General features: G+C 46.5%; 4 protein-coding genes across 4 annotated transcripts in view; 2 read left to right on the top strand and 2 right to left on the bottom strand.

Annotated features, from left to right (window-relative positions):
* LOC147321555 (melanoma receptor tyrosine-protein kinase-like) overlaps positions 1–21,175 on the bottom strand; it is a 42,071-nt gene extending 20,896 nt beyond the window's left edge. The window contains exon 1 of the mRNA XM_086305480.1: positions 20,973–21,175. Within this exon, the coding sequence (XP_086161606.1) occupies positions 20,973–21,054 (82 nt within the window). The 5' untranslated portion in view covers positions 21,055–21,175. The remainder of the gene's footprint in view (positions 1–20,972) is intronic.
* Positions 21,176–34,203: 13,028 nt separating this feature from the next.
* LOC147321554 (tomoregulin-1-like) lies at positions 34,204–49,388 on the top strand. Its single transcript, XM_086305544.1, has 10 exons — positions 34,204–34,883; positions 39,050–39,159; positions 39,547–39,676; positions 40,984–41,010; positions 41,105–41,195; positions 41,276–41,424; positions 44,886–44,933; positions 45,035–45,155; positions 45,665–45,826; positions 46,799–49,388. The coding sequence occupies exons 1-10, from the start codon at positions 34,757–34,759 to the stop codon at positions 46,881–46,883; spliced, it is 1,050 nt and encodes a 349-aa protein (XP_086161670.1). The 5' UTR covers positions 34,204–34,756; the 3' UTR covers positions 46,884–49,388.
* A 3,489-nt stretch (positions 49,389–52,877) lies between these two features.
* On the top strand, positions 52,878–61,964 carry cavin4b (caveolae associated protein 4b). Its single transcript, XM_086305545.1, has 2 exons — positions 52,878–53,811; positions 57,368–61,964. Exons 1-2 carry the CDS (start codon positions 53,449–53,451, stop codon positions 57,944–57,946), a joined length of 942 nt encoding a protein of 313 aa, XP_086161671.1. The 5' UTR covers positions 52,878–53,448; the 3' UTR covers positions 57,947–61,964.
* Positions 61,965–62,183: 219 nt separating this feature from the next.
* Positions 62,184–70,787, bottom strand: LOC147321552 (dynein axonemal heavy chain 5-like). Its single transcript, XM_086305397.1, has 22 exons — positions 70,596–70,787; positions 70,352–70,456; positions 69,754–69,867; positions 69,496–69,672; positions 69,076–69,270; positions 68,845–69,000; positions 68,587–68,769; positions 68,117–68,287; positions 67,077–67,328; positions 66,859–66,985; positions 66,508–66,779; positions 66,275–66,439; positions 65,757–65,974; positions 65,574–65,629; positions 65,358–65,479; positions 65,090–65,240; positions 64,763–64,962; positions 64,492–64,680; positions 63,770–63,902; positions 63,433–63,641; positions 63,136–63,357; positions 62,184–62,856 (listed from the first exon to the last, which is right to left on the bottom strand). The coding sequence occupies exons 1-22, from the start codon at positions 70,785–70,787 to the stop codon at positions 62,623–62,625; spliced, it is 3,843 nt and encodes a 1,280-aa protein (XP_086161523.1). The 3' UTR covers positions 62,184–62,622.
* Positions 70,788–71,017: the final 230 nt, after the last annotated feature.

The raw sequence follows: 71,017 nt of genomic DNA, 5'->3' as shown, positions 1-71,017 counted from the left end.
CCTTCCTTTCTTCACTCCTTCTTTCTTTCTTTGTATCCTTCTTTTCCACTTTTTCTTTCATCCTTCCTTCCTTCCTCAACCATTTCCTCAGTCCTTTCCTTCTATTCCTATTTATACTCTTCCCTACATAGCAAAATGGGTATGGCCCACACAATGTGCTAACACATGGCCCACATACCGCAAAGAATGACGGCCCTTTGGTGGCCCAGATCTGGTTTGCCAGAGGTGGCCCACACATGGGCCAGCACAAGGCCAGCTGCAGACTCACTGCTGGACCTGTGCTGGCCCAGATGTCAGCCTAATGTGTACCTTAATTAAGCCATGTAATAACAACATGTACTGGAACATAATAGTGCAAAAGTAACATGATGAAACTCTGTTCAGAGAGTGAATGGACTGATTCTTATATAGCACTTCTCTACTCTCCCAGATTACTCAAAGTGCTCTATACAACATGCCACATTCACCCAATCAGACACTTTCTCTAAACTGAGTGCTTTCTAACTACATTCATATTCCTGACATGCTGACTGAAGGAATCAGGGATCAAACCCCTAACCTTCAGATCAGTAGGTGACCTGCTCTTCCTCCTGAGCTACAGCCACCGAGTGGTGAACCTGAGTAAACCCTCACTAGGTTTGGATAAAGTGTACACTCACAAACCTGTCAAACCTGCATTTGAAACCTTAGCTACCATAGCAGTATAGTATTGCAACATGGCATTTGGGTCTTCTGACTAAAATAGGAAAATAGGAACATAAATAGTGCCTCATTGCCAGACCTGGCGCACATCTGGCTGACATACACCCTGCCATGACACCAGTCAGTCAGAAGTGCCAGCTTGATGCCAGATCCGGGCCAGACCTGGTTTCTATGAGCCTGGACCACATACACCAAACCACAATCGGGTCAGATATGGCATGCCATCACATAGACAGTGCCATCTTGCCAGGCCTGGCCCATATCTGGATGAAATACCACCTAACACGCCAGAAGTCAGCCAGCAGTGCCAGCTTGACACCAGACCCAGCCCAGACCTGTCTGCTATGTGGGTTATTCTTCTTTTTTTATTTTAATTTTTTCCCACTTTTCTTTCTTCCGATCTTTCCTTGTGTTGTCTCCTCCCACTCACCCCCCCAATGTCCTCATCCTCATCTGTCCTCTCCCACTCATTAATCCCCATCTCTCCTCCAGCACTCCATCCTTTTCTGTGTTCCCAACATTCCATTTTTTCCCTCCTTTCCTCAATTTCCTTTCTGTTTTCACAGTTTTATCACTAAACTCATCCTTTCTCGCGCCTCCCTTCCTTCCTTTCATGTTTTCATTCCAGTTAAAGCGCGATGACATTCACGACAACAAGACAACATGAATGTTTGGATTTCTTTGGATTCAAACACATTTTTGTTAACTTTAGAGGAAGCTCGGAAGTCTCATCTTGATAGAGGAAACCGACACTGAGGTCATCTCCTGTGTCTCTGTGAGTCCATCTTCAGACAAACCTTCTGATAATTTGGCACCTTTAGAGGATGTAAACAGGAAGTGTAATATAGTCATAGAGTCGGGAAGTTATCTGAACTGCAGGCGTGTTTGTTGGAAATTTAACTGCTCATATTTTGGCAAAATGACAAACGCAGCTAAACTGACTGTTTGCAGGGCTCCCATGCATGTGCAGACATGCAGCTGTCACCGGAGCGCTGACCTACTGGAGCATGAAGTCTTTGATGTGCACGCAGGTTTAAGGACAGCTGTCAGAAGCAAAAGCCAAAGATTTCTTCTAAAAGTGTAAATAAAGTGAATGTGAAGGAAAACGTAACATCCAGGACAGCGGCGTGTCGCGGTCGCTGCTGCAGCGCCGAGGTTATGTGGAGCTCGTGATAAGTGATAAAGAACGTTAAGGTATTAAAATATGACATCTCATAGTGATGGCATGCATCTGTACACACACACACTTACACACACACACCCACAGAACTGTTTGTACAGAAACTGGTCTGAGCTGTCAGATTTTTGGACGTCATCCTCGACTGCTGCACGGTACACTGCATGTTAAAGTCCCTCCTCTGTGTACATATGTGTGTGTGTGTGTGTGTGTGTGTGTGTGTGTGTGTGTGTGCGCGCATTTTTCTTGGAAAGCCACAGAGTGCTCAGAACACACAGTTTCCCAGTAGCAGCTGTGCACTCAGCTCCTGTCAGTGTGTTTAACACCAAAACTCTGCAGGCATCTTCATGTTTCTGAAGATCAGCTGACTTCATGATGGATGGAAACTGAATTGAATCCACCTCAACAGCTAATCTAAGTCTCAGTCGCTCTGGGTTCTCCACTCAGGAGGAAGCTCCTGTGAACAAACTCAACCACGAGCCCAAAGCGTTTGCTCAGCCTCCAAACTCCACAGATTCCTGAATAATCAGCTGGACACGCTGAAACACGCCTGGTCCTCTAAAGCTCCGCCCACAGGCCTCAGGACCCTCAGAATCCACTGTGGGGACATCCAGAGTTCATCACAGGTCAGAGCTCAAATATAAGGATTTAGATTTAGGTGGATTAAACTGTCCAGCTGTGCACAGCTCCCACTCACACACGTTACCTGGGCAGGCTGCTCAGGTGTGCTAACAGCTGCCTAAGTTTGGCGGGAACTTGTTTTTTTCCAGCCCACATCTTTCCCAGGCAGCAGCCCATGAGTCAGAGAGGTGGACCGGAGCTGTGGAGGGTGATCCTCCTGCCTCAGGCTGCAGGCCGGAGGCTCCACAGCCTGCAGCAGGTTGTTGTTGGGTCCTTAGCTCACAATAAATTAATGGTAAATAATATTGAACTGAATGTGTAGAGCCAACTGTGTCGGTTAAGCAGATTTTTCCAGATCATATTTTTCCTCAAATTTTTTCACACAGGAAGTGAAAACGTCAAAAATCTCGCTAGCTGAGCTCGAACGTTTTCCCGTTGAGGTGAGGAGGTAAATCTCTGCGGCCATGACACACAGGAGCAAATAGTGCGTTACTTTCAGCGGCGGATTGATCGATGTGTGCGTGCTGAAGCAGACCTGCGGAGGCTGCACGTCGCCCCGTGGTTCGTGCACGTCAGCGATCGTCGCGCCGCCTTCTCGCAACTCAGATAAATCACGCGTGAATCAGAGTCAGACATGAAGAAACTGGATCAGTTAAATCCTCTTTATCCTCTCGTCTTCCTCCTCTGCCTCCGTGCTGACTCAGCACAGCGCCGGCAGGAGGAGAGACGGAGCGTTACTCTGAGAGGGAAAGTTTCTAAATCCCCTGATCCTGTAAAGCAGCAGCACTGTGTGTCTGTGTGTGTCTGTGTGTGTCTGTGTGTGTGTGTCTGTGTGCTGTGATTAGACAAACTGTTCTGTCAGGGTCAGGGTGCCACATTTATCTCTGTCAGCACGTCGTCTACCTCTTGTTTCTTCATGCTAGATTAGCGCAAAGACTGGGAACAGCAGGAAACTGTTAGCCTAGCACCACAGATATGAAACTTCTATGTGACTAGAAAATCACAATGGTTCCATTTTTATTTGATTCACGGTGTAACAGCTCGTAATGGGACTGCCTCACAGATGCTTTAGACATAAAAAAAACCTTAAAACATGATTTATAGATCATATTTTGGGGATTTTAAGTAATTCAGACATTAATTTATGAAACATTTTTATAGTTTTTTCCAAAAACTGAAGCTTTTAAATAGCTGCACAATAGAAACAATGGTGTTGACTTAAATATGAAGCCTTTTTAAAAAAAAACAACACAATATCTCAGCCTCATGATCAGTAATCCACTGATGTGATACGAACAATATGCAGATTGTTCAGGTACAGCAGGCTTACCTGTACTATTAAATATACTGAAAACAATCTTTACAAATAAATGTACAATACAGCACAATATGTGGCAGGCTAACAGTTTACAAGGCTAATGATTATAATATGAAATGACGAAGATAATGAAAGGAAACATTTTTAATGGAGCTCTATTTCTACATTTCTCACACATACTGCATAACTACCTCTGATTCTCATCAATAAAGCTGAGCTGAAGTTTCTCGTCTGTAAAGGAAACGTAAAAAAATGATTGCGTAGTCAGTTAAACGATTGATTTATATCACTGAAGCATGTGGAGAATATAATAGTGCACAAGTGTTTTGACAGTCAGATGAAAACACCGCAGAAAAAAATATGTTGTTGCTTTTGTGCTGCAGGTTTGTGATCAGTGGGAGTTTGACCTTTACTTCAAGGTTGGCAAACACAGATGTGTGCATGGACAGGACGCACGCTCAGTCGCACGTCAGCCAGCAAATCGCAGAATCCTGCTTTCACGTTTCCCTTTTCTTCATCGAACAGAAACAAACACTGATCGAGTCCAACACGCGGACGTAAAGAAAGGCAGCGAGGCCTGCTCAGTGCCGCCCGCTGTCACACCTTCCCAGAGTGTTTGAGCGGACAGGAAGTGGTTAAAAGCCTGGTTGTGTTGGGGAAGGTCGGGTTTGCTAGAGCGAGTCATTTCAGATAAGGCGAGTTTATCAGCCTGTTCTCATCATCAGAGTCAGCGGCGACGTGAATGTCTCTGCAAGCCGTGTCGAGCTTCAAGCCACAGTTTTCTCCCTTTACCTGCTAAATCACCATGGTAACAGGTGCCGAACACCTCACCTGGTCCGGTCATGTTTTACTTCAGTGTTCGGAGTAGTGATGATTTTATGACTGCCGCTTTACTGAAGCTGCCTGAACGTTCATTTGATGATTTGACTGTGATCTGCTGCTGGAAACACAATAAACACGTTTCCTCCTCTGTGATTGGTCACCAGATTAAAGACTCTGTTACTGTATATTTTCTAAATGTTACTGCTTTTTAAGCTCTTTATAGATTTGAATCATCATTTTATCATCTTCATCTGATAACATCTCTGACTCATTTTGTGCAGAACAGTCAGCCAACACTGGAAATACCCTTTCTTATGTGAGCACGCTCGGAGCCCGGGTTAACAGAGAACGTTAATAACCACCGTCTGACACCAGCCACCTCCAGCGCCGCCGGGCGGGTCACACGTCTCAGGGTGTCCTATCAGACCGTCGTTAGACGGCTGTTTTGTCTGCGTGCTGTAGGTTACTGACACTGCCCCCTGGTTTTCCTACGCACATCTGCAGCCAGATGTCCATGTCTTTACTACAAACCCAGCTCGCTGTGAGCAGGATTCACATACGTGAGCAGGATAGGCGATCACATGACGTCCATCCAGGCTTTAATCTTCACGCTCACGGCATCTGAACACTCAGCGGTGCGACTGATGTTACAAAGGAAGATTAAACCATAATATTAAAGAAATATGAAGAAGGTAACGTTTTAAGTGACGAGGTGAATAAAACTGGAAAAAAATTAAGGCTTTAATAAAACTGATCATATTTGAAGCCGTGACTCATATCACAGCTCTGTCATTACAACAGGAGAGACTCTGATTGAGCACTTTTTTAAATGAATGCTTAAATGTGTGTAAACAGTTTTAGTCTTTTATTTCAAGGGCCTGAGAGGAAAGAATGAAAGCTGAATCCAAACACAGGTTTAAGCCACATTCAAATTTAACACGAGTTCAGCAGGTTGGAATAAATTAGCTGCTGTGGTTTAAGATACTCGTGCTTGTAGAACAACAGGATTGTTTTAAACTGCTGTCAGCCAGCAGGAAAAACACAAGCAGGAATAAAGTTGCTGCATTTCTGTCTGTCACTGAGCTCTGAGGTTCCAGGAACGGTGACGCTGTTGCTGAAGAATTGATTGGTATGTAGGCGAGATGTCATAGCTGCTGATCTCTAACCTGGAACAGGTTACCATGGTGATTTATCCCAGTCAGAAGTTACAACCTTTACAAAACCGAAAACTCAGGATTAAGCCTGAAGTTAGCCGGATAAACTCAGGCTTCATAGTTCAGACCTCAGGCAGGTTCATGTTGTTTAACCAGTCGTGACTGTTTACTCCGTACTCTGAGACAACAAACCGCATTTCACCGATATGACTGTTTTATTCATGTTTCTATAGATATTGGAAGAATTTGCCGACAATAACTGCACAGCGAGAATCTGCACAGCCCTCATTAGCACCGTGTACCTGCACACAGGTGGGTCACCTGCCTGCCGTCAGCCGCCACTCTGCTTTCAGATCACAATCACAGCAGCAGCCAATCACAGCTCAGAGACGAGCAAAGAATTTATTCGTTTCACAAAAGATGGAGAGTCAGATAACGCACACACACACACACACACACACACACACACACACACACACACACACAGCAGTGCTTTTTCCTGTCTCATTGCAACATTCAAGGTTTTTCAGGACTTTCTGTCAGAGGAATGAAATGAGGTCACTGAGACGTATCAGTGTGTGTGTGTGTGTGTGTGTGTGTGTGTACATGTTTAGACACCTTTGTGAGGACAGAAGAGTGCAATGCTACTATACTTATGGGGACAAGATGTCGTCCACACGGGTTTGAAGGCATGTTTGAGGCTCACGATGTGGTTTTAGTGTCGGGGTTACCGTTGGGTTAGGTCAGGGCTCAGGGTTAGTGTAGGAGGCCAGGGACAGCATTATGTCAATGAGATGTCCTCATTAAGATATAAAAACGAGCGTGTGTGTGTGTCAGTATTGAATTAGCTGTAATGAGTGAAGTGCTGCTGACTCGTCTCTAACCACCTTCAGCATTCAGCACAATCAGGGTCAGTCACTCAGCACTGAGACCGTTTGTCCTCTTGTTGACGGTCTGAATCAACCAATCAGCTCCCAGAACACTCGTTACAAATCTGAACCCAAACTAAGTCAACAAGTCTGTGACGAGCATACACTTAATCTGATAATCTGATAGCTTATGGTGTAAGGAACACAAACAACTGAGGGTTTGGCATAAACTGAATAAGAATGCTTCCTGCTGAAGGTTATCAGCGGTCATAATTAACAGCAGACAATGAAGAGTGAAAAGACCTGTCGGTCCACCTCCGCCTGCCAGCGTTCTCCTGCAGTCTGAGCAGCATCGGCCTGCAGAGCTGTGTGTCGTACTTTCAGCTACACAAACACGGCGACACAGCCGTTGCTATAAATCTGACAACGCTGAACCGTTGAAGGCGATCCCGTTCACTGAGCTCGGTGCCAGAGCTTTGTTCACAGCCGAGCTCGCTGCTAATGTTTCAGGTGAAACGAATCCAAACACGGTGATGAAGTTTATGTGGAGCTTCAGCGGGAGGATCAGCGATGTGTCTCATGTTGTTCTCACGTCCATCGCTCCTCCAATGAACTGTGAGTGTTTTCTGCTGATTCTAGGAACCCCGCCATTCTTCTCTGCTAACTCTTCTCCTGCTTTCTTTTCTTGGCATCTTTATTTATGCAGCTCATTGAAGCAGCTGAGCCCTCCAGCAGGAAAGACAACGCTCGGCGTAAAATAAAGTCAGAGCGGTCGGCGTCCTCGCTGTGAGGCGGCAGCTTCTTCACTGAGGACAGAAATCTGTCTTCATAAAAGATCAAAGACCAGCAGAGAGGAAAAGAGAGGAGCCGAAGATGGAGAGCCATCCTCGCTGTGACCTTCAGTTTCCCTCTCAGACACAAACACAGACAAAGAGACGAAAACAGAGTTCAGCCGAATTCACAAAACACCCGAGAGACGAGCTGGGTTTGTGATCAGGACAAACGAACACACACACACGCACACACAGACACGCACGCGCGCGCACGCGCACACACTCACACACACACACACACACGAACACACACACACGCACACACAGACACGCACGCGCGCGCACGCGCACACACTCACACACACACACACACACGAACACACACACACGCACACACAGACACGCACGCGCGCGCACACACTCACACACAGACACGCACACACACGCACACACAGACACGCACACACTCACACACAGACGCACACACACACACACACAGACACGCACACACACGCACACACACACACACACAGACACGCACACACGCACACACAGACACACACACACACACACACAGACACGCACACACGCGCACACACACGCACACACACACGCACACACACAGATAAATAAAGAGATGTAGAATTCTACAGATATGTTCGTGGATGCGATCCTGTCGTTGTTGTTCTTAGTAAATCGTTCCTTCACGTCTTCAAACTCCCAAACTCGTCGCATGTTTGCTGTGTTACTCACGGTGGTGTCACTGAAGCATGTTCAGGTTTCTGTGATGGAGAAATATTAGAAACATGCGTCACAGCTGCTTCACATCACTGTTTTTTCATATTTGCTTACAATAAGTCGTTTGACTGTCGCTCTCCTGATCCACTGAACTGCTTCAGTGATCCTACAGAGCTGAGCACAGGAAGCAGCCTGCAGCACACAAACAGCCGTTTCACTCGCAGTTAACACCAATCATCCACCTCACAGTGATCCAGCCTCACCCAGCGACGAGCGCACGAGCTCCATGTGGATATCTGAACAGCAGCGTCTGTTCCTAAAGCTCAGAGTGAACGATGAAACCCGAGCCCGTCCTGTTTCATCAGTTCTGATGGTTTTGGATTGACAGACGTTTCTGTTTTTATCCGACAGTTTATTTAAGCAGAAGCGGGCTGCGCTGCCAGGATGGAAATCATTATTCACTCCCAACAATAAAGAGCTCAAACCAATAAAAGCTCACAGTGAAACAAAGAGAATGAGATGGAAATCAATGGTCACCTTCCCTGCAGCAGAAATCAATGACAGCTTCCCATCGCTCTGCCTCGTCTGAGCTTAAACTGCTGTTAAGTGCTTTCATCGAACTTTTTAAAAACCCACCACAGAAACACGTGAACATCGATCGAGAGCTGCACGGGTCCAGCCCGGCGAGCACCGAGGGCCGTCACCGTGATGCCTTTGCTTGTTTTTATGACTCTTATGTTTGCATTCAAACTGTGACGTGGCCTCGTCCTTTTAAAAAGGTCCAAGTGGAAGTAAAGACGGCGTGATGTTTAAAACTGCGCGGTGAGGCGTTACCAGTCTGTCTGCTGAAGAGTGCAAAAGTGTTCGTATCAGCACCGAGATCCAAACTTCACACCTCAACTGCAGGGTGGAGACGCCCAATTTACCCAATCACCACCTGCAATCAGTGTGTGTGTGTGTGTGTGTGTGTGTGTGTGTGTGTGTGTGTGTGTGTGTGTGTGTGTGTGTGGGGCACAGATGTTTGTTCATATCAGACTTCATCCTGTCATGTTTACGGGAAACAAGACTGAAACTCAGAGAAGAGAGACAAACATAATGTTGTCCTGCAAAATGCCACAACAGGAACACACACACACACACACACACACACACACACACACACAGACACACACACACACACACTGTCTTCAGGAATGTCTCAGCCAGCTGAGAGGGGCCGTCCTGCTAAACGCAGCCTCAGCAGGTCTGAGCTCAGCTGAGAAAATCTTCTTTCTGTTTCCTCATAAAATCATTTCCAGGCTCTGAACTTGTGACTTCAGAAACATTAAGTGTGATCCGTCAAACCGGTCCATCGCTGTCTCACTGTGATGATGTTATGACAAAAGCACATATAGAATGTGTGTAACAGCAGTTTGTGCAAACTGGATTAAGTAAGTGTTGCAATTGTGTTGTGTGCAGCTCTGGAGGCAGACCCGGGAACCGCGGGCTGCAGGTCAAAGCTTTCTGCACGACTTGCTTCATTTGTTGCCTCCAAATCTTTTCTTCCTCTGTTCACGTGTGTGTGCGCACCAGCTGCATGCACAGACACACAATCCTGTCCACCAGTGGAACCTCGTGAACACACCAACATCAGAAACTAATCGTTAGATCTGCAGGGTGAGTGTGTGCGTGTGTGTGTCTGTGAGGGTGTGTGTCCTGCCTGCAGCAGTGTTCGCAGGTCAGAGCGAGACTGTGCTTGTCTGCGAGATGGAAGCTGCTTCACTCTGACTCTGTTTCAGGAAAATTCCAGAAGGGCCCAACGAGTTTTGCCTCTCTGACAGGCAGCATGTGCTCCGACCTTTGGTACGCTGCTCCCAGCCACACAGATAACCTCTCTCTTGGGTTGGCACAGAGTAACCTGAGAGTTTCACCTAAAAAGCCTCTGATAGGCGCAGGCTGTGCGGCCCTGCAGCCTGACAGGAAGCTCTAAGCGAGCGAACTCTGCAAAGACCATCAGTTGTTTCAAAGAATTAATCAGTTAAATCTGATGATATTTGACTGAAAAACATTTACTTTCAGTCAGCGACACCAACAATCATCAGCTCCATGTCATGTCTTTGTCCTGTCTTCCGTCCCCGTCGCAGCAGATGGCCCCGCCCCTCCCTGAGCCTGGTTCTGCCGGAGGTTTCTTCCTGTTAAAAGGGAGTTTTTCCTTCCCACTGTCGCCAAAGCGCTTGCTCATACGAGTGCTGGGGTTTCCTCTGTTGTATTATTGTAGGGTCCACCTTACAACATAAAGCACCCTGAGGCGACTGTTGTTGTTATGCTGCATAAATAAAGCTGAACTGAATCCACACTCAAAAAAAGAAATTGGGTGGTTGTTACATGTACAAGATTCAAACTTTGAACTAAATAATTTCTATGGTGAACGTAATTAAATCATGTAGCATCTGCATGAACTTCAGCAACTTAATTTGTTCTTGTTGAGATGACCTGATACAATCTAGTAAGAGCGGTTATTTGCTGGACTCACGCAATTCACACGATCACATTAGATGTCAAACTGCAGGAAAATCACTGGAGTTTTAAGAGGCAGACAGCTACACCCACACCACGCGTATGCTCTCGCTATTTATTGTGGTTTAACCTGTCAAGGACAAAAACGTACAGAGAAGTCTGCATCAAGCCTTGAAATCACAGCTTTCCTAGTTTTAAGCCTGGAGTGACAGCTTGGTGGTGTGATGGTCAGTGCTGGTGCCTCACAGCAAGAAGGGCCTGGGTTCAAATCCACAATCTGGCCAGTTTGCAGTGTGTAATTAGAGTTCGGTTAGTTGGTAATTCTAAACTACCCATGAGTGCAAATGGTTGTTTGTCTCTATGAAATCATCAACCCCCACATTGGTTCATTAAGCACGACTAGCAGTAATCGCCTTGATTAGCAAAGTAGTTGTTCAAACAACAAGATTTCATTGAGTTCTCCTGAAGTTTTTAACTTGTGTAGAATCAATTAAAACAGATTTCACTCTACATACTTAAATAAATCACTTTAAGTCAATATAAGCATACTACGTTGATCCAACGTAATCCGATTACATTTAACCACCAAATGCCAAATGTGTTGGTCTGACATGGTCAAAAATGGGTTTTTGTACTCGGTTAAATCTTGTGGGAAAAGGTGCCGTGATTAAATTGTGTTCATCCAACAACAGATTTTTTTGAGTGAATGCACCACAGTGGGTTTTAAATCAGTCAATCAAAATGTGACTGAAGTGCTGACTGTCAGCTTTAACTCAAGGGGTTTAATAAAAACACTGCACAGCTGTGCAGACTCTCACACTTTCACAGGCTCAGAACCAGCTGGACAGGTGAGACCTGCTCCCTCGTTGTTGGAGCCAAGTCCAGGCCGATATTTTACTCAGTTACATCATGCCATATTTAAGTATTTGTCATGATCTTTAAGTTTCTATTATGATCTTGATCATTTTATTGTTATTTATTGTTATAATGTAATAGGCTGTGCTCCATAAATTAATCCTGCTTTGTTAGTCTGTTGTTGTTGTAAAGTGTTGGTGGATGTCGTAAAGGGGGTGTGTATTTGGCCCACATGCGGAGGGGTGTGGGTAAAAAAGGTTAAGTAAGCAAGCAGGACGTGGAGCAACAGTTTTCTGACCGTCGCCGTTTTAATGTTATTTTTGTTATAACATAAAGGGAATATAAACGGAGCTCCCACCAGAGGCATTTGTTTTGTACCTTTCGATTTGTATGGAAAATAAATGTTTTGCCCCTTTTTTCCTTCGCCTCGTTTTTTGCTACCGGAAGGCATCCAAGCGACTTAACAAGAGCACGAGTCAGAAACTTTACGTTCTGCAAAGAAGGACCGAAGGTTGCCGCTATACTCGTTGTTCCCTGAGCCACAAGAAGGATCTGGATTTAATCCCATCCAACTTTCCTGAAAGGGTCAATACAGGCTCCAAACAGACTCGGATGCTGAGGGACGTCCTAAACTGTGTCACTGTACAAAACCTCATGGACCTGACTGCATGTCAGGAAACCGTTCTAAATGATTTCACTGAGGGATGCTTCAGACCAGTTAGCATCCATGTGGTCACCTCACCCTCAACCAGCAACGTCTCAGTCACCTCCTCCTTCAGCCACGGGGACAAAGACGCATTTCTGAGCCAGCTGAGACACTGAAACTCTCCCAATATCCTGAGTCTGCCCTGCAGCTCCTTCCAGGAGGACATACATCTCAACTAGGAGCCTCCAGGTGAGTCAGGTACCTGTCTCAGTGTAGAAGAGCAGCGGCTCTCCTCTGAGCCCCTCACCCAGTCTCTAAGGTGGAGTCCAGAGACCTTTGAGGGGAGGCTCGTTCCTGCTGCCGTGTCATTACATGCAGTTTGTGACAATCATCAACTGTTTATCTTCCATGCAGATACCTGCAGGCTGCAGGTGTGAAGCCCGATGAGGGCTGCGTGTGAGCTCCAACCTTCAGAGCCCGACCAACAGAGACAGCAGGTCGTAAGAAAAGCCTCTAAAGCACCGAGTGGGGTTTGTGTGATGGCGTGCGGGCACGCAGGTACACGAGTGGCCTGTATAATCCGGCGAGCACTTTCTCAGCTCCATTATTGACATTTTTCACATTCCTGCTCTGAAAATCCCACAGGCTGCTCTTGACGGGCGTTAGCCGCCGCCGCTGGGAAACCTACCACACACAGCGTCTCACATTCATTACAACAGCAACACGGACTTAACTCGCCAACGCAGTTAGATTCAAGTTCTCGTTCCCACCTGCAGCTCCCAGCAGTCTGGAGCGAGTCCCATCGGTGACTCAGCGCTGGTGAAAATGACATTTCAGCGTGACAGCTGATATCTGTGTGAATACCTCAGTGAAACTGACACAAGCCAAAAACAGCTGCGACTCACTCAACCACCTAAACACAGGTTTACACACCTGTGGAAACACCTGAGTGTTTACATGTGGTGGAAACGACCACAAAGGCGCAGAAACAGGAGGACAAAGGAGGGAACAACTAAGCTGTAGTGCCTCTTCACCTCACTGTGCAATACCTTTTGTGCAATACTTTTGTAAATAGTCAACAGTGCAATAGACTCAATACTTGAAATGTGCAATTCACTTGTATTTTTATTTTTATTCCTATTTATTCTATTTATCCCCTTCGTATATTTTATTTATATTGTCTCTGTATTTATATATGTGTGTGTGTATATATATATATATATATATATATATATATATATATATATATATATAATATTCTGTAACTCTGTAACTTCTGTCGGTGCTGTGCTTTTTTGGAAATCGAATTTCCCAGAGGAGCCCACCCGAGGGATTAATAAAGTTCTATCTTATCTTATCTTATCTTAAACCCAAAACAAAGCATCATCACGTTCATCTACACACACACACACACACACACACACACACACACACACACACACACCTGCATCAGTGTGACACGTGTACTAAAGTTCACCTTCACCTCGTTGTGCTGGTGGCTTCTTCCTGCTGTCGCTGCTCACAGGGAGTCAGTGATTGTTGGGGTTCAGTGATGACAGTGTGGAGTCGTTACAGTAACTTAAAGTAATTTAACTGACTGCACAGCATTAGGGTGGTGGTGTGGTGGTTAGCATCATCGCCTCTCAGTACGCAGGCCTGTCTATACTCTGGCTTCCTCCCACAGTCCAAACACGTGATGTGAGTGTGGACGGTTGTGTGTCTGTGTGTGGCCCTGTGATAGGCTGGAAGCCTGTCCAACGTGTACCCCGCCTCTTACCCCACGCCAGCTGGGATAGACACCAGTGACCATGATCTGGAGGAGAAGAAGAAGGATGTGCGGGCGGAGAGCATCGCCGCTCTGACACGATGCTGGCACGTTCAGCTACCATCACATCAGACATCCTCACACACGCACACAAAAGCTCAATCATCAGTGTGTGGTTCGCTTTGATTCATGAGGAAAAGCTCAGCGTGTCCGGCCCCTCCTAAACCAGCAGCCAATCAAAACTCTTGAATCGAGGCAGGACTCAGAGAGCTTTGGGAGTTACACCGCTGACCTCGGCTCAGTTTTTGGGGTGTTTTTCAGTCGGGCCGATTGTTGTCGTACTTTTTTTAGTCAGTGCAGCTCGGCTGGGTATGTTAACAGCATTACCATGGTTACCGCCAGGCTCCAACGTCTTCTTTATTATTGGAGTCGAGTTTCACTTACACACACAGCCAAGGTCTTTCCAAAAAGTCAAACTCAATGGGAACTCTCACACACACACACACCCACACACACACACACACAGATGCTCTGTGCAGCCACAACAATCAGTGTTTGATGATTTACTGCAGCTGAAGCTGGATCAGAAACACAGAAAGCGAGCAGCTGCTCTCTCCCAGCACACACAATCAGCAGAGAGTGCAGCCAATCAGAGCAGCTGGTGTCATCAGAGAGACACGCTTAAAGTCTCCGAACAGCTCAGTGTAGAAATCTGATTGTTTTTGTGTTCAAACTTAAAAACTGAGAGGACGTTGGTGTGTGTGTGTGTGTGTGTGTGTGTGTGTGTGTGTGTGTGTGTGTGTGTGTGTGTGTGTGTGTGTGTGTGTGTGTTTGGGACAGAGACTGGGTCAGTGTGAGACTTTAGTTTGTTAACTGGTAATTATGTGACAGTGCAATCAGCTCATTTACACAGTAACATGAAATTAATGCAGCCAGTTACTTTCTCTGGCAAGTAATTAAGTCATCTACACCATTACTTTTAAGGGAAGTAACTTGTAATATGTAACAGATTACTTCTTCGCTGGTTTGTGGCGATACAGTCCATGAAATAATCACATACAATCTTTCTTTTCTTTTCGTGCTTGAGGTCATGAATATGTCAGCGCTGCATTTCACAGGACAAATTTCCTGAGGTGTGTTTCTAGTAAAGAGAGCATCACCATGGCAACCAGGAAAACAAAGATGGAAAAAAGACATGGCAGCCATTTTTCTCAACCCAACTAGCACATCGTCATGACAAAGCGACACATTTGTACCTGCTTTTATATTTAAAGTGAATACAAACTCTGAAACACACAGTGTGTGTCTGAAACACACACACAGCTTTTTGCTGTTTAACGAGCACATGTGAGGCTGCACTGATGAACTGTTGTGTTCAGAGACACCAAATAATGTTGCGGAGCGTGAATCAAAATACAAATTGTTTTCTGGTAAAACAAGACAAGGTCGTGATTATCTCACCAACTGCCATGAGACTGGGTTGACTTGTTTGGTCGCCATCTTTGGTTTAATGACATGAGAGAATTTAACCCTCAGTCTTGGCCTGCAGGCACTCTGCAGTGAAACAACAGCCCATTCTCAACAATGACAGTCACACAAATACACTCAGACTCACTCAAATCCTCCTGCTAATCAAATTGTGTTTGAAACAAAGATGGAACACAGTCAGCTGTTTTCACTTATTACACACACACACACAGATAAAACTCTAATCTCAGCAGAGCAGCCTGAATGGTCTGACATACACTGAAATCTCCCATAATGCCCTGCAATCCAACCAGAAACTGTCAAAATAAAAGGTTAACCTGAGAAATTCTCAAAAATACAACATTCATTTATCAGCCGTGTCATTTCCTGTTCTTTCTGAGGCGCAGGTTAAACTTCCCGAGGAAACACCGGGGCTGATGGGAACTGTGGCACTGTGGGATCAATGACAATGATCGATAGGTTTTACAGGCTGCATTTAATCCTGGATGAAGTTTTTTCTAACGCTCCTTCCTGTTTACATCCTGCCTGCTGCTGTAGTTTATGATGCGTTCAAAGAAACGTCGTATTTTTAAAATGTATTTATTTCTAATGTGAAGCCCCTCCCCTTCCTGCTGAGGGTTTCCTCCTCTTGTTAATAAACTAATAACTGACATCACATCCTGCCTTATCTCTGGGATCTGTGCCCAAGACCTCGCGACATGTTTTTCCAAACTGGGTTTAAAAGTGAACGTCCAGCACGTTCATGGATGCAGTGCAGGAGGACATGCAGAGGCTGGTGTGGCAAGAGGGCTGGGGCAGGAGGAGATGGAGGCGGATGACTTCTGAAAGGAGCAGAAAGAGGAAGAAGATCGGCTGTGTCTTCTCTAAAATCTAACTTGCATGTTATTTATGATGCTGAGCCTCGTGTGCTCTTTCCACTCTGAGCTGTGAGTGGGGATTTCTTCTCTTCGATTAAGTTACATTATCACCTCGGTAGTTCCCACAGCACATGTGGTGTGGGATGTGGTAAACCCACAATGCTTTTCCAGGCTGTACAACCTGCATTCACTATTTCACACACACACTCAGTGCTACAGGTCTGCACAGAGCCCAAAGGATGCTGAAGGACCTCAGTCACATCCTGTTCTCTAACCACCTGCTGCCGTACGTCACACCTCACAGCAGCTTGTCTGCTCACTGAGACACTGTGGACTCGTCCTGCACACGTCACAACTTCTCACAACCAAGATATACAGACTCGTGTGTTTATGGGTCAGTAATAAGAACTAAACCACCATGAGCCCGGAGCTCTCTGCTCTGAGCATCCCCACACTCATCTAATCAGACCCCACACTGACCCACTCCACCCAGGATGTGAACTCATTCTCGTCCTCCTCTCTGATGAGGTTATCGTTCCCTGTGGGACGTCTGTCTCATGGAGAATGTGGGAGGAGCAGAGACAGTTTAAGCCTCACAGCATGGACGCAGGCCGAAGCCATCAATCACCGATCAGTCAGAGAAACGAGCTCCTGCAGGTTTCTGATGGAGATCAATGAGCGAGAAAAGAAGGAGAAAACTACAACATGTACTCAAAGTACTACAATACGAGGAGAATGCACATTACATAAGGAGCTGAGAGCATCAGGGATGGAACTGTGGTGGAGTTTACGTCTATATGGACTGTAATGTTCTCTTTATGATCTGCTGTTGTGTACGTTTGTGTCTGTGCAGAATAACGTGTTTGTGTTGCTGTGAACCTCGGGTGTTTCACTCAAATTACAACAACAATAATCACACAATGGTTGATTAAAGCTCCGCCCCTATTGTTGTGGCCGAGCGTGTGACGCAATCACTGATTTCGGTAAAGACCACCGACAGTTACGACTCGGCGTAGGAGAACACCATCACAGAGCAGAGCAGGCATCAGTAACAAAGGAAGGAGCTGGGTGGAGGTGGGCTGCAAAGCAGCTTGCAGATGAGCAGCAAACATTAGCTATATGTGAATGAAAGTCCCAAATGTGACCAGAGGAGCCTGTTAGACCCACAGCAGAGAGCAGAGCGAGTGCCCTCCACCAGAGTCAATGCTTTGTCTGACAGTCTTAATGAAAGTCACATGGGCTTCTTCTTTGCTCCACCTTTCTGCAAACTTTCATTCAGCCTGATGCTTGTATGCATTGTGAGTCATGCAGACAGACTAATCGCACTGATCACTGCTCCAAATCCAAACAGAAACGCAGGCATTACACAAATGCAGCTGTGGAGCTGAGATCCTCACGCTGCAACATTTTCCACCTTTCACTTACAGTTTTTTACAGACGCTAGGACACATTTCTCAATACTTAGGTCACTTTTGCAAAACTCTTCACACAATCCTCCTAACTGACCGTCAGCTTGGCAAAGCAGTTCATTTCACATTCAAAATGCACTACAACTACCAAAACACTTCATTCAGGTCTCAAATAAACTCATTCTTCCAGAACACTAGCAAAGGTTGACAGCCGACAAACACACTTTGTCACCCACAAAACAATGACCTAAAAAACACTAACAACATGTAGCATTACAGTGTTTTCTTGTGTAAAACAAGGACACATCTCTGTTTATAATTTCAATATATGTTACTGGAATGAATCAGACATCATGCAGAATTCGTTAATATTTGTTTATGTATTTTTATTTTTTTGCACTAAGTAATCCCAAAATACAAGAATTTGTATACACACCATCCACTGATACACATACAATAGTAATGCTAATCTACTCGGTCTTCTCCATTTGGCCACAGGTTCTCATCCACATCACATCTTATGTCATCTTGGGCAACACACCTAGGAAAGAATCTTCTGGCTGCCAGAATTGAAGGAGTTGAAAAATTGAAGGAGTAACACCTGTGTAGATGTTCATCTACAATGAGAATCAGCTGTGGCTGGTTAAACTGCATTTTTAGATTTAAAATATGTTTCAATAAAATATTGCTGTTGCATTTTGCTGTCTTTTTAAGTTTTGCATTGTGTTATTGTTTTGGCCATAAGTTTACAGTTTTTCTCAAATGTTAAAACACAAAAGCCAATCCTGTAACCCAAATGACCAGTAGTCTAAACACATTTACTAAATGTAGCCACCATATTCCAGTACCATAAACACATGTCACATGAAGACACAATTCACAAAACACAACCCTCTGTACTCATAAATCTAAACACATTTTTCCTTGCTAAAACACATGTTGCAAAACAACTCTGCTCATATCCTCAAATGAAAGCCCATGTGATGCAAAATGCTTGCCACAGTCACCAATCTTTGAACACAGGGAACACACCTGGCGTCATTCACTACACACAATGACTCAAAATTGAAGACACTTGTTGCTAATGCTGTACCCACATGTAAAAGCAAGTTCAGAGTGCACAGTATGCTGAAGGTTCCAAACAAACACAATGGATGAAGGCAGAGTCAGGGGAAGAGGAATTTGATGCAGAGGAGGGAGAAGAGCTGGCCCTGGAAGAAGAGGAGCAGGCCAATGAGGAAGAGGAGTTCAAATGAGAGGAGGAAGAGGAGCGACCAACGAGGAAGAGGAGGAGGCCAACATGGGAGAGGAGAAGGTCCAGGAGGGAGAGCAAGACAACCTCGCACCATCATTACGGACGAGATGCGAGCAACAGCTCAGCGACATGATGCCGCACAGTGATTGTGGTGTGTGTGTGGTGTGAATAACGTAAATACACTTCACACCCTGTTCATGTTTTCAAGATTACTGTTGTGTGCAATAGATTCTGTTTTTGCATTGAGTTGTGTTACAGTAGTGTACGTACATGCAGGATTTTCCATAGATTTATACTACTCATATGAAACTCACAAATCTAAATGCCTAATCCTCTGCAGAGATCTACGACGATCCGTTACTGTATAGTTTCTAAAATATGCATTGGCAGTTATGAAACAAAGAACCTTCTCACAAATTGAGCATTGTGTTTTCAATTGTTTTGCTGTAGTGTGTAATGCTGTGTATAGTGTTTACAGTTTTGACAGCTTCGAGCTGCTCTCTTGGTGTGGGAGTTTGAGTTTTGCAGTGGGAAGGTGTGGTTGTGTTTATGTAGCTTTAGAGAAGGGTGTTGTGTCAGGACATTGGGGGACCTGGTGGTAACGTTTGTGACATGTGTTTTAGCATTTGAGAAAAACTGTAACAGTTTTGAAAACAGTATGTAAGCACATGCAAAATGTCCTGTACGTACAAAGATTTTTGGCAGTTGTTGTGTCTGAGTGAGAAGATAATTCATGAAATTTGAGAGATGTAGTCATTGAATGCATTTTGTGCCAAAACAATGATAACTGGTCCTCAGTTTAGCCCACATAGACTTCTGTTGTGCTCACTGTGTGAGGAGTTTTGCAAACGTGACCTAAGTATTGAGAAATGTGTCCTAGCGTCTGTAAACAACTGTAAAGCCTGATTATCATTTAAAACACGTCAGCCTCTCACATGTCACGTGTCTCATTATTAGGAGTATTACAGATGAACTGCACTCTGATGTCCCTGTGCTGTTTGGGAGACGCATGTTCTCTGTGGGGGAGACGCGAGCTTTGGCTCAGATGCAAAGCAAACACGAGAGGAAATGAAGGTTTAATTGGCGATGAGCGTCAGTGTGTGTGAGTTTAAACGTCTTCAGCCGCGAGCTTCCACAAACTTTCTCCACGCATGGCTCCATCTCTGGCTCAGACACACCGCCTCTGACATTCACTTTTTACTGTTTATTACAGGTGTGTTAAACCTGCGATCAGTCCTCCACGCTCACCCGCGGAGCTGAGTGGACAGCAGAGTGACCTGCTGTCCGCACACGGTCACCTTTAAAGGCACACCTGATTTGTGTCTGTTCGAGCTTCTTCATGCATCTGTTTTTAACTGTGTTTATTCGCTCTGCTTTTAATTTGATTCCGGTGCAAACATTCCTCTCACACTTCTTTCATTTCTGTATCCGTCCTCCTCCCTCCCTCTCCCGGGTCACATCCCTCCGACCCCTCTGTGAGATGTAATCTGCCCGCGGGCCTCCTGTGAGTGGCGGAAGCACCTCCTGGGGAGAAGCGGAGCCTCCTCGGCTGTGTCTGAACCCGCAGAGCAGTCTGACCTGTTAATTCCAGTTAACTCCAATTTAGAGGCTCGTACTTCCTCCTGTGAGGGATCCGATCGGCGGAATCACTCTGATGTTACATTCATTTGATATCACGGAGGAAAAGGTCACTTCCTCAGCATGTACAGTAACTTTAAAGGTTTAACATTTAAGACCGCGTATAGATCTGAGTCGTGACTCTGATGTTCGAACACGCGTGTTTTCCTCTGTGGAATACTGCCCCGGACCTTCTGATCCTGAATCAGCTGTAATGATCATTTCTGCAGGCTGTCTCACTCTGACTCTGAAACCACTTTGCTCCAGTTTCTGTACTTTTACACGAGCTCTGAGACCCCAGGTCACATGTGTGATCCCGACGCCCGCGGAGCGGCTGAGCCGCAGCGGTGCCCTCAGCGGGGACACACCAACTTTTTAACCCACCCCGGAGCAACGTCCCCGGTTCCTACCTCTCCTGTCGGGAGTGGTGCAGCAGCAGCGGCCGAGCAGCAGCAGCAGCAGCGCCGCTCCTCCTCCGCAGAGAAGCTTCATGTCCGCGGTTCGATCCTAACTCTGGTACTCGGAGTGTGCGTGAAGTGCGTGGACGGACTCCTCCATGAGCAGCAGGTACAGCAGAGACTGATCTCCAGAGCGTCCTGCAGCTGAATGACGGCTCCGAGCTCGGAGCGGGGAAGTCCACACCTCCTCCACCTCCACCCACACCTCCTTTTCAAATCCATTTAGCTTTATTGACATGACACCCAAACCCGCGTGTCCGTGCGCACAGGAACACAAAGGATCGACTTTCATTAAGCTGTAAAACTGAAGTAAGATCAGCGGAAATGCGAAGATAATAAGACACCAACTTCTCACTTTATGAACGGGAAATTGTGGAAATGTGGAACAACACGCACTGTGGGCTTTATCCACTAATGACTGAACACTGTGAAGAAAAAAAGAGTGACAGAGGGGTCGCAGCCCGGTGTCGTCCGTGACTCTGACACTGACTCACATCGTGTTCTTTATTCAAACATTTTGATATCATTGTTATTAAAACTCCGAATCTCACTGATTTACTTTAATCCTGAACAGAAAATCAGTTTCACTGTTGAATTTTGTTCCTGGTTCATTTGTTTCTCAGATTAGTAAAAACATCTTTTCAGTTTGTTATTTGCGTCTTACACAAAAATACAACTTTTAGCTGTAATGAATTCTTTTTCTAAATGTCTAAAATACTTTTGTTTCCTTGTTTTCTGGCAGGTGCTCCGGTAACTGAGCTCTGACTTCTTATTTCTAAAACGCTCGTTGAGTTTTTCTGCTTCTGTGTTTTGCCTGTTTTATCCCGCAGGTGTACGAACATCTCCAAACATCTTCACAGTATTTTGCAAACACACAAACAGGAGGGACCCGAAACTCAAACAGTTCTCATTGTGAGTCTGATTTAGACTCACAATAAAGAAAGTGTATTTTTCTTTCCTCTTTGGGTCCCCTGGTGGCCACGAGCAGCGTGGCGTGTGGATGTTTGAGACGAACAGGTGAGTGAAAGTGAGCCACAGATGAGCTGGTTTCATGATCCTCTCTGCATCTGACAGTTTGGGTAAAACTAAAATCTGGTAACTTTAGACTCATGTTGAATTATGAAGCATTTCTTCAGAGAACATGGAATAAATGCAGTTTGAGTCAGGTGGGTCGCTCAGCACTGTGGCCTCACAGGCTGCAGGTTCCTGGTTCGAACCCTGGCTGAGTTTCCGTGTTGTCCTGTGCCCATGTGGCTCTCTCCAGCCTTCTCAGCTGGACTTGAGTGCAAATGTCTGTCACTCTCACTGGTTAGCACTGTGATTGCCTGCTGACCGGCCCACAGTGGGCCCTTACCCAGCCGGAACAGGCTCCAGCTCCTGTGACCCTGAACTGGATGAACAGGAAGAATGGATGCATTGATAATTATTTCTGACTTGAATTTTTTTGTGGGGTTTGCACCACCAGGGATGCGGTCCATCAACACGTGATGCTTTTTTGACCTTTACATTAAACTTTCCATTGATTCCAGCGCAGGGATTTAGACACAATGATTGTTAAAATCAGACCCGTCAGACCTGCTGCTCCCTTTGCAGAGGAAAAAAACATGACATGCAGACACAAACAAACTGAAAACAAAAGAGCGCTCATGCGTGCTGCTGGATTAATACAGCTGATGTCTTACACAACCACAGAAACAACAGCGATGACACAGATCCAGATAACATCACATGATCAGCCTGAAACGATGAAGAAACAACAAACACCTGCACCGAGTGTGGAGCGCACACAGTTTTTAATCAGACACTAAGAAAAAAAGCACAGAGTACCATCCATCCACGGCAAATGGACTGATTCTTAGTGCTTTTCTACTCCGGGAGTACTCAAAGCGCTCCATACAACATGCCTCATTCACTGTCTTCTATGCTTTTAAGTGCTTATTAACTAGCACTCCAATCCATCCATCCATCCCTCTTCACTAATTCACAGTCACATGAAATATTTTAATATGATTCACATTCAGCACAAAGCACTTCTACAAAACTTTGGGGTGTAACTGTCACCAACCCATCATCAGCGCTGAAATACATGAGAAAAACAAAAAAAAGCCAATAGCTGAGTCACACAGGTGTACATGTTCTGAGCAGCACTTCCCATTTGGGTTCATGGACGGATATTTCACTGCATGTTTCTGCTGTTCTCTCCGTTCTCTGCTTGTTTCCATCACCCAGAGGCTTAAAGGATAAACATGTGACACAGAGGAGATTCTGAGTGTTTTCATCTTAAGTTTAATGATGAGAAATGTATTGTTGGGTTTGGTCAGCAAACAACCGAAACTTGTCCCTCAGCTGTAATCTTAAATTCCTTCAGAGCTTAGAGTGTGCAGCTCTGTGGACTCACACTTGACAACATTCATGTGCATTTACATTATTTATGTTCACACTGCTGCTTTTCACACTTTTAGACCTGAACAACAAAATTCTGGACTCTGCAGTTTCATGAAAATGCTGTTTACTGATAGATGAAGGAGTTAAACACTGTAGAGGCCACTTCAAACTTCAGCCTTCTTCTTGTAGAATTTGGGAAGTTAAGTTTGTCGAGGTTGATGAAAACCGTTCATTACATAGTTCATAAGTTGTTCTAAATGTTGAGCTCGGTGTTGTTTGAGTTGGATTTCCAGAAATGATTGGGCTTTGTGGTGTAAAGATGGTGGCACCATATTTAGTCACATTGCCGGTGTTCTGACGAAACGTCCTACTTTGTCAAAACATCCTACTGTAGTGAAATTTATATTCATGTCTATCAATCCGTGCTACCTTATCAGAATATACCACCTTACATGGTTTATGCCTCCATCGTACGATGGACGTTCTGATGGCCAAATCAGCTGTCAAAACATGCTCCCTGCTTGTATTTATTTAGGTAGGATATGGTTTACACCGTATGCCAGTTTATAGAAGTTTAGAAGTACTAAATCGAGACTAGAAATACGACTTCAATTGAGACTCCAAGTTGGAGTATTTTTGCACAAAAAAACAAAACACATGTTAGTAAAACGTAATACTAACCCTTTTTCACACGTACGAGATCGAGGTAGGATCCAATAATAGACGTGTACTATTAACACTGAAAACATGGGCGTTTTGAGTTGTGCGCATGCGCAGTAACAACTAGGACAGCTTGACAGGTAGAGTGTTTTTCAGAACACCGATCACCTGAAACTAGCGCGAGTGACTGTAAGTTCATTTTCAGACATGTGCCAGATTCACCTGAGACATGAAAAGTCATTTCTGTAGACGGTCTCCTCTGGAGGATTACTGACACGATAGATTTCTACATTAAAAACTGTCATATTTTCTGTACAGTTGTTTTTCTTTCTAATCACTTCATGAAATGAAAGCAGGCTGTGAAGTTGTGTCACTCTGTGACCTGATTTAAGACCAGTGCTGTTTAACATGTGCGTTCATGCCAACGGGGTCAGTGACTTCGCTCACAGTGCAACATTTGCTGGATTCATAATTAATAACTCGTCTCTGCTTCGTGTGGATTTTTCTGTTTGCCTAAAACGTGGTCGCTCACTTTTCGCCAACAAAGCATCTGCAGAAAAATCAACACTTTAATGGATTTTCATGCTCTTTTGCGTCTAATAAAAGCTGACGGCAAGCTGCCAGGCAGAATCTACCCAGATGTGGTGTCACAGTGTGGCTGAGTAGCCGACTGTGGGACGTATGGACCCAAGTGCAGACAAAATGGAACATGGAACATAATTTGAGATAACAAAAAGTGATCCATTTAATAAGGATGATAAACAAGGTTCAAACAAAAGGCAAGACAACTGATGCAAAGCAAAACATTAACCCAAACTTGGAGAAGTAAGTAAAATGTATTTATATAGCACTTTTCACAGATAAAAAAAAAACCCACAAAGTGCTTTACAATACAAGAAATGGAAATATAAAACAATATATATACAAATATTGGGGAGCTTGACCATGTAGGGCCCTAAAGGTTAGAACTAAAATTTTAAAATGAAACCTAAAACTTACAGGAAACCAGTGAAGGGAGGCCAAGACTGAAGTGATATGAGATCTTCTCTTGGAGCCTGTTAAGAGTCGTGCTGCAGCATTCTGCACCGTCTGAAGACGATTTAAGGCTGATTTGTTAAAAGAAGTAAAAAGTTACAGTAGTCTAAATGGGAGGAAATAAAAGCTTGAATAATCATCTCCAGTTCAGGCTTTGACACCATTAGTCTGAGTTTTGAAATATTCCTTAGATGATAAAAACAGTTTCGGACCAGCTGCTCGAGTGACATCGAGCTGTCAAACATGGCACCGAGGTTTCTGAGGCTCGATTTTACAGAAGGGTTTAAGAAGCTGATACGGTGGAGCAATAATTAGAGTTTCTGTCTTATCAGAGTTTAGTTGGAGGAAATTGTCATTCAACCATTAGTTGATTTCTGTCAGGCAATGACTTAAATGAGACAATTTATAAAACTCAGAAATCCTGAAGGAACGGTACAGTTGAATGTCATCAGCATAAAGATGATAGGAGATATTTTTATAGCGCTTAATAATTTGGCCTAGGGGGAATACATAAAGTAGAAAGAGAATTGGACCCAGGACAGATCCCTGAGGTACCCCACACGGTAAAACTGTTGATTCTGACATCACATGATTCATGCAAACAGTAAAAGATCTCTCAGACGAATATGACAAACCATTTTTAAACAACACCAGTAATCCTGAACAAGTTCTTGTCTGTTTATTATGATGCTGTGATCTACAGTGTCAAAAGCAGAGCTGAGATCCAGCAGGACCAGCACTGTGTCCTCTCCAGAGTCTGCTGCCATCAAGATGTCACTGGATACTCTAAGTAAGGCCGTTTCAGTGGAATGCAATGTACGAAAACCAGACTGGAAAGTGTCCATAACAGCATTTTTATCCAGGAAATAGTTACGTTGTTCTACTACTACTTTTTCTAAAATCTTCGCTATGAAAGGCAATTTGGATATTGGCCTATAACTGTTAGGAAGAGATGGATCCAGCTGAGGTTTCTTTAATATTGGCTCAACAACAGCTTGTTTAAAGAAGCTGGAAACTGAGCCAGTATGAAGAGAAATATTTATCATTTCCACAACACAGGGGCCAATGGAATCAAACACACTAGTGAAAAGTGACGAGGGAAGGACATCAAGGGGGCTTGAAGTCTGTTTTATATGACAAAGCAGGACTCTGATGTCTCGTAATGTAACAGGAGTAAAAGAGGACCAAGTATCAGAATCAGTTCTGATGACGGAGCAGCCAGTCGGACAAATTTCCTTCAGATGTATATAATCCATGTTTTGTTGCCACGTGTCAGTTAAACACATGAAGTTGAGAGATTCCTTCATAAAAAGATTGTTTAAAATAAACGATTTGTTTGTGATTGAGCGAGTGTTGAGCAGGGCAAACCTGATCGATGACGTTTGGTTGGTGCACTCAACAGCTGACTGCAGTGGCACTCGAATTAAACACCTGTGCGCACCTCTACACCTGTTGCACCGGGTGGGGACTTCAGGGCTAACTGAAGCTAATATCCATGGTAGTACATCACCTCCACCATCAAAACGGCGGTCGGAGAACTAAAAAAACAAGATGAAGAACCCAGACGTGAACCTGAACAAACCTGGACATGCCGACATGGCAAGAAACAACAGACAACCTGATGACGAATGAAAGAAAACACACAGGCTAAATACACACGGGAGCTGATCAGGGGAAGTGGAAACACATGGGAAACAGCTGAGGCTAATCTGACATAATGAGACAAAGGAAGCACACTGAAATAGGACAGAGAGTTTCAAAATAAAACAGGAAACAGCATGGAATGATGTAGACATGATAACACAAACTTGGCAACATGAAAAAGAAGACAAGAAACATAACTAGACTAAATAGAGACCCAGGATCGTGACATGTGGGTCACAGCTGGAATTTGCTGGGGTTTCGCTAGTGGCAGGTTTTCTTCTCCTGCTGTGTTTTCATCTGCAGACAAATTAAAAAAAAATCAATCTAACTACTTCAAAATCTTAAAAAAAATACAAATAAATTTGGTGGTATTTTTAATGTGGGGAGTACCTCTGTGAAACGGTAAATAGATGTAAAATCTCATTTATACTTTGAATACACACATGAGCAGCAGTCAAAAGAACAAAGTCTTAGTTTGAAAGCAAATATCTTTAAATTCAAACTCACAGCATAAAAATGGATTTTCAGAATAGCTGTTAGCTTTGCTTAATCACTGCAGCCTCCAACTCCAACGTTCATGCCTCATTGCACACACACACACACACACACACACACATACACACACACACACACACATACACACACACACACATACACACATACACACACACACACACATACACACACACATACACACACACACACACACACACATACACACACACACACACACACACATACACACACACACACACACACATACACACACACACATACACACACACACAAACATGCACACACACACACACACACACACAAACATGCACACACACACACACACACAAACATGCACACACACACACACACACACACAAACATGCACACATACACACACGCACGCACACAAACATGCACACATACACACACGCACGCACACAAACATGCACACATACACACACGCACGCACACAAACATGCACACACACACACACACACACACAAACATGCACACATACACACACGCACGCACACAAACATGCACACATACACACAGACACAAGCCAGCCCTAATAATCCGACCAAAAACAACACTGTTGCTCATTAAGATCGAGCTGAGTCCTCACAAAGTCTGACGACACTGGCATTTAAAGCAGTTAAAGTCCATATAAGGACACAAAGACAGACACACTCAACAGCTATACACACAAAGAGGCAGCTTGTGTTTCCGGATCTCGTCTTATCTGTTAGGGTGACCGTTAGCGTCTCAGCATGCCTTCTCAAACAGGTCACAACACTTACACACAGACACATGAAACCTGGGTGCTTTGTCCAAACGGCTGTCGGCTCTGCCACACTGTCAGCACTGAGCTCAGCCTCGGCTGCTACGAGCAGTCAGGATTCAGATGAGATAAACCTGCAGGACTGACAGAGCTGCAGGTGAAGAATGAGTTAGTGAGTGGACTTCCAGCCTTTGTTCTGCTGCCTCTACAGCGACGGGATACTGTCATTGCCTATCCCTAACCTCGTAGAGGAGTTTAAATGTGCAAAAGTGAGGTTTGAGATGTCACTCCCGGGACCCCATAGTGAGAGGCGCTGCTCCCACCCTAGCAATGGGGAGGAAGTGGACCCCAGCCACATCTGTGCTACAGGCCATCGTGACGTGGTGGGTCACGTCCAACAGGGCGGAGGAGGATTTGGTCTTGGCGCAGTAACACCTTGGTGGCAACAGGCATCTGTAACTGAACGTCGGAAAATGGTGGAGGAGGTGGTGCGACGACAGGAGGAAAGAGCCAGACATGCCAGAGCCGTGGCGCTGGCCAAACAGGGTTGCTGGGTGAATTGGGAGAGTGCTAAAAAAAGGAAACTCTCATGGAGTGAAATCTGGGGAATGGAGGCTAATAGACTAAGTTTAGTCATCCGAGCGACATACGATGTGCTGCCTTCCCCAATAAATCTGCAGCTGTGATTTGGAAAGGACCCATCCTGCCCCCTGTGTACAGTCCCAGCCACTCTCAAGCACATCTTGGTTGGTTGTAGGACTAGCCTTACTCAGGGCAGATATACACGGAGACAAAACCAGGTTCTCAGGTGTCTAGTTGAGAAAGCTGAGTGCAAAAGAAAGGTGCAAGCGGACTTGGATCAGAGGCTAATTTTTCCCACAGAGATCGTAACAACAACTCTGCGACCAGACCTCGTCCTTTGGTCTAACTCCTGCAAACTTGCGTACGTCATTGAGCTGATGGTACCATGGGAGGAAGCAATTGAGGAAACATTTGAGCGTAAGAAGCTGCGGTATGCCAACTTGGCAGCTGAGGCAGAGGACAGAGGCTGGAAGATCAAGGTGGTGGAAGTGGGGTTTAGGGGCTTTGTTGCCAGTACAACAGCAAAACTGCTTAGAGAGATCGGGATCAGAGGACAGGCACAACGGCAGGCTACAAGAGAATTAGCTAACACTGCTGAGAGGACCTGAGCTGCTGGCAAAGTTTCTGGGCTGCCTTTCCTCATAACAGCCATCCCTCAAGAGTCTCTACATTTAAAGCAATGCATTATCAGGGTCCTTTACTGAACCAGTTCTATTTGTGTTGGGATGGAGACACTGACACGGTGACACCAAATATCCATATTTTATTTTTAAACAAATAAAAAGCAAGAAGGCTCATCTCATACATCCTGAGACGGCTGACAAAATGTAATAAACTGCAACACATGCAATACTTCTGCATTGGCAAAACACAGTAATATCCTGTAGTGAGTCAAGTATTGCGATAATTTCTTTTGGTGGGGTGTCTGATTGTGTGCAGTCTTCTATTGTAAGCTATTACATTAGCTGACAGCGGCGCTCAGTTCATCATTCAAAGACAGTAACACTAACACATCCTTCAAACAGCAGAGAGAGGATTTGAGCTGCCACGATAACCTTTCATGATGCATATGATGTAACTAAAGAGCTTCTTCCAATAATATTTGACCTGTTGGTGAAATCTGTGATATGTTAGCCTGTAAGAAAACATTGTGGAGGAGAGTTTCTCAAATATGAGTTCAACAGCTTTCCGCTGTAAAGAAACCGAGTCTGCATGTGGACATAATAAGACCCACGACGGGGTGCAAATAACAGAGTCCATGTTCAGTCAGGGTGAAGAAACAGATCTTTATTTCATATAGATTCATCAGGTATTGATGAGCAATACAACATCCGGTGACAGCAACAGGTCCATGCACAGGCCCAGGGACCCAAACAACAACAGAGTGCAGCCCAGGGCAACACCCCACCCATGGGCCTGTACTGGCTCACTCTCAGGGTGGATTAAATAGAGGGGAAAGAATAAACTCACAAAAGAAATCACACAAAACACAAAAACAACACAAGGGTGTGTGGATCTGCAGGGAAACTACTAAACATGTTACTGCTACACCAGAACTCCTGGAACACCCATCTATGTCCTCACTGACTGCAGACGCCTCCACAGCTCTGAAATGTATACATACATGTATATATAGCACCTGCACAGGTGCCTGGAGTGAGGTGTGTCCTGGTCCCCTCACAGCTGATTGCATATATACACATATGTGCTGTAACAAAGGCTCCTCCCCCTTTTTCCTTGAATCCCGGCTGCCTCGCTTGTTTTGCTGCTCGCTGCTCTCGGGCGGTTCAAACATGATTAAAGATGACGAGTTTTTTCCTTTTTGCCGTGGCCTCTGTTTGCAGGTGCAATCAGGTTAATCGACTGAGAGCTTTCAGCGGAAAATAATGGATGAGGGAGGGCGGCGAGGTAAAAGCAGGAGGCTGTCACATTAAGCATTCAAGCATTCGTTTTATAAGAACTGTTTACCAGACAAGCTTTGACTGATCTGACTGCAGCTAAACCGTCAGCAGGTTACTGGGAACCAAAGTTAAACCCAGTTTGATCAGATAACTAAAACATCTGCAGCCAACTGAACCGTCCTGCCGCACATCTGTAACTGAATATCAGAATAACACAGAATCACAGGCTGTGAGGTCAGTCAGCTCTCACAGATGGTCACAGCCTGATCCATAAACTGTACAGGAGCTCACCTGTTTCAATTCATGATTAGGGGCGTGTCCTATGACCTTGTCAGTGGTTAATAACAGAAAATCCTAGAGTACATTTGAGGATTCTGATTGGACGTCCTGAGCACTGATTATATTCTGTGTATCTGCGTGGCGCTGCTGTATCTGTGCAGATAACCGAGCTAGCATTAACTGATACTCCAGCTTCTTTTCTCTCCTGCAGACGAAACGCTGAGGCTATAAAACGCAGACTTCATCTTTTATCTACAGGTGTGACCCGTCCACATCAGTGATGTAATCAAAGTGCGCCTCCCGCGACTCCTTCAGTCATTCAGGGTTTGTGTTTTCACTTCTGGCCACCAGATGAATATCTGTATACACTCACAGCTACTTTATTAGGTATGCTGGTACTGGTGCTGGAAACATTTCTCAGCGCTCCATGTTGACAGGATGACATCATCACACAGCATCCATGATGAGAATCTCACGTTCGGTCCCAAAGCTGCCGTTGGACTGAGACCTGTGACTGTGGAGTTCAATGATGATGAAGCCCAAAGTGTGCTCAGAAAATCTTCCCACAGCATCACACCAGCAGCAGCGTGGACACTGATACTGGCAGGATGGATCCTCACTAAGCTGAGAGCTTTTTCCACCTTCTCTTGTCCAGTTTTGTGAGTCTGTGTAGCCTCAGTTTCAGGAGTGGCACTCCGTGGTCTTTTTGGAGCGTTCTCCTCACCCCAGCTTTACCTTTGCTTGTTTCGGTACATGCTCATGTATGAAGGATGAAATAATTATATGATGAATGAATGTTTACGCAGGGTCAAAGGGCACAGCATCACTCTGTTAGTTTCTCTTCAAAGAGAGTTTAACTTCAAATCACTAAGGGAGGAAGGGAAGGAGGAATAGGAGGAGGAAGGGAAACACAGGAAGCAGAGAGGAGGCTGGGAATGGAGGAGGAGCATGGAGGGTAAACTAATGAGCCCAGATGGCTTAGAGAAAACATGCCGACCTGAGGAGGAGGATTAAATGTACTCTGTACAGCGTGTGAAAGCATGTGTCCTCGGGCTAAACGCCGAGCTCACACTCGGAGAAAAGCTGCACTTTGTCATGTTAATGAGCTGAAGATCAGTCCGTGTGTGTCTGCGAGCCTCCGTCTAACGCTCACACTCCCAGCCTGCCTACTGAGGAGCGTCTCGGGTCAGTGCTGCCAGCGTCTCGTTCACTTTACTGATGTTCCAGCGTGTTCTCGGCACAGGCTCTGAACACAAGGTGTCTCTGGAGATGACGCCCCGTTTTAAGCCCTGCAGAGTCCCGTGTGAGGAGGGGCACAATAAGACAAACTGCCCACAAAGCGAGGCCGTGCAGGGCTGCTGGCTCTGACCAAGAGCCCGACGACAGCAGAACATCTGCAGCTGTGCAGCCACCGAGCGCTGTGAGAGAGAGCCAGATTATAGAAACAGTAGAAACAGTAGAAACACTTCATTCAGTCTCACAGGAGCAGGCTGAGCCCACAGTCCTCCACCATCCACAGTGACACACTGAAGCTGTGTACACCAGTGGATCTGTCACACTACTACTGCTGATAATAATAATAGGAGCTATTATTACTTACTTATTACTATTTTTAGAGTTTTTACATCAGTCGTAGCCAAAAATGTTCATAATAAATAATAATACGATTTTAAGTCACATGTTAAATAAACAAAAAAGTGAAAATCCGACTTTGTTCTCGCAGACGTTGTTTCCTCTTTAAAACGATGCTTCACGTGGACTTTCATTCGGCCTGCACGACACCGTGTAAATGCAATTTTAAGTAGAACTTGTTCTTTGTTCTGCCCGCACTGCGGTTTTATTGTGAAGCACTTTGATCTACACTAGTCTCTTAAATGTGCTTTATAAATAAACGTCAGTCACTTACAGCCTCCTTCAGTCAAAGTAAAGCCTTCGGTTTGACCCTCTGTCGTTTTAAACAGGATCATTATTTATGTCTGAAGGAGCAGGTCTGTCTCGTTCTGCAGGCGGCAGCGCCCCCTGCTGTTGTGAAGGTTACACCATGATCATGAGCCCTGCAGTCAATATTCAGAGTTAGGGAACCTGAGAGGACACAGAGGTGGTTCTGTTCATTCACTTTTCCAGCATCGTTACCTCTGAAGAAGATCATTCAGCTGCTGTAAGTTTCTCTCTAAACTTCAGTCACAGGCTGAAGCTCTGATCCTTCAAACATTTACAGGAACTCCTTCAGAACCAGAAGTTTTTAATCAAAGCTCCCAGTCTGTAGCAAAGAACACACGCTGCTGTTCCACATTTCAAAGCTAACAGCCACAAAATGATTTTGGAAGAAGGACACTCAGCTGGAAGTCAAAGGTAGTCATCATGTCCCACCTGCTGGCATGAGCCTTGAATGTTTACCCAGAATGCATTTTTTGGAGTTTCCTGCAGTGATTTATCAGAAACAGATCACACATGCAGAGTGTTGATGCTGTTTCTGCTCCTCTGCCTCACAGATTTGAACCTGCTGCTCGGGCAGAGACTCGGTCCTTAGGCTGGGACTCTCAGACGAGGCATAAACAGATTTGTTCGTAGTTTTGATCCAAGCTTAAATGTGTTTTTTAGCCCTGTAACTTTGATCTGGACCCTTTCTGTCAGTGGAAACGAGCTCAGGTTCAGTCCCTGCGATATCCCAGTGGAAGGAGGGCAGCTCAGCTGTATGTGTTACTGCGTCAGCACTGCTTTAAAAAATAAACACAAAATTACAGAAACACTTTGTTGGCACTTTAGAGAGAATGTTTTGGTGAATAAACATTTGTTTATTTGTTTCTTTATTTTACTGTGGACACGTTAAAAAGAAGGAACTTCTGTTACTTTTACTATGGAAGCCTGTGGGGGCTTCATCAGCAGGACGAGCTGTAAAGTTGATAAAAATACAGGTAAAAGTGCGTCTGCTGGGCCGATTCTGGCGCCTGGGCCATATGTTGGACACCCCTGTGCTCACCTGATTCTGTATACGGACCGTACCTTGCTCAAGGGCACCTCAGAGGAACCGTTCGGTGGATTTGAACCCCCGACCTTCCGATCATGGGGAAAAGACGTCACCTACCGAGCAAACTCTGCCCTCACACACCTGAGGAAGCTGCTGCTGTGGGTTGATCTCCCCTATAATGTGCAGCGCCACCATCAGGTCAGCATGTGAACGCGCTCAATGCTGTGATTTATGGTGGGGGTGGGAGGGGGTATCAGCGGACATGAAGACACTTCCACTCAGTCATAAAGCGGCTGTGACGCAGTTATTATTATTATTATTATTATTGTCGGTGAGATTAGGTCAGCTGCAAAGCATGCAGGGATACCTCTGTGTGTGTGTGTGTGTGTGTGTGTGTGTGTGTGTGTGTGTGTGTGTGTGTGTGAGGGAGTGAGTGGGAGTGGTCTCCTGCAGGTCACGTGACGCAGGCCTTTGTTAATGTGTGATTCCGTGGAGAAAGACCAGGAGGACAAAAAAAGTCGCGACCGATCGAGCCGCCGAACCACCCTCATCCGTCCACGCTCCACCCTCTCTGCGCCCCGGCCTGGATGCTGCTCAGAGGCCGCTGGCACTTCTACCTGGATTCGTGTGTCCGCGGCTCTCCCCGCCGGTTTGAGTGCGAGGCAGCGGGGCTGGGGGATGGAGGCAGAGTCCGGGCTGTAGGGGTGGAGGAGGTGTGGGGGTCGGCTGTGAAGCCCCAGGTCCTGCTCGGCTTTGTTATCCCGGGATCGAGCTGCAGCCCTGCTCCGTATTTCTGAGAGCCGAGGTGAGGAGCACATGGACGGAATCTGTGAGCTGTGCGTGGATCAGAACCCGCTGCGTGGATTTGTGCTGTGAGGACTTAGTGAAGGAGGACCCAGAAAAACACGACAGATTCTTTTACTCCAGTTTGTGTCTCTTTGTGTTCATCCACCTCCCTGCGCGCACACCAGCCTCCCCCGTTATCCCCCCTCCGTCCTCCATCATGGCTTCAGAGCTCCGGGTCTCCTGCTTCTGCTGCCTGCTGGTGCTGCTGGTTCTCCCCGCCGTCCGGAGCTCGTTCCACCGCAGCGGTGTGGACTGCGGCCCCGGGAGGGCCGAAGACTGCCCAGGTGAGCTCACTCACAGCCTGCTTACACTTGAAGGGCTCTGTGGAGGGTCAGAGGTCGGAGCAGTGCGACCCAGCCTTTCTCGTATTTGTGTTTCCGTCGGTGTGTCAGTACCTGTAGTACACCTGAGCTGTGATGTAATGATGCTGAACAGATGTTTCACCTGCTGAAGCTGCAGCCATGTTGCTCTCCTGTGTGTGTGTGTGTGTGTGTGTGTGTGTGTGTGTGTGTGTGTGTGTGTGTGTGTGTGTGTGACCACTCCTCACTTTAACCAGGTTCTATTTCAGGGTTAATTACAGGGTGGAGCAGGGCGAGGCTCAGTGATGGAGCTGGGTTGTGTAGCTTCTCAGCAGATCGTCAAATCTGGCCTCCAGACAGCGGGTAGGCCACAGACTGTAAATAGAAGATGGACAAACCACCGTGGTTGGTTTGTGAACTCTGGTTTAACTTATCAGCCATCACCAGCTGACGCTGACAGAGGCTGTTGTGCTCACACCTGTCAGCGTGGCCACGCCCCTAATAATGCAAATGTAAACATTAGCTGAAGAGACCAACACCGGTCCTGTGGTGGACTCAGTGAAGGCGAGACTGAGGCAGGTCCGGTCCTGGAGTCGTGAGGTGGATGGACCGTGGTCAGACCTGCTGACCTCCTTGTTGTTTGCAGTGCTGTCAGGAGGTGCAGGAGGTTCATGTCAACGTGAGAAACGAGCAGCTGATTCGTCTCCTGACGAACGATAACGAGCTGTGGCTCGTAAAACGCTTCCGAGGAAGTGAGGATGGAGTGCTGTGTGGAAGTTTCAGGGTGTTTTTCTGCATTTTCTTGATTTCGCACACATTTCAGTTCTGTGTGAGTTACAGTGCAGATCCTTCACTCAGTGGGAAAACATCGCTGCTTTTGTGTGTTTGACATTTGAGGGCAACACCAGCAGTTTTGAAAGATCATCACAGAGTAAACGATTCATCAGCTCATTCACGAGATGCAGTGTTGCTGTAACAGCTGGCTACAGCAACACTGTAACAGCTGGAAAACGGTGCAGCAGCAGGTGGAGCGGTGGTTTGGTGCAGCAGCAGCAGGTGATACTGAGATGAGCCCTCACCTGGAGGAGGAGGAGCAGCTCGCACATCTGGAGGGAACTTCTAGTTTATGTTGATCTGAATACAACGCCTCCTGCGTGCCTCCTTTTGGAGGTGTTCTGGGCACCCCAAACTAGGAGGAGATCCCAGGGTCGATCCAGAACCTGCTGAGACTTCGAGGCTCTGCTGTCCAGCTGTGCCACCGTGACTTCAGATAAGCAGAGGGTGGATGATGATGGACGGGTGATGGACATATAGTGGATTAATCCGCTGCTGAAAATAGTCCCTATGTGTTCCTCCCATCTAAAACATGTTTGATCAGATCAGTGAGCTGGTGTTTGTGTGCAGACACGAACTCATTTTGAACTTTTCTCCTCTAAAAGTAGAAACCTGGAGCTGAAATAAGTCTCTGAACTTTTTTAGGATCTAAAGAATCAACAATCTCTGAGTTCTACTTTTAGAAGCTCTGAAGGTTTTTTTTAAACCTGAGCGCCGTCACTGATGTTCTCCCGGCACGTCGCACCACCCCGCCTCAGCTCGTCTTTTATGAGCTCCTGACTCGCTCCGACAGCAGGAAGTCAACGAGAGCAGTGAGGCGGGGACGGAGGGTGGAGGGCGGTTTAACCCGTGATCAGGCCACAGGTCGACCTTTAGCGGTTGTCCTGGAGACGCCGGCTTCACCTCAGAGTTATAGGAGACTGTTTCCTTTGAAGTAAGTGAGGTGTGTTTTACTGCTGTTGGTGTGGAGACGATGAAGCCAGCGACAGGCTGAGGGTTAGTCTGTCCTCAGCTCCCGCAGCGCTGCGTCTCACTCGGTCAGGACAAACTCTGTGATGACGAACATCAAACTGACGGCTGGAGGCGTCCTAACACCAACCTGCACCTCTGTGGAAGTCAGCGCGACTCTTTAATGGTTCCTGTTTACGAGCTGAAGCACAAACTGAAGCTCACCTGGAGGCTCGAGTCCGTCCCCCCACCTGCTGTTCCTCACAGAGGTCTGAAGGTCTTTCCTTACAAACATGTGACTTTATGAATGATTGATGCTCATTTTAGTCCCGCTGACATCAAAGCTCGTACAACAGGGACCTGACCGAGTTAGCAGCTGCACAACAGCACGTTAAAAATGCAGCAAACACAACACGGCATACAAACACCATCATCCGCAGCTGCATGTGGTGACTTTAAACTAACAGCTGATTTGGATTGAAGTTAGTTAGTGTTAATAGAGATCGACAAACCACGTGACTTACGCGCATTGCATTGTGGGTACGAGTGGCAGCAAAATCAAAACACTGCATCAAGCGCCTGCATTTCCAGCACCGGTAACCATTCATCCTGCGGTTTTAATCCCTACTTGCATCCCTGCAACATTTTCAGATCTAATAGAAATAAAATGAGTGTTTTTTCCTTATTTCTATCTGGCGCTATTGTTTCATTCTGTTATAGAATCGTAGAGCAAAGAGGCAACACTGAGCACATGTTTGCTGCACGCTGAGCTTTGTTTCCAGCAGAAACGTGCAGACGGCCCTCTCTGCTCCTGCTGCTGTCGTTCTCCTCACACTCTCCTTCCACTAACACCTGTGTGCAGGTTGTCGTCCGTGGGGGCGGGGTTACCCGCTGTGACTCCCACAGAGCCTCCCGACTGGTCCCTGCAGACACCGACTCCATAAACAAGCTGCCGACACTTGATGATGCAACTGATGCGCGTGTATGTGTGTGCGTGTGTTTGACTGTTTGATCACCTGATGAAGGACCCTGGCTTCAGTCTAAGGGACCAATCAGCTGCCAGAAGATAAAATGATGTCACGCCCGTTCATTAACACAGGCCCGTGTACCTGTCTGTGCCTGTGGCAGCTCCATGGATGGCCGTTTCTTCTTAGTGTTAGAACGACAGATTATAGATGCTGCACTCATTGCCATGTTGTTAGCCAATGAGATCATTGTTTCCACAGTCAGCTCCGCCCCTCTTCAAGTCCCGTTTGAAAATCACCAAGATGGCAGCGTTGAAGACGCTGAGGCTTCGGGCAGGACCCAGATCTGACTGCTAGTTCCTGTTAGCGCACGCTTGTTCTGAGTTCACGTCTTAAAGAGTGGACCAATGATGTGGCTCCACTCAGCGTGAGACCAGTAAAGGAAGAAAAACCAGTAAACTATGATGGAGCTGCTGCTGAACTCAGAGAGACTGCAGAGTTTACTGCAACGTAACTCTGGCTCTCAGACAGTCATTTTAACAACACACACACACACACACACACACACACACACACACACACACACACACACGCACACACACACACACACATGCACAATAACAAAAACAGTGTGTTCTCCCAGGATGCGCTGTGTGTGTGTGTGTGTGTGTCAGCAGGTTGATGTGGCTGCCTCAGCACACTGTGGTATTTACTAATTACAGGGGAGCTGAGGTCACGGCCTCTGTAATTACAAGCTCTAATTGGCCAGCCTGCGGGCTGCCGACCAATCAGCTGCCATCAGGAAATTACTACCCTGGATAATAGTGTGTGTGTTTGTCAGTGGAGCTGTATTGTTTTATCAGAGTTTCCCACTCTGTGTGTGTGTGTGTGTGTTTTAGCCACAAACTGAAATATCTCCACAGCTGGTGGGGGTGGTTGGTGGTGGTTGGGGGCACGGGGGGTGGTGCTCCTCAGAGGAGGGATCCTCACAAACACGCCCCCATCACAGACAGACGCTCGTCCTTTTATTTTTGGCATCGTCAGCCTTCATGTGAGCACAGTAGAGACACAGAGTGAGGGAGGGGACTCACACCAGCCTGACCTTTGGTGGCACCTGTTCAATCAGCTGTAGCAGCACCTGAGCCTGTTCCTGTTTGAATTCTGTTCACTGTAGGTGATTAAGTGATCATCATCACTGATGATCTGAGTGGACCGTGAGCTCCTCTGTACACCAGCCATGCATCAGCTGAAGCTCAGACCTGTCAGCAGGACAGAGCTCAGAGCTGAACCAGGACTCGGTTTATCCCGCAGACTGACCACTTTTATTTCATGCAAAGTTTTGTTTAGTTGAAATCGCTGGACGATAGCTGTGATGTAAGAATGATCCGCTTTGTTTTTTTCCAGATTTGTCAGAGAAGAAAAGCGACCTGCGCGTGTGCGACACCGGGACGTGTCGCTTTGGAGGAACCTGCCGCGAGAATGGCGCCGACATCAAGTGTGTCTGTCAGTTCCACGTGAGTTGCACACACTCACTTCTGCACCTTGGCGCCCCCTACAGGCTGCAGTGCTCAGGTGTAGTCTCCACAGTGCTATTAAATGCTTGCTGAATGAAACCAATCACAGCTTTTTTTATGTGTGTGTTACAGCTGCTGTTACAGATGTGATTAAAGCTTCTGAAACGTGATCATTGTGAGCTGGTCACACAGCAGGGTGCACATTGTTTACACATGCTAACTGTGCTGTCTTTGGCATTGTGCACAGATTTTTGAATTTGGTTAGACCGGAGCGCACTGACCAATCAGCAGCGAGCCTGCCTGCATCGTGAATGAGGTGTTACCTTCAGGCTCCCTCAGAGCCCTGTGTGTGTCTGAGTGCTGTGATAAAGTTACTTTGTGTTTCAGTGCAATAAGAAGTACGTCCCCGTGTGCGGCTCCAACGGAGACACGTACCAGAACGAGTGTTTCCTGAGGAGAGCGGCGTGCAAGAAACAAAGAGCCATCAACATCGTGTCAGAGGGGCCCTGTTACCACGGTAACTCACCCTCTTCTTTAGCCTTTCACTGCTTCTTATAATAAGCAGACTTCAGGTTTCAGACGCTCGCTGTGATTAATGTGTGAACAGGTGGACACAGTCACAGGTAACCCCAGAGTCTAAATCAGAGTCCTGTAATCTGATAAAAAAACATTAAACTTGTTGCTGCCTTTCATAGTGTGTAGCTTGAAGGCCCTGAGTACTCTGAGTACTTTCTCCCACACTGGAAACACTGGGATGATCACATTATGTGAACATTACCTAATAAGACTGATTCAGCACAGACAGTTATGTTAAACTTTCCTAGCAGTCCTTCACAAACAGGGAACAGTCTGTCTATTCTCTCCATCTGTCAGCTGCTGCTGGCTCTTCCTCCTCCTCTTCCTCTGCTGAGTTTGTCCTGGTGGATCATCAGGGGTGCAAAGCCTCACAGATGATGTGCAGCAGTGGGTCCCTCAGTCTGTCCTCACTCTGGACACTTGCAGTCGTCACACATGGAAATCAAATGTGTGATAAGCTGCAGGATTCAAACACAAGTGTAACTTATAAACACATGTTCATACTTTTATTCCACAATCAGAGAGAAAGAAACAGAGAGAGAGTGCAGGACAGACAGACAGGTGACAGTCTCAGGTGTACACACTGCTACACAACAGCACAGAGAAGCAGGATTTAGTGTTTGTGTTATTACGAAACAAGAAGAGTCCCAGATGGTGCAGTGGACACATGTGTGACTGCTGTGATTGAAGCATCTTTCTTTCAGGGCAGAGGCAGCAGTGAGTCAGCTCCAATAGACTTCCATGTTAAAATGTTTAAAGGCTTAATGTTAGCTTTCTTAGGGGCGTGGCCTCTTTGACTGACAGATGCATGGTGACACACCATGACCGTGTTTGTGCTGTTGGAGCCCTTTAGAGCACTTTTAATAACATCATGTGACCAATAATATGGCTGCTGTGAGGTTACCGTAGTAACAGAGCATCCAGGAAGGCGGAGCTCCAGGTTTGGTGAAATTCAAGGATTTTAATTGGATGTTACTGAGCACTGATTGGCAGCCATCTGTGTGATGCTCGTCTTCATAAAGAAGGATTATTTTGAACTGTTAATCATGCAAAGCTACTCAATGAGTCCAGAAGTATGGACACACACACAGAGCCTGTTATGACACCTCTGCAGCAGCAGGTTAAAGTTAACTTCCTGTAGCCAGTGACACTAACCTCAGAACGTGTGTGTGTCTGTGTGTGTGTGTGTGTGTGTGTGTGTGTGTGTGTGTGTGTGTGTGTGTGTGTGTGTGTGTGTGTGTGTCTCAGATGCTGGATCAGGATCTGGAGATGGAGGTAAACAGCTTCATGTTTGCTCTGGTTTGTTTCTGAGTGTTTTTAAGTCTCTGAGTTGAAGCAGACGAGCTGAGCGGCGTTTGTGTGTCTGCAGACGACGAAGGCTCCGGCCGCGGGAAAAAGACCTCCAAATGTGGGAACTGCAAGTTTGGAGCCGAGTGTGATGAAGACTCTGAGGATATGATGTGAGCACGCACACACACACACACACACTCAGTGTTAGGAGTGAGCCTGAACGAGCATGTGTGTGTGTGTGTGTATCCAGCTGCATGTGTAACATCGTGTGCAACGGCCACAACGACAACCCGGTGTGCGGCAGCGACGGCGTCACCTACGACACGCCCTGCCACGTCCGGGAGGTGTCCTGCCTCAAACAGCTCAAGATCGACATCAAGCACGTCGGACGCTGCCATGGTAACAGCATCACAGCAAACACTCCTTCATCCATCACCTTCATCTTCATCATCATCATCATCTACTCAGAGCAGGAGAGAGAGGAGGAAATATGGAGGAGGGGGGTGGAGCTACGGGAGGAAGAGGAGGAGGAAGATGAGAGTCAGGAGGGAAAATGTCTCAGTTCATTTATTTTGAATGATGATCTCAACACACACACACACACACACACACACACACACACACACACACACACACACACACACTGATTATCGCGGCTGGCTGAACAAACAGCTGGTCTCATTTTAATGCCACGACCTCCTGCTCCACATTTTCTCTTCTTTGTTCTGTCCTCCTCCACCTCCTCCTGCTCCTCCTCCACCTCCACCTCCTGCTCCACCTCCTCCTCCTGCTCCTCCTCCTCCTGCTCCTCCACCTCCTCCACCTCCTCCTCCTGCTCCTCCTCCTCCTGCTCCTCCTCCTCCTCCACCTCCTGCTCCACCTCCTCCTCCTGCTCCTCCTCCTCCTGCTCCTCCACCTCCTCCACCTCCTCCTCCTGCTCCTCCTCCACCTCCTCCACCTCCTCCTGCTCCTCCTCCTCCTCCTCCACCTCCTGCTCCACCTCCTCCTCCTGCTCCTCCTCCTCCTCCACCTCCTCCTCCTCCTCCTCCACCTCCTGCTCCACCTCCTCCTCCTGCTCCTCCTCCTCCTCCTCCACCTCCTCCTCCACCTCCTCCTCCTGCTCCTCCTCCTCCTGCTCCTCCTCCTCCACCTCCTCCTCCTCCTCCTCCTGCTCCTCCTCTTCTTCTCCTCCCCTTCTCTCATTTCCATCTGTCCTTCTTTTTCTTTGTACATGTACAGTTTTATTCTATTCTTCACTTCTTCTTTATTTACATCTTTATTTATTCTAACTTTGTTTCTTCTTCGTCTTTTATCATCTTCTTCATTTTCTTCCCTTTTTGCCTTTTATTCTCTCTCCTCCTTTCCTCCCCTTCTTTCTTCAGATTTTTCACTTTCTTCTTCTCCTTTGCAGATTATTTCTTCTTCACTGCTAATTTTCTTCCTCCTCTTTTCTATTTTTTCTTCTTCTTATTTTTTATTCACCTTTTGTTTTTTTGCTGCTCATCTTCCTCCTTGTTTTTCCCCTTGTTTCTCTTCTTTCCTTTCTGTTAAACGCTCACTTGCTTCATCTTCCTTGTTTTCTTTGTCTTCTTCTTTCTTCACTGATTCTTCTTCTTCTCCTTCTTTGACTTGGACTTCCTTCTGTTTTCTCGGCTCGAGTTGTTCCGGGTTAAAAACATCTGACACGCCGACTCTAGAAGCCTGCGTTCCAGTTATTATGAATGAATTAATGAATTTTTGGATTTTAAGTAAATAATTCAGATGTTCATTTTAATAAAATGAGGTGGTCTGTCCACACAGGTGTGGTTTTATGAGTTTAACCAGCAGATCTCAGAATCGTCCAAAAACCCAGCGTCACAGTTTCAAATGTTACGATTGAAAAAAAAAACGTGTTTGATTAAAACTCGAGTGCTGAAGAATAAAAGCTCCCGTGTGATCGATGCTGTTCAGTAAAGAAACTGCATGGCGCAACAAAACACATCAGATACACATGAGCCAGGTCATGATAACCATGAGCGTAATCTTTGTGTAGCTTTTTAAATATGAACGCATGAACATTAAAGCTGTGAACGGTTCAGAACCAACGAGACGGGCAAACGTCTCTGCAGCGCTGACGGAGCTTCAGCCTGAGGCCAGAAAAGTGTGTGAGGGAATCAGTACACGTTTATATATCTTTGTGGGGACCAGAAATTAGAACGCTACCAACAGTCCTTATGGGGACAAAACGCCCGATGAGTTTGTTTTTGAGACTCATCGTGTGGTTTTAGTGTCAGGGTTACAGATGGGTTAGGGTCAGGCTGAGGGTCACCATTATGTTAATAAGATGCCCTCACTAAGATATGGAAACCAGCGTGTGTGTGTGTGTGTGTGTGTGTGCGCGTCTGTGTGTGTGCGTCTGTGTGTGTGTGTGTGTGTGTGTGTGTGTGTGCGCGTGTGTGTGTGTGTGTGCGTGTGTGTGCGTGTGTGTGTGTGTGCGCGTGTGTGCGTGTGTGCGTGTGTGTGCGTCTGTGTGCGCGTGTGTGTGTGTGCGTCTGTGTGTGTGTGTGCGCGTGTGTGTGTGTGTGCGTGTGTGTGCGTCTGTGTGCGCGTGTGTGTGTGTGCGTCTGTGTGTGTGTGTGCGCGTGTGTGTGTGTGTGCGTGTGTGCGTGTGTGTGTGCGTCTGTGTGCGTCTGTGTGTGTGCGTCTGTGTGTGTGTGTGTGCGTGTGTGTGTGTCTGTGTGTGTGTGTGTGTGTCTGTGTGTGTGTGTGTGTGTGCGCGTGTGTGCGTGTGTGCGTGTGTGTGTGCGTCTGTGTGCGTCTGTGTGTGTGCGTCTGTGTGTGTGTGTGTGCGTGTGTGTGCGTGTCTGTGTGCGTCTGTGTGCGTCTGTGTGTGTGTGTGTGTGTGTCTGTGTGTGTGTGTGTGCGTCTGTGTGTGCGTGTGTGTGTGTGTGTGTGCGTCTGTGTGTGTGTGTGTGTGTGTCTGTGTGTGTGCGTCTGTGTGTGTGCGTGTGCGTGTGTGTGCGTCTGTGTGTGTGTCTGTGTGTCTGTGTGTGTGTGTGTGTGTGTCTGTGTGTGTGTGTGTGCGTCTGTGTGTGCGTGTGTGTGTGTGTGTGTGCGTCTGTGTGTGTGTGTGTGTGTGTCTGTGTGTGTGCGTCTGTGTGTGTGCGTGTGCGTGTGTGTGCGTCTGTGTGTGTGTCTGTGTGTCTGTGTGTGTGTCTGTGTGTGTGTCTGTGTGTGTCTGTGTGTCTGTGTCTGTGTGTGTGAGTCACTGACCTGTATTTAAGCCTCTCTCCTCGCTGCTCGCTCTCATCAGTCACTGTGAGCCGGACGCGTGCGCACACTCGCTGTAACGCCTCATTGATGGGACGCTGAAGCTGGTCTGAGATCAGCGATGCTCTCTGTAATCTGACGCTGTCGGGTTTCACTCGGGGACTAAATGTGATCGAGGACGTTGACTCTTCATCTCATTCGTGTGCTGAAACTCACCTTTTATAAATATTTCCCCATCGTTCAGACAAGAATGGACCGTCTGAACAGAAACGAGCTGGAATCTGATTCTAATCCCATGAAATCAGCACATGAACATGAACACACACTCACTGCACACATTATCAAATTATAGCTGAATGAAAAACTTTCAACATTTTACTGTCTGAGGCTCAAAGTCACGGAGACGTGCAGATCTCTCCTCACATATGTGATGTTATAGATGGAGCTGCAGCTCAGCTAGAGCAGCTTTGCATGATTCACAGCTTAAAATAATCCTTCTTTATCTCGTGCTAGGCCTCACTTCATTTGACCTCCTGTCCTGGTGGTCCTGATGATGGTGCTTTAGACGCTTTCTCTGGTCTCATCATCTTTTTCTTCTTCTGTGGTTTCAGATAAAAACAGGAAAGACGACAGCATCAAAACCAAGACAGAAATCTACGGTAAGCCCCACCCCCGGCCAAGTCCCGCCCCCAACTGTGCCCGCTCCTGTCTCACAGCAACACAAATCCTAAAGCACAGATTTCTTCTTCTCTCCTTCCAGCTGTCCCCAAGCCTGGTGAGGGGGAGGGGTTTGAGGACAGCCCCGCCCCCTGTCCAGAGGACTACTCCCAGTTCTGCGAACACGGTATCTGTGAGATGAGACAGAACCTGCCCACCTGCAGGTAAGCCCCGCCTCTCTTCAAAAATAAAAGTCTGAAACCGGCTGATTTTTGTGTCTTTAAAGATTTAAAGTTTTTCTGTCAACACGAAAATCTTGATCTGTGTTCGCTGTGAGAACAAAGACAACGTCGTGTGTGTGCGTGTGTGTGTGTGCGTGTGTGTGCGTGTGTGTGTGTGTGTGTGTGCGTGTGTGTGTGTGCGTGTGTGTGTGTGCGCGTGTGTGTGTGTGCGTGTGTGTGTGTGTGTGTGTGTGTGTGTGTGTGCGCGTGTGTGTGTGCGTGTGTGTGTGTGTGTGTGTGTGTGTGTGTGCGTGTGTGTGTGTGCGTGTGTGTGTGTGTGTGTGTGTCACTGAGGATGATCAATCACAAACATCACGTTCTTGTTGTCAGTGTGGAGTTTTTATTTTTATTCATGAGCAACGTTCTCGACATGTGAAACTTCCACACGTAACGCTGACTCTGTGTGTGTGTGTGTGTGTGTGTGTGCATGTGTGTGTGTGTGTGTGTGTCAGGTGTGAGGATGCGTACGGGGGGCAGCAGTGTGAGCAGCTGCTGGACTTTAACATCCTGTACGTGGTGCCCAGCGGGCAGAAGCTGCACTACGTCCTCATCGCCGCCATCATCGGAGCTGTTCAGATTGCTGTCATCGTGGCCGTGGTCATGTGCTTCACCAGGTACACACACACACACAGACACACACACCTTTCCGGCTCAGTAACAGTCCTAAAGAACGGATCACATCAGGGTCCTCGCTACACACCGAGTGAGTAATGAGCCATTAAATCAGTAAACGATGATTTTTGTGGTTTCTGAAACACGAGTGCTTCCAGAATGTGTGAAATCACCGCAGAGGAAAGTTTGGAGGTGTTTGTGTGTCAGGCTGTGAATCGTGGCTTTCAGCCCTCCAGCCTCCAGCAGGGGGCGCTCACACCCCAGCAGCACTCAGTCATGAAGCAAAGCACCATAAAACCATTAATGTGCAGAGTTTCACCACCAGCCGTCCAGAGCTGTGAAGAAAAAACAAACAAGTCTGTCAGGTTCAAAGTGCAGCCCAGACATGCAGACCTGATACGCTCCTGCTGAAACCAACACCTCCTTTTACTTCTTTGGTGGTGAGTGATGGTGAAACATCAGCAGGCTGCCTGTGATGCCTCCACGTGCTCAGCCTCTTCATCGCTTTACCTCACGCTGTAAAAAACGTTATCAGCACAGACCAGCAGCGCTGACGTGATTTCACTTAAAGTGAGGCAGACATTTTCCAATAAAAAAACGTCTAACATTCAATAACTGGACCTCTGAAAGCCTGGAGTTTATCCCCATCCCACATCTAATAGAATAGAATAGAATATAACAGCGCTTTATTGTCATTGTACACAAAGGTGACAGAGGTTTTAGTAGTTTTGCACACACCAGGAATCTGCAGGGTCACTGCTGTAAGAGAAACACTCCTATTGGCGGTTAAAGATGATCACATGATCTAACGTTACATTTTGCCGGGAAGCTGGGAAATGAAAATATTCCCGACCAGCTTGATTAGTTTTTTCTTCCCCTCAGAGTTACAGGGGGCACGTGAAGCAGATCATTGTTACATTTACTGATAAAAGCTGAGTTTAATGTTGACGTGCACTTCCTGTTGTGTCCTACAGGCGGTGCAACAAGACGAAGCGTGGTCGGAGGCAGAAGCAGCATCTCGGGCACTTCCCGTCAGGAACGTCGTCCCGGATGATGTAGCTGCTCTTTCTTTTTTCAATGATTTTTTTAATTTTCCATCTTGTTTTTTATAAAATTCGACCTTTCGTACCACAGACTGCATTTTTGATATCTCGACTTTTTGGTGCCTCTTCTTATTTTCCCTCGTTTTTTGGAATAACCCGACATTACTGAGGGGCCTTATTTTCCACCTTTCATTCCTTTGGCTTCCCGTCTGCAGGTGGTTTTCAGTTTGTGGAGACGCGGCCGTGCTGCTGCCGTCCTCTCAGACTCTGAAACACTGTGGAAACTTTATTTCTCTGATTGTATCGTCGCTCCGGACGTCCACACCGCAAACAGTGACGATTGTCTCAGTTTTCGCCCGGTGAGACGCACAGCAGGAGCGCCTCCTTTTTAGTTTTTCGGCCACGTTAGAGCTCATTCCTGCTACAGCTGCGGTTCTCGTCCGTCTTCCTCCCGCCCACACGAGGGCGGCGACCCTCATCCTGATTGGCTCTGGTGTACACGCACGTGCTGATCTGTGGATTCATCTCTGCTGAAACATGTCCACCTTTGTGGCGTTCGTGCCACATATTAATGACCTGACGGGAGATTCGACCCAACGCACATTAGGCGGAACCCAGAAAACGAGGCGAGCTGATCGGAGTCGGTACTAATGGAAGAAGAGCTTCTGGTCACGTGATTTCCAGCTGCTGTGAACACTCGGACTGAAACTACACACTCGAAATGTCCTGAAGTGATGAGGTGCAGGAGCAGCTAAAGCCATGGCTGGAAGAACTGTTCTGAAGTGAAACGGTCATGTGACTGAAGCTGTCACATGACCACTTCACTGCGAATTAATTTTTTGTTAAATCTTTGTTCTGTGATTGGCTGAATTTGTTCATTAAAGCTGTAAAACATGGACGTAGCTACTATGAACTGCATGCTCATTGGCTAACAACTTGTGATTGATGCCAGCCAATGAGCATGCAGTTTCCTTCCACATATAATCCTCCTTTTAGAAATGTGGCGTAAATGAGATTTACAAAACAGTCAGCTCATTTTTATTTAGTGTGGCCGAAATCAGTGACCGAGCAGGAGAGGTCAAAGGTCAGACAAGGCCTTTGTAGCAGCAGCTGTCGCCATCTGGTGGCCTTTAGATAGAATCCAGGTTTATTCATTTTTCTGAGCAGGAAGCCGCGTCCATGTTTTCTGCTGTCTGTGAAGGACGCTTTAATAATCCAGACATTTGGCATCATATCGTCATGACAACATGTTGGACTAAAATGGGGAAAACTGGGAGACAGAACTAACAGGACTCGGGTGTGGAGGTTTTCACTCAGACTGCTCGGTTAATTAGACCAAAGCAGCTTTTAAAATTCAGTCAAAACTGTGAATCTTCCCTAAAAATGTTATTTTCTCATCAGCTTCATATCAGCGCTTATCTGGAAATATGGTTCTCAGTCAGATTCTGTGTGCGCCACGCTTCTATCCTTTTAAATCTTCGCTGTGAAAGCGACAGATGTGATGAAGAAGAGCTGTTCTGCTCATACTGCCCCTCAGCAGGCTTCCTGACTTTGGCCAATCGGAAAAAGAAACAAAAAGGAGGCCTTGAAGGGAAAGCAGCTGATTTCAGCTGGAGGCAGCGAGGCTCTGCATGAAGGGCAGAATCAGATAAATGAGGATGATTTTGAACTGTGAATCATGCAAAGCTACGCTGGCGGTGTAATGACAAACAGGTGGAGCTGGAAATGAGCAGAAGCAATCCACTTTGAAGGTTTAATGAACGCGTGTTGTGGACGTTGCCATGCTGAGAATTCCCATGATGCACTGCTGCTCACGTTTGGCCAACTTCTCTTGTTTTTCTTTGTTTACTTTGTCACGCATGTGTTGTACCGCCTTAACTGTCCAGGGGGCGCTGTGCAGCGGGACTACAGGATTATCAGGGACCACCGGAGCCCCGTGCCCCTCAGATGTGAGCCGACTCGTATCTCAGGCGTGTTTTTTGTTTTTGACTTTGTGCTACGTCTCACAGGGTCAAACGTCACGTCTCCTTAGAGAAACTTTCTTTAAACACTTTTTGTATTTGTTACAATGAGATCCACCTGAAAACCAAAATGCTGTTTTTTCTACTGCTTAAAAATAATAATGAGGTACAAGCCGACATGTACAGGTTGCTATGCTAATTATTTTATTGCCTAATTTTCAGATGACGCCATTCCGGAAATGGATTCCAATGTTTGTGTGTTTGGACAAGCTGGCGATAATTTAAAGGACCTCGTCAAGCTTTTTATCTTCATTCTGATTCGTAACGATGGTACCACGTGTCCGTGTTGGTTGTTTTGTTGTGTTAGAAGGAGTAGGCCGATAAGCTGGGCTCGGGTTCGCCTCGCGCGCCGCTGCCCTGAGGTGAACCGCCATGGTCTTGGTGGCGCTTGTCGCAGGGAACGGGCCAGATGTTGCTGTAGATGTTGATCCTGCATGAACCGTGAAGTTGTTGTTTAGACTGTGCTGTAGCTGAATTAGCATTAAATTATGATGTTTGAACCTCTGCGTCTTCATGTGTCCGTTTTCTGAGCCGGCCTCTTAATAAAGCTTCACACAAACATCTGGACCTGTTTTCACAGCTGATACTGATCCATGCTTAAACACCTGGAGGTATGAATGCACTGGCTGCAGTCTTTCCTAATGCCCAGCAGGGGGCAGTGGTGACGGGTCAATAATCTGTCCCTCAGTTTCTCACTCGCTCATCATCCCAACAATCTGAATATTTGATGGAAATAAATCCTGAAAATAGTTTCTGATGGTCAAAGGCCTCAAGCACAGTGCTCATTAAACACAGTCATATCCATGATGTTATTATTTGATTCATTTGATTATAACGGTATTAAGTAAAAGTGCATTCAAACTGTGCTTCAGCAGATTCCAGTCCGTGACAAGTCCGCTGAATTTTAGTCTAAAAATGCCTCAGCGTGTTTTAACTATAGTCTTTGAACTATTTAAAGATTACATATAAATATGGGTATGACAGTGCGACAGCATGAATAAAGTCTAAATGAGCGTCTGAAGACGTGCTACCGAGTGAAGAAGCCGAACACGTGGCCAGCACAGGGAGGATGCTCTGAATCTGAAATATAAAACTGAAGTGGGCTCTCGGCTGATTCCACATCCTGGATCTCAGCCGGCCACATGGATGCAGCAGAGACCCCGACGAGTCCGCTTCATCCGCAGCTGTAACAGTCAGTGACGCTTCAGGTGGAGCACCTCAGCGAGCTGAAAGTCCGCCATGTTGGACCCATCGATTATCGTGTAGCCTGACCAGCGAGGCTCCAGAACACAGCGCTTCCTGCTGTATGAACGGTTTCCCAGCCTCTCGTCAGGGCTTCAGCTTATTTATGACCCGTGCTAAGAAGGAGCCGGACAGAACAACAGTTCTTCAGGTTTCCGAAGGCCTTCCAGGGTCTTTGAACATTGGCCAGTTTCTCACCATTTTTCCGGTCCTTCTACCTAACGATTTTCAGAGGTTCCAAGCTGCACATCTGCTCCAGCCTGAACCTCGAGCTGGGCCGGTGGCAGGTTTCAAACTCCTTCCTATCTCATCTCAAGTGTTTTTACTTCACATTAAATTTTGACACCTTTGAGAGGCGAAAACCAAGCGCGCCCGGTGGCTGATGAAGCCTTCGTGTCTTCTGCAGGGAGGTGCGGTTAAATATAGCAGTGATGGCAGGATAATTATAGGCAGCAGCTGGTGGAGAGCTTTCAGACAGCGGGGAGTCCCCTTCTGTCTTCACCTGATTCTGGCCCACCTCCCTCATTCTCTGTTTTCTTCTTGAAGGTTAGAGTAATGATGGGTTGCATGTTAGAGCTTTGAACGCTCTTCTTTCTTTTTTGGTGAGGTCGGGCTACGATTGGAAAGGGTTCAAAAGCAGGAGCTGGATTATGTTTCCGATCTTTGTATGTTCACAGATGTTAAGAGAAAATCAGAAAGCTCAGACCACCAATGATTATGAGTGGTTTTACTTCATCCTGCTGAACCTTACACAACAAAATGCCATGAAACAGATGTCAGAAGTTACTACCACCATGTGTGCTTCTGTGCAGAAGTCGTGAACCACGCCTAATTTCTTTAAACTCCACCATTTTCAGAGGAAGGGCTTTTGGGTTTGTTGAACCACTACATCTGACCTATGAATCTTTCAGGCAGAAGAAGACTCCTAATTCAAGAAATGAACCAGTGTTGTGTCCTAACATAACAGATGACTAACCAAAGAGCCGAGTTTTGTATCTTTAAGCTCAAAAGCAGGTCACAAACAAAACATTTGTTTTGTTTTTCATTTTTAAATGGACATAAAATTGTATTTTTGCACCAACAAGGTGACTCCCAAAGAGCTGTTGGCTGGAAACTTGGCATATGGCGTGCAGTGTATCCTACTCTGAGAAAACTGTACAGAAGAAGAAGTGCGAGGCCTTCAGCTGCAGGTCAGTCAGAGGTGTTGGAGATCTTTGATAAACTGATGAATTATAAACTCAGAAAAGTTACATCAGAATCTGAGCCACCATTCGGGAACATCTGGAGACATCTGATTATCAGCAGCTTCGTGTTTCAGCATGATACTGAGCCAAACACACGGCCAGTGCAGTGAAAGCACATCTGGATAGAAACAGACAGAGGAACTCTGTCAGTCATGGATCGGCCTCCCCGGAGCCGGACGCCAGCATGACTGAAGTGGTAACTTACAGAGATGACAGAGTTCAGACTGAGCTGAAGAATAAAGGTGTTCATAAAGAATACTGACTTTTAAGCATCAAGGTAGAATTACTACAAACTCTGTTTTTGCCTTAGACACTATTTTTCCATGTATGCTTGCATGTTTGCAATAAATCACTGCATTTATTTCCCATTTTTCCTAAAGTAAATGTCCAAACATGCCCATAAGTGTTTCCTCTTCCTTCTTCCCTTTGTCATTTTATCAAGAATTCCCCGCTCGACCTCTCTAGGATCGTCTTTTTATTCACTATCATCGCAGCAATTAGCCGCAGTTGTCAGACTGTCAACCAAGTATATGTTTGTACCTGGAAGACTCAAGCTGAACTTCTAGGAAGACCAGTATGTTACTGCTAACTTATGGGTTTAGTGGGCAAGCTGGACCATTAAGCACAGGTGGTGGTTTTGCAAACATTGTGATAAATTAGCTAACTGGCAAAGGCTACATGCTATGTGCTAACTGTAGGTGCCAGCTACAACTCAGTGGGTGACATCAGATTATAATATGAATGAAAAAGAATACATCTGTGGTTCTGTTGGGCTGGTTCAAACTTTAGCTTTGTAAGAGTTTAATACAGTAAAGCAGAAACTCCGGCACCCAGACGAGTATAACTGAACCTATCAAGAAGTATTAAGTGTTATAAAACAACAATACTAAGTGTTTCTGCCTCCTGTCACAGTTCGATCGTGCCTCTGCGTTCCCACTGAACACTTCTTCATGCTCCTACTAAAATCTGGCGTTTGAAAATTAGCATGTGAGATAGCAGAGCTTGACATGATTTTAAAATGTGTTCACTTTGACTGAAAGTTAGCTCAGCCTATCACAACGTGATGTTGACTGCTTGCTCCTCCCATCTCTTGCTCCACTTCCTTATCCAAACGTGGACTACCGGGCTCAAGTCAAGAACAAAGATGGCAGTGAAGGCGAGTGTTAGCATCATGAATGCTCATTTGGAAGCCTGGGGTGCCAAAAACGTCTAAACCTGGAGGGAGGGATTAAGACAGAACAAGTGAAAAGGTGATGGGGGATAGATGGATGTGGAGAAATAGATGGGAGGGGGTTTCCATTCCTTTTAATATGCTCACGTCCCAAAGAAGCACAGGGAGTCACTTTACCCTCGCTGTATTTTTAGCAGCCGAGAACACAGAGAGAAGCTGGGATCCATGTCACTCTTTATCTCTCTCGCTCATTAACACATGCATTCCCGTAATATCCATTTCCACTTAAAAATCCTCTGATTGATGGAAAGTTTTGGCTAGTTCGGTGTTCCTCAGGGCCTCAACGTGACTTACCAAGTCAGATCAACGTGATCCTCACTGCTCTGTAACGTCTCACAGTCTGGGTGCATTTAAACTGCAGCTATGATACTGACTAAAGAGGATTTTAGCTCCGGTCCACCTTCCGCTTTAACGCTCCCACTGCATTTTAGCTCATCTCTTTTTAGCCTCCCTCCGTCCCTCCTCTTGACTCCGATCACCCCCACCCCCCTCCCTTTCTCTCCCAGTAGGGTGGAGTCTATGAGTTGATCTGAACAGTTTCAGGGTCACCCTCCAGTCGTAGAGGGGTGATCTGGTCCTCCTGTCCTCCTGCTTTCTTTAATTTTCCTTTCTGAGGTCTTCCTTTGGATATTCCCAGTGTTTCGACGGTCATCCTCGAATTCATATCTTTGTTCTTCACATCTTTCAAATTTCACTCTTAACTGGAGTACATTTTACTGGAGTTTGCCTGTCCAAGTCATCCTCCTCTTCCTCATTACTTTGTTCCTTTTATCTCTGGATCACTGGACACAAACAGTCGATCGACCAAGCAACGAGAATATTACCAGCAACCAAGCAGCAAGAATGACCGATAAACCGGGGATGACGACTGGTGGCGGAGATGATGCGGGTAGCATCATGGCATTGCTGGAACGCGTGGCGGGCCTCATGGACAGCGTCCAGGTCACACAGCAGCGCATGGAGGAGCGTCAGCTTGAGCTGGAGAGCACGGTCAAAACCATCCAGGCCGACGTTGTCAAACTGACCAATGAGCACGCCAACACCAGCTCTACCGTCGACCGGCTGCTGGAGAAAACACGGAAGGTCAGCCGGCACATCAAGGATGTCAGGGTGCGTGTGGAGAACCAGAACATCAGGGTCAAGAAGGTGGAGGCCACTCAGGGTGACCTCCTCGCCAAGAACAAGTTCAGGGTGGTCATTTATCAGGTAAGACTCTCACGCGTTCTCTGTATCAGAAAGTTCTTGTTCTTAATATGCTTCATGGATCAAGGAATGTTGGAAACAGTCCTTCTGGACATCCAACCAAGGGATTACTGATGTAGTTCTTCTTGTTTGAAGATCAGTGGATGGTTGATTCAGTAGATCTGAAATGACAAACCCAAACAAAATCAGCAGTTGTCAACAGTCAACACCAGCAAAACCAATTCCAATAATAAAGATATAATTTGGAGCTACCAGCCCGGGGGACTGGATTAGCCTCTGTCACTGTTCTGTGTCTAAAGGTGGCCTGGTGAAATGCTCCTACCATACAGCACCAGTGCAGTTAGCATTGTTTTATCAGCACAAAGAATCCTAAATCTTAGAAAGAGGACTTTCTTTTATGTCTTTATTAAGAAGCCAGAGTAATGGATTGGCTCACTTTGGGGTTCTGTGGGGTTTGAGCCTCTGCATCATTATTTTTTTTAGTCCACAGTAATCCTGGCAGCCGGTTTCATCAGGGGACAAACTGAACTTTTGGACTGTAGAAGTTAATAAGGCCAGCTGGTGTTTGACGAAAGACGACTGTAAAGGTGGATCCAGCTGGTTTATGTCTAAAATAGGCATTCGCTCACCTCCAGGTCTTTAATTCCAAGAAAAGTCCGAGGATGTTTTTATGAAGTACACAAACTGTTGATGGGCGGTGGTCACTGATGTTAAACTCAAAGTGAGCTGCAGTTGTGATCTTTACTGGAGTTTAACATGACTGTTGTGTTCTTTGAGAGCATGTTTGTGACCACCTCGTTTTGTTTTTATGTCACTGTTGATTCACATCTGAGTTATTTTAAGATTCACACCAGCCGATGAAAGTCTCAGTCTCAACCTCTGAGGTTTGAAATAGCAACAAGCACACCGGGATTCATTTTACTTCTTTGGCCTTCACAGTTAGCAGCTGGCAGCATGACAGTGACGCGGTTATTTTAGCCCTGGATAAGCTTCAGTGTGCTGAAAGGTTACCGCACAGACCTGAAGCTCACAGCAAGTCATGTACTTTAGAAAACTAAAGTAAAAGAGGACTGATTTCAGATTTGTATGCAGCTCACGTATTATTGATTTCAGATTATCATTATTATTATTAACAGTTATAAAAAGATTATTATTTATCTTTTTATAACTGAGTTGGGCAAAACTTTTACACAAAGACGAGCTGTTAAACCAGCAACGCTCAAAGATGCAAACACACATTTGTGAATTTTATGCAATAAAGAGACACTGATGCTTCGTTACACAATGAAACCTAATTCATCAAAGAGCATTGCTTTTAGTTCACTGTGTGAAGAATCAGCTGATTTAAGCACTTGTTAAACATTAAAACATTCACTTTAAGTGACGCAGTGAATTCAGCATTCAAGTTAGCATGTAAGCTAGTGCGGTGACTGCAGGGCGTGGTTCTGTTACTGCGTCAGGTTGCAGTCCCGTCAGTGAGGCCACACAGAAATGCAAACATCACGCCGTGTGGGATGGAAGCAGAAATAGGAAAGACTTCCATGCTTGTTTACGTTTTGTGAATTTTCACATTAACTCGAGTTTTTAGATCCTGTGATGCTACGTTCTCGGTTCTTAGACGAACGCTGATGTTTGGTGGTTGTGCTCATCCTGAAGCTCTCAGAGACTTAATGAGTGACGATCACACTCTGACTAAATAAACGACACTGTGACTGTGGAGTTCCCTCTCATGTAGAGCTGTGACTTTTACACAGCAGGCAGTCACATCCACCAAGGCCTCTTTAGGAAACACCTCCCAGCTGCTTCTTTTCCACAGCAGTAAGAAGAAAATGAAGCGTGTTGAGCTCACAGAGCTGCTGTACTGTAAGTGACTGAGCCAGCTGACTGCTGACAAACCAGGTTATTCTGAGTCTGCAGCTCCTCCATCTCCTAATATAGTTGTCTGCCCTCCCTCGTTCTCTCTGGCTATGAACCATTTCATTAGCTGCTGCCTGCTCCCAGTTAGACTGATGGAGGAAATCCTCCCAGTGGAAGCAAAAGCTGTGGGGACTCAGCACACAACCCATGTCAGGAGGTCAGATGGGCTCATAGCCTTCAACCCTCCATATTTGGCCCTTGCTCCTGCAGTCTGGCAGAGCAGAGAGGTCCCAGAGTTTCCTTTTTTTAACCACAAAGAATGAGTCAAATGGTTAAACTGTTTGCTGTTGGACGAGTCCATCCAGCTCAGGTTTCAGTCCTGGTCTCAGCTCAGGAAAGATGACCTCAGAAAGCTGCACACAGTCACTGCTGTGTGTTCAGCATCAAACAGCCTCACAGTCTGTTTGTGCACAGATGAACCCGACGACAGCAGGATGATCAGAGCGATTTAGAGGCTGAGTTTTTACCGTTCATTAGCTGCTTCCTGCTGTGAAGCTCAGCTCTGAGTGTGCTGTGTTCATCAGAGCTGTGGAAATGTCAGCTCAAACATATCAGGTGTCACATCTGTGATGCTTCTGTTAGCATGCTAACTACAAGTTAAGTAACAGGTTCATTTGGGTTTAACTGCAGGATTATTCACATTATTCAGACAAATAAGTCGAAGATGTCTGAGCAGTTTGGGAACAGAAACATTAAAAAATGTCGTGAAAAACATTTTTTACAACATCAAACAGACTGATGAGGAATAAACAGTGTGACGGCAATAACAGTGTTCGTGTAACTGATTAAAGTCGGCCAAATGTAAAAGCTGAATATAAAAAGAGTTTTCAGAATCTGAACATTTTGTAACATCAGTTCAGCTTTGATGTTTGTTTTTAAACCCTCCATAAGTAATCAGATTGGATTCCATGTTTCATGGATCATGTTGCTCATTAGATTCATTTCCATGTGATCTGCATTCAGTGAACGCGACATTTCAAAGTAACTTGAGCCCAACGTTTATGGATCCCATCGTCAAAGTATGAACTTCAGCTTCCTGAGACGACAGGATGGCAGCTCGGATTTCCTGATCGGCTCTTTTCCGCTCTGGTGTCCAAACTGCTGCACATGATGCTCACAGCACATCTACATCACTGCAGATCAACATTATAAACAGTCTCATCTGGACTGTTTTCATTGAGTTGATTGAACTGGAGGCTGGTTTAAGCAGCACACCTGCTGCTGGTGTTTGCTATGTGGGGTCAGACTGCAGGCTTACTGGGCAGCTCCCAGTATGAATGAGTGGGACTGTGGAGCTGTAGCTTCACTCTCTGCTTTTCTGCGTAACCTGATCTCAGAGTTACAGACAGATGCACGGCATGACGCAGCCTGGAGCTGAAAGCGATCCCGTGTTGCTCTGCGCTGCTAGCAGATATTAGCTTCCTGCAGGCGCGCGCTGAGCTGCAGAAACAGGTGCTGCAGGTTATTTCTGGATGCAGGATCACGGCCCAGCACAAGTCTGCATGACACACTTCATACAAAGACACAATTACATCTGACATCACTGCTGAACTTTGTCCACCAAAAGACATGGACCATTGAATCGGTTTGTTTTCAAGCTTGTTCTTTGCTCTCTCTCTCACTCTCTCTCTCTGTTTCTCAGGGTGACCAGGAGGTGAAATCTGTCGCCCCGGGAAACGAGCCAGAGGAGCCCAGCAGCAGCGGCGGGGCCCGGGCCAGTGCCGAGGTGGAGCCCGACAAGTTCGAGCTCCCTCCAGAGTCGGACGAGGAGTACATGGTGGTGGAGGAGGCCGACTCCTCGTCAGCCAGCCGCATAAAGAAGACGGGGCTGACGCGCATCGAGAGCTTCAAAGCCACCTTCTCCAAGGAGAACATGAGCAAGACCCGCGAGAACCTGGGCACCAAGGTGAACAAACTCGGCGAGCGCATCGTGACGGCCGAGAGGCGCGAGAAGATCCGCCAGTCCGGCGAAAGGCTGAAGCAGTCGGGAGAGAAGCTGAAGGACACCATCACCAAGAGTGTCCCAGCCAAGCTCAACCTGAAGAAGGAGAGGACTGTGGCAGAGGGCCAGGAGGGAGCCGAGGGCGTCACGGAAGGAGCTCTGCCCGTCCCTCCTCCCAAGGGCCGCAAGACCAGCCCTCACGCTGCCAGGCCGGCCGAAGACGAGGGCAGAGCGGAGGGATCTGAGGTGCCGATGTACGACATGAAGCAGCTGTCCTAAAACCAGATCTGCGCCCTTTCTTTGGACTTCTGAGACACACTGAGAGGAAGGTTTTTGGGTAGCTGTACAAGAATAAATGATTCATTAAAAAATAAAATAAAGATTATTTTGTGTTGAACACTTGAAGGAAGCGAGCAGAGAACAGATCCAATCAGACTGAACATCAAACCCGGCTCCTGAGAGCAAGTGTGCTTCTGGACATTTACCATCAAATCCCGAGTGAAGTTATTTTTCGGTCTCGTGTTCAATAAACAGTGAGCTGGGAAAACTGAAGAACAGACTTCAGACGTTCCCTGCAGAGTTTCTGCTGCTCGGTCGTCTGCATGTTGCTGAGACTGAGCTGATGATGAAGCTGTGATGCAGGGCTCTAGAGTGCGACCAAATTTTTCAGTGGTGCGACTAAAAATAAATATTTGGTCGCACAGGTGCGACCAACTGTTCCGGTAACAAAAAAAAAATCTCTGTAACTCTCCGTGTGGTCAACAACAGACACACATTATGCCCCTATCGTGGACTAAACCAATCAGAGATAGTCAGGGGCGGGACCTCTCTAATTGGCCGTGGTCCAGTTGAAAGTGCAGGTGGAAGAGAGGTGAGTAGCTTGAATAAAGCGATATCAATTCATTAACGGATTCCACACAAAGACCCAAACACGGAGCGGACCCAACACATCAGAATCAGCTTCGTCTTTCTCGGCTTTCTCACCCGACGGCCTGAACACGGACACGCTGTCGGAGCTTAGCGATTCTTCGGGTCCGCGCTGTGTTTACGTCTTTTTGCGCTGATTCTGAGCTGCAGGTTTTGCCTCTCTCCAACCAAAATTCACCGAGCCAGCAGCAAAAGAAGCAGCAAACTGCGCTTCACATTTGATCAATGTCGTCATGAATTCCCTCTGACTTTTGCTGTTTTGCTTCCACCACGATAAAAATCACACTTCCTGCACAGCTCTCTCTCTCTCTGTACTTCAGGAACAGTTTCCCGTCTCAAATCTGTTTTCTGCATTATTCATTCGCTTATTACCCACCAGTCTAGCGTTGTTTACAGCGCTTTTTCTTTTTTCACTTAAATGACCTCGGACAAGAAAGCCTAATTTCTGCTGTTCAATACTGAAGAAATTTAAATTTCTTAAAATTATGCAAAATTGCAGAATATTTTTAAGGTTATCTGCTATAAAAAGCCAGACCAGGAAAATCTCCTTCATGTTTTCCTGTGTTTTATTCTCAGTTACTTTCACACAAAGGCATCTGCTGTGATTTTCACAATTCTGATGAAGTCTCATGTGTATCAGTACTGATAAATGATCAGAATTATAATATTTCTGACTGTCTGAGGCTAAATTGAATCAAATCAGGACTTTGAGAACCGGAATTGAATGGATTATAGAAATCAGTGATGATACTCAGCCCTAGTGAGCAGCCTAGGCCTGAGAGAAGTGGATGTACTGTAGCTGTGGGTAATAAGAAAAGATGAAAAGAACTATTGATAACTTTTTTGTTAAGTTAAGGCCTGATCTGTCTGAAATTCATAGCCAGTGCTCTGACACGGTGCCATCAATATTTGAATGCTGAAAAAGCACAGTGTATCCAGAAAACACATTATATGCTGCAGTAAATGCACTGCCCAAGTGTCCCCTCTCCCCACGGCCTTTCAGCAGCAGACAGCAGCAAACAGGTCGTCAGAGGAGGCCAAGATGATGATTATGTTTTTAACATTTTCTACAATATTGACAAAGCACTTTAAGCACAAGTTTGTTAGTTAATAATTTAGAAATTAATATTGTCTGTATGGACTTCCCCCCCCAAAGAAAGTGCACATGTAAAACTGCGGTGTTAAGCGATGCGGTTGAAAAATTTGAGTGCGCCTAACTTTTGTGCCGGTACGCCTAAATTTTTAAAGTTAGGTGTACCGGTGCGCCCATGTCAAAAAGTTAGTCTAGAGCCCTGTGATGGGTTTATGGCACGTTTGGTTCTGGAGAAGAGTTTTGCTGTCGGTGCAGGTGAAATGATCAGAGGTTACAGCCTCTGGTTAAAGTGGAGGCAGCGATCAGGACGGCTGAGCAGCAGAGGTCTCGAGGGTCCTAAAGTGTAAAAGCACACAAAGATCACAGAATGGGATCATCCACACAACACTAACATCTAAATCCACGGCAGGAACTCTTCCAGTGTCCTGAAAAATCTGCGATGCTGAGATTAAAATCTGTCTGCTCATCTTAATGCAACATTTACTAAAGTCTGGTAGAAGTTTTACTGATTTCCAGTCACTTAGCAGACGTGTGGATAGGTGGTGGGTTGTAGAGCAGACTGAAAGCTTTAAGTTCATCCTCTGATTAAAAACAGATACAGGAAGTATAATGCTGGTGTAAGACAGGAAACAGCAACACGGCAGCCATCTTTTTCCTCCCATGATGACCAGTGTCCCAGCAGAAGCTGGGGTTTGTTAGATCCTGTTGGATCCAGAGGAAACAGGCTGAAAGAGTCGATCGGGGGGATCATGGTTTTATTATGTGCTCGTTATGATTGAAGCTCTGGTTGTGTGTTAGAGACCTGCAGATTCCTCCACTCTGCCTCCTCCTCTGCAGGAATCAGCCTCTTGGCTGGTTTTATTCACCAACGTGAATAAAAGCATCAAACTAATCCAAGTTCATTGTGAAAAGCCTGAAAATGGAGGAATAAATCTGTCAGTTACCGTATAAAGTTTGAGTTTGTCAGTGTTTTACACAGAGACGCTCGTCAGATGTTGAATGTTTAGCATGAATGTTCCACATCTGGAGAAACCTTCAAGATTAAAGCCAGTGAAAAGTGAAGAGTTTCTGCAGCAGCCGCACTTCCTGCAAACGTGTTCTTTCAAAATAAAGTGAAAAGTCTAAAATTATATTCACGACAGGTTTAAAGGTGGTCACATGGTTTTAGTGGAATGCCTACGTGGGCGCGTCCGAGTGATTTTGACTCAGATTCGTGCAGCGTGGAGCAGTAAACACTTGTTTTTGTTCATCTGGACTCATGAATGATTCCAGTTAGCACATTTCCAGCCAATGAAACGTAACTACAGATGAAGACAAACACATTTAAGCTGCCTGACTCTCGAGTGCGGCTGCATGCTCCCATTTTCAGTCTGTTTTAGTTTTCAGTTTAGAGGAACGCTGCAAACTCACACAAACTTCTTTCTTGTGAGGTTTTGTTGGCAGACTGATAAAAGCAGCAGCAGCTGGTGTTTGATGAGCAGACGTGTGTTTCCTGTTCTGTAATAATCAGCTTGTTACCATCACATAATGAACTCAGCCGTGACCAGTGAGGCCGTCCTTGTGCGGTTCTCTGGCGCTGATTCTGACTGTGACCTTCACCTCTGCAGGGTCGCCTCTGCTCGTGGCTGAGCTCGTCAAAATAAGAGCTTCTTCATTTCTGTTGGTGAAGAGGAGTCTGCTCTTCTTCACCAACAGGAAGTGAAACATTTCTCACTGATTCTGAAATCTTCACTTGTCTCACAAATTCACAGTAACACACACACACGGTTGTGTTTTCATATTCTTGTGGGGACATCTATTTGACATCATGCTCTCCTCAGCCTTTTACTCTAACCATTAAGACTGAATGCCTAACCCTGACCTGACTGTCCCTGACACTGAAACCACATCCTGAGTCCCAAAAATGTCTTCAAACTTGTGGGGACGGGCATGTTGGTCCCCACAAAGACATGTAAACGTGTACACCCACACACACATAGACATTAGTGACCTCACAGGTTCATGTTTGGGGCTTTTAGCATCTTTGTGTGTCGCTCAGATTTAATTCACTCTTGTTTTGAGGTTTTGTGCCTTTTTGTTTCATTCTTTGTGCGTTTATTTTCTCTTTAAGCCTTTCAGGACTCGTGCTGTCGGCTTTTTCCTGCTGTGTTATTAGTATTTTTAATTTCTAAACTTCTTCTAAAAGAAGGACCGATGGAACATTTATGTGAAAATAAACATGATCATTTAATGTTTTTGTCAATCATTAAAAAATAAATCCTGGTCTTTCATTTTGCTGCTGCGTTGTTCACAGAAACACATATTTTCCTGTTTCTTTCTGTTTGTGCGTTTTGCCTGTTTAGCGCTGCTGAGCAGGAAAACCCAGACGAACAAAAACCTCTTTTAAGTAAATGTTTGAGTCACTTTGGCTCTGAACTGTAAAAAACTGCAGACTGAACCAGATTTGAAGGCATCACAGGAACAGCCTCACATTCAAAACATGAAAGACAGGACTTTTATTTTGAAACACTCAGGAAATGACAGATGGAAAATTTTTTAATTAAAACAAATTATTATTTTATGCATTAAGTTCGTACAATCACCAGAACTGTGATGATCCTCACATCAGCTTTACTGTGTGAGGTCACATACAAAATCATTAATGTTACTATTATTATTATTATTATTATTATTATTATTATTATTATTATTATTATTATTATTATTATTATTATTATTATTAGAGACTTGCAGAGAGAAGCGGTGGAAACATTTTGATTTTCATAAATTTAACAGACTAAAAACCTACAAACATGTTTGGTGCTGAAGAAAAATGGAAACTATCAGAACATCAGAATAAAAAAGCTCAAACTGAAACTGTGGGGAGGTCTGAGTGAGACGCAGCAGAGCCCCACGGTCAGTGTCTGTCCGTGTCTGTGGAACAACAACGTTTGGATCACTTGCAGTCGCAGAGCAGCGCGGCGCCTCGCAGCGTCCAGTGCTCGGGCGGCTGCACGCTCCTCAGCTGCAGGGAGAAGATGAAGTTCAGGTCGGTGCGTCGAGGCTTCTTGTAGACGGGACACGAGTACAGGCTGACCGCCCCCCCGCCGCCAGGGGGACGCTTACTGTCGGCCATGTTGGCTGAGCTGACGGCGAAGACGTGGACCACAGGGAGGGGGGTGAAGAGGACCTGAGGGGCCAAGACAAACTTATTATTACTGAGCAAAAACAAAAATACTTTGATTTCATTTAGTTCCTAAATTTTAGTTTAGATTTAGTTTCTGAATCATTTAATAATTCATAATTTTTCATTAGATGAATCTTTAAAAACTCTTAAAATGTTTTTATGTTAATTTACAAAAAAATACAGAAACAGTAAAACGTTGGACTTTTGAACACTGAAGTTTTTTAAAGCTTCAGTTTATTATTTTAATTTAAGTAAAAAAACACTGATTTTAAAAAGACAAACTTTGGGCGGAGCCTCAACGAGTTTGGCGCCACGTCTGTCCCATCCCGCTCCATCCAGAAAGAGGCCATAGATATAGACTCCACCCACATCTTCAGGGGGCGGAGCTGAGACGTCCTCCCTCATCATCTTGGTGACATCGTTGCTAAGGGTGACCGTGTCCAAGGCCCAGCCCCTGGACAGGTTGGAGCGTGTCGTCTCCTGGCGCATGGCGGTCAGGAAACCCTAAAGAAACAAAAAACATTCGGAAAGAAAACTGAAGAATTCCAAAACTCCAGATTTCCGGAACAACGAACCAACCTGCGGGTTGAAGAAGCCGGTGAGCCAGAACTGGTTGGGCCGGCCGGCGCTGATCCACGCGCTGAGCTGCTGGTTCCTCTCCAGCAGCTCGCTGAACCAGAAGCCGAGCGTGGCCGACGGCCAGCTGAGCCTCAGCCACAGGCGCGGGATCCGAGCATCGAACATGCTGTCGAGGGCGTCGCGCAGGTCTTCAGACATGATGATGGTCCCTGCAACGGCGGAAACACGAGTCACATCGAGCCTCAGTGAACAAGGTCAGTGAACGTGTGTGTGTGTGTGTGCGTGTGTGTGTGTGTGTGTGTGTGTGTGTGTGTGTGTGTGTGTGCGTGTGACTGACCATCGATGGCCAGTCTGAGGTCAGTGAGCGTGCTCCGTACGCTGCTGATGACACGCTGCATTCGGTCCAACTCCTGTCGGAGGAAGATGTTCATTGGCTGAAGAGGACCCATCTTCTGGAGTTGACCTTTGACCTTCAAAACACACAGAGACGTCATGTTTCTCCAGAGGACTCATGAACGTGTTCGTGTTTGATGGTTCAGAGATGCCAGATTCTGCTGATGATTTAAAGTCTGAATTCATCTAAAAGAATCAGACGCTGACAAATCTGCTGTCTGAAATCTATTCACTCGTTTCCATCATTCACTGGGCGACGGTCGGGGTTAGCAGCCGGGCTCTAGAGTACAACCACACTGTGCTTTGTCATATTTATCTCTGCATTCTTTTTCACTTCCTGTCAAAGTTCAATAATGTTAGCTTAGCATAAACATTAGAGACAGGAAACAGCTACCCCGGCTCGGTCCAAACGTACCCAAAGCTGCTCACCTGCATCTCTGACACTCGTGTATTAGTACACTGTTTGTTTGAGCTGCACAGAGCTGCGTGTGTTTCTTGAGCCTAACAAAGCTGCTTTGAACATGAGCACATTTTTGTTTTTAACTTGGCAGCTTGTTGCTTACACAGCAGCTCAGCTGTTTCCAGTATTCATGCTAAGCTAAGCTAGCTGGTGGGATTGTGTTCTTCGTCGAGTTTTGGGTCGGCCGTTCGGTGCTAAACAAGCACCTCATGTGGGATGTAGTCAGGTGGCAGCTTCTCCAGCATCTCATTGGCTAGTCTCTGCACGCTGGCCTCCCTGGTCTCCCCGGCCCCGCCTCCGGTGTCCTTCGGTTGGATGTTGATTATGGTGCTCAGCGTGTCATTCGCCAGGTTGGTCTGGTAGGTGATGTCAGCGTTGGGGTGGAGTCCAAACACCTGTAAACAGGAGAAATGTGACATGTGACTGGGCTAGTACTGCCTCAGTGTGGACGCGTCCCGTCTCTGAGCGTGCTCGGACCTCCGGTGAGTCGACCAGCGGCAGCCCCTCGATGTGCTGCAGGACCTCCTGGATGCTCTTGGCCTTGGCAGGGATGCTGTAGCCCTTAAAGAAGCAGAAAGCTTCACTGAAGGTGCTCTCACTGAACCAGACACGCGTGAACGTGTTGAGGAGCCGTTTGTCCAAGTCATCCGTCACCCGACCGCCATACTGGACTTCACCTGGAGAGCAGACGTGAAGAAAGAGTCAGGAAGATTTCTGGATACCTGGAGGGTTTGAGGTTTCTCTCATAATCTGATGGATGAAACGTTACGGTGGAAAGAACAGAGCAGGTTTAAAGAGACTGACCGAGCATGTAGCGCAGACAGCTCCAGTTCACGCCTCTCTTCACGTCCAGGTTGTCCAAGTGGTTCTGCACAAACTGGATGCTGGAGGTAAAATCTGCCTGGTTGAACTCGTAGGGGATGTTCCAGCCGAGCGGACCGAACTTACGACGCTCCTGATGGGATAAAGAAGAAGAAGGAGAAATGATAACATCAGAATGATCTTACAGGAGCTGTTTTCCACAAAGAAACGGTGGATTTATGAATCTGATCGTGTGGGTGTTGGCAGATACCTGCACGGTGGTGTGGAGGAAGGCCACAGCGTACAGCAGAGGCTTCCACTGAGGCAGGTTGCTGATCTCTAGCTGGTCCTGAGTGACACCATTAAAAGTCCTCTTCAGACCGGCTTTCATGCCTGATGCCGACAGATAAAATAAAATAAGTGGGAAAGTGAAAGACAGCGAAGGATCAATAAAAATTCACGAGTTCATCAGGATCACGTCTCCTACCAAGAGGAGGTTCATTGTTGAACTTGATGGAGGACTGAAGGAAGGTGATGGGGAACCTGCTCACAAACACAAACACAGTCAAGCAGCTCTGCTGGTTTAAGCTGAGACTAAATGTGCCGTAAAGTGAACCTGCAGAGGAGCCGCCAGGACTTAAAGCAGGACCTCAGACCTCGTCATTGTTACCTGGGGTGCACGTCGGTCGTCAGCCACACTCGGAAATCTTTGTGCACGCTCTCCGGCACGGCTGATGTGACCGTCTCCAGCAGCTCATCCAGGAAGTCCAGTCCCAGGTGGCAGTTCTGGAGGAGGAGCCAGCCGCCGTCCAGCATGCTGTTGGCCAATAGCCTGCGAGCGTGAACCTCTTGGCCCTGACCCATGGAGATGGGACGGCACGGCGCCCCCTGCAGCAAAAAAAATCTAATCTAGGCTTTAACAAAATAAATCAGTATTTTTCCTTAATTTGCTTTTGCTCCTGTACTTTCAGCAATTTTTCTATAAATACACAAAAATTATTTCTGTATTTTCTTGTGTACCCCGGTCATCTGCACTCTTTAGGTTTAAAGTAAATATCCGATCGTTTGCTTCAATAGGATTTATGACTATATTATTCGTACTTAGTATTAATTATTTCGGTAGTTTCCGATGTTTTTCCTTTTTATTACATCATCGTTCACCTCCGCCCTTTCACTACTCGCCCTCACCTTATTCTTGGCTAATCTCTCGATGTTCTCAGTCGGGTCGGAGCCCATCGACAGCAGACACACCATCGGCGTTCGGTTGTTGCTCTCTGCCAACATGGTGTCCAAGTCCAGGACCGTGCCTTCGGCGTACTGTTGGCCCAGAGAATCTGAGATGTAGCGCCGCGCCTGCAACCATCAGCTGTTAGCCTCCACATTAACCAGTCTGCTCTGTCAGATCAAATCAGCAGTCAGACCTGAGCGATGGTCCGGTCGGGGCACCAGCTCCGGATGAGCAGAAGCTTCCGGAAGGTGTCGAGCTTCTCCTCGTAGCCATCGGGCAGCGGGGCGTCTTCTGGCGCTGGATGGTCGAACCACGCTTTCCAGGTGCGCTCGTTCTGGTTCACCTGGTTCAGAATCTGGAAGAACGCAGGCAGGCTGGACAGCTGCACCAGGTTCAGCCAGGTCTGGTCCAGGATCCAGCGCCGTGGCTTCGATTCTACAGAGTTCAGGTCCAGAGAGGCTCCACCTACACCGAGAGAGAAACAACTTTCACTCTCAAAGGACTCTGGAGGATGCAGGAGAAGAAAGGAGGAGGAGAAGGTAACCTTTGATGAAGGTGAGCACCTCCACGTGCGAGATGATTCGGGCCTGCAGGTCAATCTTTAGAGCCAACAGCAGAGTGAAGAGCAGCTTGTGTTCCTCGTACAGACCTCTGGCTGTGTAACGGTACACCTGAGGGACAGACAAACATCCTGAACCTCCACTCGAGTGCACGTTACAGGAAAGAAAGGACAGCCCTGAGGTGTGCGCTGATGAGGAGCACCTGGTAAGTGAGGAAGCTGATGATGTTGCTAATGCGTTTGGAGGTGACCTGCGACCTGGCCGAGTTCTGCATGGACGAATCAAAAAGCCCGAGGAACTGCCACAGCGACGTCTGGTACATGACGTTCACCAGCGACATCTCCACAATCAGGAAGTAGAGGATGCTCCCCCTGGTGGCCACTGGCCGGTACTCCTCCCTGGCCTGGTTAATCTTCACCTCTGTCTCCGCGGCAACCGTCAGCTTCTCACTTACCTGGAAGATAAAAGGACTCAGACAGGACCTACAGCTGTGGGATACTTTTTGTCTGTGATTTGAACCGGGGGAACAAATCGTGGCAGGATCAGCCTGATGTTATTTGTATCTCACTGTAACTTTACTGTATAAAGAGCAAACATCTCCAACATGTCAGGAGTAGTTAGTCATTACAACAAGTGTTTGTGAACTAAAAATCAAGAATGTGGGATACTGTTCGTCCGTGATTTGAAGAGCCCAGCGCTGCTCCCACTTTTTTTTAATTCATTTATTTTATTTATAAAATTTATTTAATTTTATTCATACTGTGCCCCCCCCCCCCCCCCCCCGCAAGGGCTCTGCGCCTCCCCTATGGGGCGCCCCCCCCCCATTTTGTGACCCTTACAGCGGATTTATTCTTCACATTCCAGCTGCAGACTTTTATCCTTGGACGTTAATAGAGTGCAGCTGATGATTTTTAAATGTTTTCCTCGATGAACATTACAAACATGCATCAGACAATAACTTTTATCCTGTCTTCCTTCTCTCACCCCAACCGGTCGCAGCAGATGGCCCCGCCCCTCCCTGAGCCTGGTTCTGCTGGAGGTTTCTTCCTGTTAAAAGGGAGTTTTTCCTTCCCACTGTCGCCAAAGTGCTGCTCATAAGGGGTCATATGATTGTTGGGTTTTTCTCTGTATCTATGAAGCGCCTTGAGGTGACTTTTGTTGTGATTTGGCGCTATATAAATAAAATTGAATTGAATTGAATTGAATTGAATTAAGGAGACGCAGTGAAGGAGCAGCTGGTACCTCCTGAGCGGTGATCTTGGTGACGCTCAGCACCTCGATCAGAGACTGGTCCTCCACCAGCGAGCCCTGTGTGCTGGTGAGCCTGAACAGCAGGCTGTCCTCCAGCTCCTGCATCTTCCTCTTGTTGGACGTCACCTCCTCCAGGAGCTTCACTCGCTCTGCCTCCATCTCCTTCATCAGAACATGGGAATCATTTCAAAATGAGGGCAGGCATATTTAATCCACCTTCAGTTCAGTGCACAGAAACGTTATCTTTGTTCGTGGCCTGTTTGGCCTCCGCTGAGATGTTGGACGGACACGTGGGTTCAGACGTTCCCACCAACATAAAGCAGACAGCATGAGTGTGTGGTGTAAAACATCTTAATGTGGACGTGCCGAGCGCTACAATGGCCTTCAAACATACCGTAGGAAATGTAACTAGCTAACTCATTAACTACGTCACTGATTGGATAACTGGCGGGTGGAGTGACCTGCTTCTCCAGCAGGATGACCCGTCCCAGCAGCTGGTCCTCCAGGCCTCTCTGAGTGACGGTGAAGTCCACCACGGCCGTCCTGGCGCTGACCTCAGGGCTGTATGCTGGGTTGGCCATCTTGGTGGTAATGTAGAGCGTGAAGCCCTTCATTACATCCACCTCCTTGTCTCCAACCTTCACCTGCAGGAGGAGGAGAAACATCCGTTACTGTGTCTTCTTCCTCGTTTAGCCTCCGGTCCAGATCAGCTGTTTTACCTTGTAAGTGGAGCCAGACTTGATGTAGTTTTTGTCCAGTATGTTGTCCAGGACGGGGTCCAGTTCCTCACCAACATCCTCCAGCAGCAGGGGGCGCCCAAGAGACAGGCTGTCCTCCAGGTGGGAACGGAAGTATTTGTGGTTCAAAGACGTCACCTGAGCCACAGAAGAAGAAAATCACGAACAGTCAGCGAAGCGCTCGGACTTTGAGTCACGTGCTGACACTCTCACCTGCAGCTGCTGGTCTCGCTCTCTGTTCTGGATCCAGGTCTTGCCCTGGCCCTGGGGGTCTATCAGCAGCGGGTAGCGGGACGCCTTCGTCACCACGATGCCGTTCTGGATGGACAGGTCGTCGCTGGGTAAACCCTGCAGGTTCCACTCGCTCACTGTGGCGTTGTCCACCAGCAGACCAATCACGTTCAGCTCCTGCAGGAGAAACGGAGTTACATCATCAGCAGGTCAGAACGAGCTCGTTCAGCAGGGTTTGGTTCCTCGTGTTTAAGAACCAACAGAAACAAGGCGGCTGTGATGTGTTTCATCATCTGACCAATAATATGGCTGCTTTGTCTGAGCTGCAGGTATCTGTGTCTCTGGGACACACCCCTACTGTCTGTGGATTCTCTGTATAAATGTTCAGCTGTGACATCTTACGGGACTGAAGGGGAGGAGCTTCTCCTCCATCTCTTTCCTCCACAGCGTCAGCAGCAGGCTGCGGTACTCCTGGTTAAAGGGGCCGGCGTAGGACAGGAAGCCTGTGGCCAGAAGGACGTCCCCCACCAGGTGTTTGATCTGAGTCTGAAACCCCGCGCTGCTGTCGGTCCAACGGACCTGAGGCACAACAAGATGAGGTGTGAGATGAAGGAACGACAGACCAATGAACCGTTAGATGGATGAAAGGTAGAAGCTGACCTTTTCTCCTCCCAGGCCGTCGATCAGAGCGCGAGCGTTGGCCATCTTCCGGCGGCAGGCCTGGGCGTCATCCTCCAGGTCCTGCTTCTCCTTCATGGCAGCGTCGTAAAGCGCCTGAAGGTCCAGATCAGACACATTTACCAAACTTTAAACATAATGATCGATTAAAATGTTATCAGTGCAAAGAGAAGAGAGAGCCAAATGAGTGGAGACGAAAAACTAAAGTGTCCAAATGACTGAGCGAGTTTCACAAAGACAGATTTAACTGATAGCAAACTGCTGAACTACAGATGGTCACGATTCTCAGAAGGTTCAATACTCAATAAACCATAAAAACAACAAACCAGTGACCATGACGTTTGTATTTTCCCTCATTTCTTGTTACGGCTGCTGTTTAACCACCAAAACAGAGGAAGGCTGAAATGCTGCTGTGCACAGAAACTCTACAAGACTTTGAACCCAAATAAAACTGAAGAGAGTCGAAAACCTGCAGTGACAGTGAAACAGGAAACTGCCTCATGATTAGAGATTTGACTGACTTCAGTTCAGTCTTTATTAAAGACGACAGTCTGAGAGCGGGAACACAAACACACTTTACCTGCACCGCGTCCAGCTCCAGCTGTTTAGCATCCAGCTGTTCCTGAGCCTTAGTGAGTTCAGCCTGAGCCACCAGCAGACGGGCCTCCTGCATGGCCAGGTTAGCCTGCGCGCACACACACACACACACACACACACACACACACACACACACACACACACACACACGCACACAGACACACTATAATGAGCGCCTGTGTCAGGCTGGCTCCTGCTCTCATGGATACTGACAGCTCTGCGTTCACCTTCAGAGGAAGAACCTCCTTGTTGATGCTGAAGAAGTCGACCATGGCCTGAGTCCAGGAGCAGAGCCCCGCCACGTTCCCACAGATCCTCTTGGCCGTCTCCATGTTGTAGTCGTCCATGTGGAGGTAAGGAGCGAGCAGCTCCACCACCTCCTCTGTGATGGAGTCCTGCAGCACCGAGACGTCAAACATCACCTCAGTTCATGTGTTCATGAAATCTGCTCTCAGTGTAGATCTACCAACTTAGAATCATTTTACTGCAGCGGGATGTCTGTTTGGCTTCTTGCTGCATTTCCTGTCTTTATGTTTTATCACAATCATGTCAAAGTAAACAGAATTCAATTAAATTCAATTCAATTTTATTTATATAGCGCCAAATCACAACATAAGTCGCCTGAAGGCGCTTCATACATACAGAGAAA

Source organism: Aulonocara sp. 'chitande type north' Nkhata Bay, linkage group LG9 (genome assembly GCF_057382095.1).
Source record: "Aulonocara sp. 'chitande type north' Nkhata Bay isolate Kocher_YH1m ecotype deep benthic linkage group LG9, A_spYH_male_GT1.1, whole genome shotgun sequence".
NCBI lineage: Eukaryota > Metazoa > Chordata > Actinopteri > Cichliformes > Cichlidae > Aulonocara > Aulonocara sp. 'chitande type north' Nkhata Bay.
This window is presented reverse-complemented; position numbering and strand designations above follow the sequence as displayed.

Bases quoted from the DNA above. Each gene is read 5' to 3' on its own strand.
- LOC147321554 (XM_086305544.1), top strand. From the start codon at position 34,757: ATGGCTTCAGAGCTCCGGGTCTCCTGCTTCTGCTGCCTGCTGGTGCTG. The intron at 41,196-41,275 runs GTGAGCACGCAC...GTGTGTATCCAG, and splicing joins GAAGACTCTGAGGATATGAT to CTGCATGTGTAACATCGTGT. The intron at 45,827-46,798 runs GTACACACACAC...TGTGTCCTACAG, and splicing joins GTGGTCATGTGCTTCACCAG to GCGGTGCAACAAGACGAAGC.
- LOC147321552 (XM_086305397.1), bottom strand. From the start codon at position 70,787: ATGTTTGACGTCTCGGTGCTGCAGGACTCCATCACAGAGGAGGTGGTG. The intron at 70,457-70,595 runs GTGAACGCAGAG...GTGTGCGCGCAG, and splicing joins AGGAGGTTCTTCCTCTGAAG to GCTAACCTGGCCATGCAGGA. The intron at 65,975-66,274 runs GTGAGGGCGAGT...TTTTTGCTGCAG, and splicing joins AGAGATTAGCCAAGAATAAG to GGGGCGCCGTGCCGTCCCAT.
- cavin4b (XM_086305545.1), top strand. From the start codon at position 53,449: ATGACCGATAAACCGGGGATGACGACTGGTGGCGGAGATGATGCGGGT. The intron at 53,812-57,367 runs GTAAGACTCTCA...TCTGTTTCTCAG, and splicing joins TCAGGGTGGTCATTTATCAG to GGTGACCAGGAGGTGAAATC.